Source organism: Humulus lupulus, chromosome 7 (assembly GCF_963169125.1).
Source record: "Humulus lupulus chromosome 7, drHumLupu1.1, whole genome shotgun sequence".
NCBI lineage: Eukaryota > Viridiplantae > Streptophyta > Magnoliopsida > Rosales > Cannabaceae > Humulus > Humulus lupulus.
In genome coordinates, this window is record NC_084799.1 from 9,919,760 (window position 1) to 9,991,848 (window position 72,089).

Here is a 72,089-nt window from a genome sequence, read left to right on the forward strand (position 1 = left end):
GATTGCGTATATTAATTTTCACAACAATCCTTCATCAGTTGCATTAACCACATACTTTCCTGAGCTGCCATTGCTGCTGCTCTATATTCTGCTTCAATGGTTGACAAGGACACCGTTGGTTGCCTTTTGCTACACCAAGATATAGCTCCAGATCCAAGCTTGAATATGTTGGGTTTTATGCCCTTAATAAAACCATTTTTCTTATGTAACACGTTATTATTATCAATAAAAGAAGTAGAAATCATTTTGTTTATTCAATTGCATTGTTCGCTTGTTTTATTACATGTTTATTCAATTAATACAAACATTCATAAAATCCTGAACATATGGATAGTTACAATTATGGTGACTAGGTCACAGTGGATTATAGTTGTAATTATATGTTCAAAAGAACAAGTCCTAGATTAGATCAGTGCATTGGATTTTCACTGATTAGGAAATCTACGATATGATCTACTTACACATTAGGAGTGTGATGTCTTGTCCAAGGCATTGACCAAGTAGATATGATCGGATGTATTTGGTTACATCGGACTAGGACCGATATTGATTATTGATTGATAAATAAGTATCGTTGTTATCGAATCTAATCAATATCACAACGTTGACCATAGGTTAAGTCGATCTTAATTCTGAGTGATAATATTCTGCTAATTATATTATTTAAATCTTTTGACTTGTTCGTTACCAGCTTACCCTACGGCCTAGCCCATACTTACATCTTGGAGATTTAGTAATGAAATTGAGTGGGAGTATTATTCATAGATATGAAATCTATAACTTCTGTATGAGAAGTGAAAAGATGATTTCCTTAATTGCTTTGTTGAAAAGGTTAAATGATTGAGATCTCATTTCTGTGATTAAGTTCACGGAAATATCATTTATAAGGAACTTAGTGGGAGTTAAGGATAAAATACTGATGAGGGGTAAAACGGTAATTTTCACCCAGCTTGTTAGTAAGTCATTGATAGAGGATTGACTAACTGTAATGGTTATAACAATGGATAACGTATTTATGCTTTGGAAAATACGTTCTATGAATTCAAGAGTTCAATTCCAAGTCTATAGTGGAGTCACGAGGAATTAATAAGGTAGTGAAATTATTCGTAAATAAATTCACGGTAACTTATTGGAGCTTGATTTCATGGATCCATGGTCCCCGCATCACCTTTGAGTAAATCATCTAGAATGTCTCAATTAATTGATTTAATTATCAATTAGGATTTTTTTAAAGTTGACTAGGTCAATTTTGGAAAATTTATAGAGATATGAGATTTAGAGAATAAAAGAGAATCTTTGGGTAAATTTATTAATATTGATAAATTGGTGTCAATATAAATAAATAAAAATTAAATCAAGTTTCAAATTATAATTAGTTAATTTGAATAAGGATTTAGTTAATTAATTAAAATAAATAAATAAATAAAAGGTTTTGAATTTAGGCCCAATTGAGATTTAAATTCAAAATAAAAGTATTGGGCCCAAGTCCATTTGTGGGAGCCCAAGGCTTTTATCTTTTTGTTTATTAGTTTAATTAATTCAAAATTTAAATTTAAATAAAGCCCATTAAGTTGTCTATATAAGGAATATGATATCTAGGGTTTTCATAAGTCAGTATCAGTTGATTCATTGGGTAAGTGAAAACCTAGACACTCTAATCCTTTCTTAGCCACTTTCTCTTCTTCTTTTCTAGATCTCTTTCTCATGTGTTGAGAACCAGCCCACACTAGTTCTAGATTGATCAAAGGCTTGGTGAGGAAGACTGTGTTGCTAATCTAGTTCAATCTCTTGATAATACTCTGCTACAGAAAGGAATCAAGAGTTAGAGAGATTGAAGGAAGGAGTTGTTCCAGTTCTGCTGCGTATTCGTAAGTTTCTACATCATTGTGTTTATGTTAATTTACGAATATAATGTTCATATGTATGTCATGTTATTCTATGTTTCTATTATGTGTTTGGAAAAATAATAGGAAGCATGCATCTAGATTTAAATTTTAAGATCCTACAGAATACATACCCAGTAGTTAATCGACGGGTATCATGATCTCCAGCATAATCAGCATCATAGTATCCAACTATCTTAACCTCGTCATCTTTCTTATATAAGAGACCATAGTTAATGGTATCTTTGACATACCTCAGCATTAGTCGCACTGCTTCCAAATAAGGTTTCTTTGGGTGTTGCATATACTGACTTGCTACACCAACTGCATACGAGATATCTGGTCGAGTCAATGTTAGATAAATTAGACTACCAACCAGCTGTCGGTGCATTGCTCCGTCTTGCAAGTCCTACCCTTCATGCGCGCATAACTTGGCATTAGTCTCCATAGGTGTTGAGATGGGCTTGCACTCGAGCATTCCAAACCTTTGCAACAAATCTCTAGCGTACTTTTATTGACAGAGAAATAAACCTTCCTCAGTTCGGTCGACTTCTAATCCAAGAAAGTGTTTCAATTCTCCAAGCTCCTTCATTTGAAAGCGAACTGACAAGTTCTCTTTTGTTTGACGAATCTCTGCTTCATCATCACCAGTAATGATGAGATCATCGACATATACTAGGACAATTGCGATCTTTGCATCCCTTACTTTGACGAACAAGCTTGAATCTGCATGCACCATGGTATATCCGCTCTTTACTAAGAACTCAGGAATCTTGCCATACCATGTTCGTGGAGCTTGCTTCAATCCATAGAGTGCCTTTTTCAGTTTGCAGACATAGTTCGGATGAGCTCTATCTTCGATTCCTTTTGGTTGGACCATGTATATTTCTCGATCTAATTCTCCATGTAGAAAGGCGTTCTTTACATTCATTTTCCATAGCCTCCAGTCTTTACTAGCTGCAAGTGCTAGTAGAACCCGTACTGTTGTAATCTTAGCGACTGGGCTAAATTTCTCGTCATAATCTAGTCCATATTTTTTAGAGAATCCTCGAGCTACTAACCGAGCCTTGTATCTTTCAATTGAACCGTCAGGACGAGTTTTTACCTTATAGACCCATTTACACGAAATGGGTTTTGCTTCCTTCGGCTTTGGCACCAGCTCCCAAGTCTGATTATTCTCTAAAGCAGTTATCTCTTCTTTCATTGCTTCAAGCCACTTGGAGTTCCGGTATGCTTCTTCATATGACTCCGACTCTCTGAACTTCTCTTCTTCAGCTATAGCAGCATTGGCGTATTTGGGATTTGGCGTCCGCGCTCTTGTTGATCTCTGAAGTTCTGGTTGGCCATTATTTTCATCATCTTCTGATCTTTGATGCACTCCTGTTTGCCATGGACTCTGTGTTGTGTCTTCGTTGTCTTCTTCAAAGTGAGTGTCCCAAAAGTTCCCTTATGCTTCTCCCTGTTCTTAATAACTCCAACACGACCTCTATTCCTTCCACCAGTAACCATCACTACATTCCCAACATCAAATTTGATGAATCAACAATTTTGTTGCTCTCCAGGTCCAACTTGATAGTGTCGTTGGCCTTGATGAGAGGATCAGATATGGGATACCCTTTTGGCCAAACGGCACAGACCGGACTTTGCAAAGCTTGAACTTTGCCTCTTCATCCCTGATCGAGTGGAGACGGAACCGGCCCTTAGTATCGTAAAGGAGACGGAAATTCTCATTTGTTTTGGGGATTGATACAACATCCATGAAACCTGAAGGATATTTTTTATCAGTCCTGACTTTCCCATCAACCATGATATGTCGTTGCATCAAAATAGAAACAACCTCACGGTAATTAAGAGCATACTTCAATCTGTTTCGCAAGATGAGGATCAATGGCAAACATTCCCTGGACTTGTGAGGTCCCGATGAAGGCTTGGGTGCAAATGCTCCCCCAAGTTTGTCGAGCATCCAATGCTTTGGGGCATTAAGCCTCTTCAAGTGCTTCTTCAACCCTCTTACCATTTTGGGATTCTGAGCTACAAGATCTCAGAGGGGCGATAGCTGAGCCTCCGAGGTTATGGCGCTCTGTATCGACTGTGTGCGAGAGAACTCAACAAAGGACTCTTTCTATACGACCCCGAACCTTGCTCTGATACCAATTGTTGAACACCACAACACCTGAAAATGTAATTACATTATTATTACAAAAGTAATTACACCAAGACTTGAATACAATATTTTATCACAACACACTCTAAACACTTACACACTTTGTCTTGGAGCACTCACTTAATAATTTCTCTCACACTCTTTTTAGACACACTTATATAATACTTACTTAGACTCACTTTTAAGACACTCACTTTTAAACAAACTTTGCTTCTACCATGGACACACATTACATTTGTATTTATAGGCTACAAAGGAAACATCTACATCTTTCTAGAATTTTCTAACTTTATAATTTATTTAACTACTTTCTTCATTTTTCTAAATCTTTCTAGAACTTTTTATATTGTCTAATTAGTTCTAAGCTATTCAAGAACTTTCTAGAATGTTCTATGTTCTTCTTAGTATATTCTAGAACATTCTAGAATTCTAGAGCATACGGTAATGACTTTTAACATTATGTTGTTGCTTTCAGATTTTATGGTCTTTCTAAATTATTTTTACTTTATCGGTAGGCTTTTGTTGTTTTGTTGTCTTTTTATTAATTTATTCATATTATTGTTATTGCTTTATCCAAGTTTGATGTCGTTTTAATTTTAATAAAAAAAATTGATGTAGTTTTAAATTGACTGTGGTTCATCAATAATAACTTTTCTCATGGATCACTACAAAAAACTTGACTTTTAGTCACAAAAAAAGTTGTGACTAAAAGTTTAAAATGTTGTGACTAAAAGTTTTAGTCACCAAAAAATATTATCACCACGTTATCACTAGAAAGTCCGTGGCTAAAAGTTTCAGTCATACTAAAAATATCGTTGTGACTAAAAGTCACTTTTAGTGACAACAATTATTTGTAACTAATAGTCATCACAATTAGTGACAACTTTCTTTAAGCCACAACACATTTATTTTTAGTGATAATTTTAATTATCACTAATATTTCTTTAGTAACAACAAAAAGGTATCACTAATACTTCTTTAGTGATAATTTGTTGTTGTCACTAATAGTCTTTTAATCACAAAAAAAAATTCATGAATATATTTAATTAAAATGGATAAAAAGATAAAAGGATGACCAATCAATGTAATTTTTTACACAACAAGCTGAGAAAAGCTAGCCATATGAAACTTCTAAAGTGAAACAAGATGCTTATCAACCGAATAATCTATATGAAAATATTGAAGGCTCGACCAACTTATCATAATAATGTGAAGTGTATAATACTTGCACTCTTCACGCTTGTAATATAAAGGAGCCGTAATCTTAATAATTTGCACCCAAATCTCTTGAACCAAGAACAAACACACTACTAGAATTTTGCCCTCAATAATTTTGATATGAATATTAATTAAAGACTGCAAAAGTTGGACTCTGAAATGGTTTGTACAAGGCAATATAACAACATAATATTTGTCCTTTGATAGGTTAATGGTGTCCATTGGCCCCAAAGCCAAAAGTCAGCAAATCAAAATAGAACATAATTGCACAGAATACAGAACAAAATGAAATATTGAAAAACATAATTGAAGCACCACTAATAAGCAATTCATATTAAGAAGCATAAATCTATCAAACCATTATAAATTTAAAACCCAAATCAGGAACCCTAATTTGAACATGAAAGCAAATTTTATTGAATGTGAAATTGTAAATTAAATTGAGAGAGAAAATAAACCTGGCTGGAATAGAAAAAATGGATATATATCTCAGATCATTGTACGTAGTCCTTGTGAAAACTAGAGTTTATAGAAGAGACAAAACAAAAATGAAGAAACTCTGCTGCAACTGAGAAAGAAGAGAAGCTTCAGTCCTTGAACTTGATCGGCGACAATGCTTAGCCGGCAACGATGTTCAGCAAGCGAGGTGTAGATCGCCGGTGGAGATCCGATTAAAAAATGTAAGAGAGAGAGAGAAAGGGGAAAGAGATGAGTATTGCGTAGAGGAAAGCGACGAGTATTGTTCTATTTTATTTACTGTTTTATTTATAAATATATCTTTTATTTTATTTATAAAAAATTAGTCATAAATGTAGAAACAGTTGTGACTAAAAGAAAATTGTTAGTCATAACAAATTAGAGTAGTAACTAAATATCAATTAGTCATAAAAATTTATGGATTGTAACTAAATGTACTTTAGTCACAACAAAATATTGTAACCTTTTAAAAATTATAGATTTAAAATTTTTAATTATTGCCACAAATAATTTGTTGTGACTAAAGTATAATTTGTCACAAATTATGACTATAAATATATTTAGTGACAAGTATTTTTTAGTTGTGACTAAATATCAAGTTTTTTGTACTGGATTACTGGACTGTTTGGTATTGTTTTCAGTTTTTTGTTTTCAAATTTGTGTTCTCAAAAATGATAATAGAAAATGGTTTTTGTAGTTTTCAAAAAACAAGAGATGTTTGGTTAATGTTTTCTAAAAATAATTTTTTAGTTTTATTTTTTTAAAATCTTAAATAAAAAATTAACAAAGAGAAAAATATTTTAAAAGTTTGTAATAAATAACGAGATAAAATAATTTGAAAAAAAAATGTTGAAAAATAAGAAGTGAGAAAATAAAGAGAGAAAATTTGAAGAAATAGAAATTAAGAAGAGAGAAATTGATCCAAGAAAAAATGAGAGAATGTGATGAGAAAGAAAGTGAAGAGAGAGAAGTGAATAGAGAGAAAGTGAAGAGGAAATGGCGAGTTATTATTGTTGTCGTTTCCAGTTATTGTCTCTTTTTCAAGTATATAATTTTACAATACTTGTTATTTTTGACTTTATATACATTGTTATAAGATCACTCCCAATGGATGAACTAAAATGTGTTATTCTTTATAATATAGAGAAAAAAAATAGTTAAGTAGTCTTCCAATGGGTGATGTAAAGTTATATTTTTTTACCTAAATGAATAGTATTTCTCTATATGTAGTGAAACACTATTCATCAAGCTATAAATATTTTTTTATTTTTTTATAAACTTTTGTATATATATATGAGTGTAATACTATTATATTTAATTATTTTATTTCTTAAAATGAATAAAATATTTTTAAAAATATAATATATAAATGATGTAGAGAAAAAATAAAAAAGCAGATGTATGGTATAATGTAAAAGTTTGAGGTAAATTATAAAAATGTATGTTTTGGTGATATATTTTGTAATACACTTTCTCTATAATATTTAGCTAAAACTCATAAAAACATCTTCCATCAGATCATTTATACATATATTTATAATAATTATGCACAAACTCCAATTAATCCATATCTACATTTATATAACATTTACATATCCTTTATATAATATTTTAATATTATTATTATTTTTATAAGCATTCTCTCTCTATTTACTATATATTTATTATTATTTTTTTCAATTATTTTATTTTACTTTAAGTAATAAAATATATTTAAAGATATAATATTTAAATGATATAGAGAAATATATAGAGAAGCTGATGTATGGTATAATGTAAAACTTAAAGGTAAAATAGAAAAATGTGTGTTTTGATGAGGTATTTTAAAAGATGGAGTAGAATAGTCGAAATATAATTAGTAAGTTATAGTTAGGGTAATCATATAGAAAATAGAAAATGTTAATCAACTATGATTTTATTAAAAGCGAGTAAACATACATCTCCAATCAATTGGAGCGATACACACATGGCTAGCATACTATTTATTATTACATGGGAAGAAAAAAAAGCAAACATAAGATGGTGGAAAACAAAACATATTATGACTATTATGATTTATTCATTCATGAATTCCAATCTTTTCCGCAATCTATTTCGTTTAGTTGTCGTTGCCATACCAAAATTGCTTCTGGAGTTTATCAATCACATTATTGTCAACTTGGAAAGCCTTGGCAAGGACATCAGGGTTAATGGCAGGATTTGATCCAAACACCGAGTTTGCAATGGTAATGGTTCCCGCGTTTTGGCTGCTCAGACCAGCAAAGGCAACTGCTGGAGCATGTTCTGGATTGAACTGGAAGTGAATCATACCTATTGGGAACACAAACACATCTCCCTCTTTCAAAACCTTGGTAAATAGACGGTTTCCATCTTGGTTCGACGACACAAAGCCCACGTAGAGAGTTCCCTGGACAACAACTAGGATTTCAGAGCCACGAGGATGAGTGTGAGGTGGGTTCTGGCCATATGGTGCATAGTCAATGCGAACCAAAGTTATTCCAAGAGTGTTGAGTCCTGGGATCTTGTCCACATTCAATTGTGTCACAGTAGATCCAACAGGGTTGTTAGTGTCTCTTGGAACGTTAAGTCCATAGAAGAAGAAATCCTCAGCCTTGGCAAGCTTGGGATCCTTGCAAAATTTCCCATTCACAAACACTGCTCAAAAAGAAAAATATTTGTTAGAATCAAGTCACTTACTTATGATATAGAAAAATGCAATAGAAAGTTTATAATGAAATAAGAAATGTGTACGCACAAGCTTTGTGGGGGTCATCTACTTTAACACAAAAATCTTGGAGAGGGCTTGGGTCAGAGGCAGAGGCTATGGAGCTTGCCAAAGCCAAGACAGCAAGTGTAAGAAGGAAATGAACACCTTTCATGATTAATATTATCGGTATGAGCTTAGAATATTATGAATCACTTTGAATTTTGCTATGTTTTCTTTTGAGTGAGGGATGATTTTTCTTGCACCAGTAACACATCTATTTATAGATAGAAGTATCTGATGAACTAGTATATCATACAACTACAAGTGGATAGAAGGTTCATCATTTAAAAAAGTATGTATATAGAAGACTTGGTAAATTTTGATACAATATATGACTACTATGTAGTTGTTAATATAATATACAAAGGATAATGTCCATAATTCAACTACTCTAACAGAAGTAATTATTTCAACCCCACAAGTTTTTTCCTAAAAAAAATGAAGTTTTTAAATTCGATATGGTCAACTCTAATATATTATATTAATTACTACGTTCCTTACTATACATAAGATTATAGTCCTTATATTTTGCTTTCCAGATTAGAAATAACTTGTCAGCAAAATTGTGGTGCATTAATTTCTTTAAGCAATTTCTGTCACAAATATCAGAACATTTTTTATGATTAGATGTGTTAAGCTATAGTATTGTTTTGCTTAGATGTTAAATCTTTCGAACGCAAATATAATAGTAAAAAGCTAATGAGAGGGAAAATATTTATTTTTATGTTAATTTATTTTTTAAATTGAGGGACATTTTTCTTTTTTTGACAAAAAGACCAATATCCTATATATAGGAAACTTGAATGAATTGAGGCACATTTTGAGTCATGAGGGGCTTGTTTAATCAGAAAAATGAATTTAGAACTAGCTAGCTATAGTCAAGTAGTACTTCATCTCCATAATTCAACTAAGTATTAAATATTAATAAATTCGTTAATTTTATTTAATTTTTTATTTTTAAAATATTGCCGACATAACTACTTTAGGTTATTTTTCTTAAAATTCATTTCATGCTAAAGAAAAAAAGGGGGAGCTTATAATAAGATTGCTAAACAAAGGAACTACTTGAAATATTATTTATTTTCTGTCTCACGTTGTCTAGGTGAGACTTAATTATTTTATCTGGTGCAACAGTTTTATATACCATTGCTGGCACCATCAAATATGTAAGCAGAAAAAGCTCTCTATCTTATATTTCCTCTTCAAGTAAACTTATGTAATCCAAGTTTGTCATCATGTACAAGACTCAAATCAACTCATATTTCAATCAATTTTCAAAGAACATGTCAAAATATGAAGGTTTCTTTACTCTATTTTCCGCGGTTGAATCTCTCTTGTCTTCTCTTTTAATCTACTTCATATGATCCTATGTATTTACTAGTTACATCAACTAAACCAGCTACAAGTTTTTATCAACTATCTGGCATAGGCCAGTGGCAATATAACACATATAAAACTTCGAACATGTATTTTTGTCCCTCGAATTATTGATGTTAGAATATTATTTATTTGGTATATAAAATCAACTAATTGATTTAATATATTAAAGTCAATATTTAATTTATTGACAAAATATTCTAATTAATGGTCAACATTGTTTGTTACCTGATTTTGTTGTTACCCGATTTTTCATATCCCAACTGATTGAGGAAATATCTCAATCTGTGGCAGAGACTCTGATGGTAAGTCTCACTCTATAAATATAGAGTACCGTTTCCCAAGCTCGCTACTCATTCTGACTTTCAGTAACTCCATCTAAAAGAGTTAGTGAGAGCTTGGAAGCCCGTGTACTCGTTCTAACTTCTGTTCTTTTTCTTTTGTAGATCTAAAGCTAGATCGAGGTTATCAATAGCAATGGCTGGAGGTATACAATATTCGATCCTTTTGTATATGTTCATTCTATATATTAATTCCGCCTACATGTATATAGAATTGTTCATATGCCCACTTTCATATTAATTCTAACATTTGGTATCAGTCGCCAGGTTAATTTCTGCCTTGTTATTTTTGTATGCATATATACACATATATTTTTTTTTTTATGATTTATAGATGTGCCTATGTCTTCATCTATTCACATATATTATATATTTGTGTATATAGTTTCCTATATTGTTGAAAATTGGAATTGTTAATTCAAATTTGTTTCTCAATTTTAGTTGCATTAGAAATCTTTGGTAAGTGTTTCTAATAATTTGTTATTTGAGAAACTAGTTTAAAAACAAAACAATGACCATATACATACACGTTCATGGCCTTAAGTTGAATTTTTTTATTTATTTATTTCCTTTTAATTCAAATATGTATTTTCGATCTATTTGAGTATTAGGACTTCTTAAGATTATATTTTCTAATGTTTTGATGTATAAAAACAAGTTTTGAAACTCAAAACACCTTTTGAAACCTTAAGAACCCGGTTATGGCCAAAAACAATTTTGATATTAAAGTTCGATTTTTTGTTGTTGTTTAATCAATCTAACGTCATGAATCTCTTTAGACATGAATTTCGAACCAATTTGGACAATAAATTTTATCTTGCCAATTTAATTAAAACATATAATTTTGGTTAATTATATATTTGGAAATTAATTAAAATGTGCACTTACTTGATTTTGGTGTATGGTATATTTCTTTTATTCATGCAATATTAAATAATTGTGCTATTTTAAGAATGTAATAAATTTTTACAATTAAGTTTGTGCAATTATTTTATTAATTCACGAAATCAGTAAATGATGTTATTGTCTTATTAAGCATGATTTTTTCTGCCATTAAGTATATATATGGAATTATTGTATTTTCGTACATATAATTAATTATACTAATTTGTATGATTATTTTGTTCTTATTCATGCAAAATTTATTTTGAGTATAATTATCTTTAATTTTATATGTATGCCTTTATAATTTTAAATACATTATATATATTTCATTATTGTGCTAGATATATTTAGATTATATTCAAAACATTAAGATAGGTTGAATAATATTTAGCACATTAATCTTCATAATTTATTCATAAAATATTCATAAAACATTTAGGGTGAATAAAATTATGAATAATTCATAAACAATTTTGTGGTTGACATAAGAACGCATGAAACTGAGACAAATGCTCAAATCTAGAACGGTTTTTAATGATCTTCGGACGACCACACTAGGAGCACTACTCTCTGTGATTTCCTATTATGTTATAACGAAATTGTTCTTAGGTCTTCCTAGAGCCTAAAACATAATGTCTAGTGAACCATATAATTTTACATAATTAGGGAGTAGCCACAACATCTTTAATTATATAAAATTATATATTAATTTGAAAGGATCACATAATGGACAAAATTGTGATTGATTATATAAATATAACAATTTTACCCCACAGGGATTTTATTATATTTATATAATCAATTAGGATAATATATTAAATTAATTTTCTTAATTTACCCACAGGAGTTATGATAATTAATTTAATAGTTTTATCATAAAGTTTAATAAAGATAGAAGTATCAAACCTTAATTTATCCCAAATAATGCGTTTGAATAATCTATCATCCTTTACATCTAATTTTATTAAATTAAAAATTTAGCCCACAGGCAATTTTTGTTTAATAAAATTTCATTCTTCAGCATGTTATACATTGGTAAAACATGACTTCATTAAGCCTCAATCTTCTAAATCTAAGTTTGTAATCCTATTCATGCAGCTTCTTCATCATCCTCTAGTTTCGATGAAATCCTTACCGAAATACCTGAGCTTAGGGGTGATAATTTCAAAATCTGGAAGGAACGAGTTCTTCTTCATTTAGGCTGTGCCGACATGGACTACGCAATGAGGAAGGACGAACCTGCTGCAATCACTGCGACTAGCACTGCTGCTCAAATCGCACTATATGAGAAATGGGAGCGGTCCAATCGACTCAGCATCATCATGTCCAAGATCCCTCTGGGAATGCGTGGATCGGTGGAGCAACCTGAGAAAGTCAAAGACTTGATCAAACTGATCGATGAGCAGTTCGACACTTTGGACAAACCACTTTACAACAACCTCATCCACCAGTTCTCATCCACAAAACTCACTGGTGTCAAAGGAGTTAGAGAACATATTTCAAAGATGAGGACATTTCTGCTCAACTGAAGAAACTCGATGTAGTCATTCCTGAAACCTTCTTGGTCCACTACATCCTTAACCATCTTCCACCTCAATATGGGCCTTTCAAAATTTCCTACAACACACATAAGGACAAATGGAGTATCAATGAACTGATAACCATGTGTGCTCAAGAAGAAGCAAGGCTCCTGCAGGAACAAGGTGAAAGTGCTCACATGGCCACCCAAGGAAAGAAACGCAAACCATCCAAGAAGGACAAGGGGAAAAATAAAGTGCCTCTCCAAGGCGATATAAAGAAGGATTCCATCAAATGTTTCTTCTGCAAAAAGAAGGGACATGCGAAAAAGGAATGCGCCAAGTTCAAGAAATGGATGGACGACAAAGGTAATCCAATTTCATTCGTATGTTATGAATCTAATATGGCTAATGTTAATATTAACACATGGTGGATTGATTCTGGATCGACAATTCACATTTCAAATTCCTTGCAGGGTTTACAAAACCTAAGGAAGCCAGTGGGAAGTGAGCAAAGCATCTTATCCGGAAACAAGATGGGCTCACATGTGGAGGCTATAGGAACGTGCGATTTAGTTTTAAGTAGCGGTTTTGTTTTAAAGTTAGAAAAGACATTTTATGTACCAAGTTTCTCTAGAAACTTGATTTCCGTTTCAAGACTTGTACCTTTTGGTTTTTCCTTTACATTTTCAGACAAATCTTTTAATTTATATAATAAATCTGAATGTGTTGGAAATTGTATTTTGTCTGATGGTCTTTACTGCCTTAATTTACAAAACAATATCGCTTATAATACTGTGCACGTTCACGCTGGCAATAAAAGATGTGTTATGAATGAGAATTCCTCTACATTATGGCACCGGAGATTGGGACATATCTCTATTGATAGAATTAGAAGGTTAGTAAATGATGGGGTACTCAATACCTTAGATTTTACTGATTTTGATACTTGTGTGGATTGCATTAAGGGAAAGCATACCTCCAAGTCTAAGAAAAGTGGTGTCCATAGGAGTTCCGACCTATTAGAAATCATACATACTGATATATGTAGTCCAAATATGGACTCATATGGTCAGAAATACTTCATCTCTTTCATAGATGATTTCTCACGCTACATGTATATCTACTTACTTCATAACAAAAGCGAAGCGTTAGATGTCTTTAAGATATTTAAAGCTGAAGTAGAGAAACAATGCAACAAGCAAATTAAGATAGTGAGATCAGATAGAGGTGGAGAATATTATGGTAGATACACTGAATATGGACAAGCACCTGGTCCTTTTGCAAAGTTTCTTCAAGAAAATGGGATTGTTGCCCAATATACCATGCCCGGTACACCCGAGCAAAATGGTGTTGCAGAAAGGAGAAACCGAACATTGATGGACATGGTGCGAAGTATGCTTAGCAGCAACCCTAAACTTCCTAAATCCTTGTGGACTGAAGCTCTAAAGACATCCGTGTACATATTAAATCGAGTTCCAACCAAGGCAGTCTCCAAAACTCCTTTTGAATTATGGAAAGGTTGGAAACCGAGTTTGCAACATGTACGCATTTGGGGATGCCCATCTGAAGTTAGGGTATACAATCCACAAGAAAAGAAACTGGACCCAAGGACCATAAGTGGATACTTTATTGGTTACACTGAAAGGTCTAAAGGTTACAAGTTTTATTGTCCATCTCATAGCACTAGGATTGTGGAATCAAGGAATGCAAAATTTCTTGAAAATGCCTTGATTAGTGGGAGTGATCAATCCAAGGACTTAGGTTCTGAGAAAGATCCTTCAGGATCCTCCACCTCAAGAGCAAGATTGATTGTGGTCGATAACACCCCTGCAGTCCAAATGGATGTTGAACCACCACAGCCAATTGTTGAAGATCCACAAGTCAATGATGAAGTTCAAATGGATCAAGTTGTTCAAGAGTTGCCTATAATTGTTGAACAACAAGCTGAACCACCCGCTCCTCAAGAGCCTGCTGGTGTAGCCTTAAGAAGATCCACTAGGACAATAAAATCGGCGATACCTAGTGACTACATTGTGTATTTGCAAGAATCTGACTACAATATTGGAGCCGAAAATGATCCAGAAACGTTTTCACAAGCTATGAATAGCAAAGAATCGGAACTGTGGTACAATGCCATGAATGAAGAAATGAATTCTATGAAAAGCAATGGAGTCTGGGATCTTGTTGAGTTGCCTAATGGGGCGAGGGCTATTGGGTGTAAATGGGTCTTCAAAACAAAGAAAGACTCATTAGGCAACATTGAGAGACACAAAGCGAGACTCGTTGCTAAGGGATTCACTCAAAAAGAAGGAATTGACTACACGGAGACCTTTTCTCCGGTATCTAAGAAAGATTCCCTCAGAGTTATCCTGGCATTAGTTGCTCATTTCGATTTAGAGCTACAGCAGATGGATGTGAAAACTGCCTTCCTAAATGGTGACCTAGAGGAGGAGGTATACATGAAACAACCAGAAGGATTCTCCTATAGTGATGGTGAGCATTTGGTGTGCAAGCTTAAGAAGTCCATCTATGGTTTAAAACAAGCGTCCCGCCAATGGTATTTAAAATTCCATGATGTCATCTCTTCTTTTGGATTTGAAGAGAATGTCATGGATCAATGTATATACCAGAAGGTCAGTGGGAGTAAGATTTGTTTTCTTGTTTTATATGTGGACGATATTCTTCTTGCAACCAATGATAAGGGCATGCTACATGAGGTGAAGCAATTTCTCTCAAAGAACTTTGAGATGAAGGATATGGGTGATGCGTCTTATGTCATTGGCATTAAGATCCATCGAGATAGATTCAAAGGTATCTTAGGTCTATCTCAAGAAACCTACATTAACAAAGTTTTAGAGAGATTTCGGATGAAAGATTGTTCACCAAGTGTTGCTCCTATCGTTAAGGGTGATAAATTAAATTTGAGCCAGTGTCCAAAGAATGATTTTGAAAAGGAAGAAATGAAGAACATCCCATATGCTTCTACTGTTGGAAGCTTGATGTATGCTCAGGTGTGCACACGACCCGACATTGCCTTTGCTGTCGGAATGCTAGGAAGATTTCAGAGTAACCCGGGATTAGACCACTGGAAAGCTGCAAAGAAAGTTATGAGGTATCTTCAGGGTACTAAGGATTACAAACTCATGTTCAGACGAACCGACAACTTGGAAGTAGTTGGCTACTCAGATTCAGACTTTGCTGGTTGTACTGATTCACGTAAATCAACTTCTGGTTACGTGTTTATGTTTGCCGGTGGAGCTATATCATGGAGGAGTAACAAACAGACCTTGACTGCTACTTCTACTATGGAAGCCGAGTTCGTTTCGTGTTTTGAGGCTACATCGCATGGTGTATGGCTAAAGAGTTTCATTTCAGGCCTTAGAGTTGTAGATTCTATATCTAGGCCATTGAGAATGTTTTGTGAAAATTCAGCTGCTGTATTCATGGCTAAGAACAACAAGAGTGGTAGTCGAAGCAAGCACATCGACATCAAGTACTTAGCCGTGAGAGAACGTGTTAAAGAAAATAAAGTGGTGATTCAACACATTAGCACTGAATTGATGATTGCTGATCCTATGACGAAAGGCTTGCCACCTCATAAATTCAAGGATCATGTAGTGAACATGGGACTTGGTTCCCTTATGTAAATTTATTGTACAAACTGAAGTTATTATCAATGAAACTCTTATTTTGATGTTTTCTCATATTTATGCGCATCTTAATTTTATTTGAGAAAATTTTATCTTCATAGGACCTGAATAAACATAAGGTTTATTCGTTTAAGTACATAGCCACATAAATTACATTGTTATGTAATAAATATATTGTAATACATGGAAGATAATACTCGTCATAAAAAGAGGACCTATCGCCATGATTCATGTGTTTATTATCTAACAGGGATGATCGTCGGGTTTAAGTAATACATTAATTTAAATGCTGACCAAGTGGGAGAATGTTAGAATATTATTTATTTGGTATATAAAATCAACTAATTGATTTAATATATTAAAGTCAATATTTAATTTATTGACAAAATATTCTAATTAATGGTCAACATTGTTTGTTACCTGATTTTGTTGTTACCCGATTTTTCATATCCCAACTGATTGAGGAAATATCTCAATCTGTGGCAGAGACTCTGATGGTAAGTCTCACTCTATAAATATAGAGTACCGGTCCCCAAGCTCGCTACTCATTCTGACTTTCAGTAACTCCATCTAAAAGAGTTAGTGAGAGCTTGGAAGCCCGTGTACTCGTTCTAACTTCTGTTCTTTTTCTTTTGTAGATCTAAAGCTAGATCGAGGTTATCAATAGCAATGGCTGGAGGTATACAATATTCGATCTTTTTTGTATATGTTCATTCTATATATTAATTCCGCCTACATGTATATAGAATTGTTCATATGCCCACTTTCATATTAATTCTAACAATTGACTCTTCTCGCTTTTGTCTCCTCAAATTTTTCGCGTTGCAAATGTCTTCCCTAAAAAATTTCAGGTGTTGAGATCACATTTTATGTGTGTTATGTTATGTTCTGTCGATAAAAAAAAACTATAACTCGGTACAAATATTAACATAAATTCGGGAAAAAAAAATAATTCATCAAAGTATTTTTTAGATGAAAGTAACAAAATGGGGTTTTTCTAATAACTAGAATCTTCAAACTGCATATTTGCAACGCGAAAATATTTAAGAAGTAAAAATCAAATAATTAATCCAAGATTTAGAAAAAGATAAAAAAAAGTTATGCACTAACTATGCAATACTCTAAGAACAGTGACAAATGAAACCAAGTGGAATAACAACTAATCAATTAATTAAGGACTTGGTTTGTGCCCTGGCCTTTCAGTGTTTTGAAATCGTAAGCACGTCCAAATCATTTTACAGAAGAAAATAAAATAAAATAAGACATGGTATGGTTTGGTATGGTATCACTGTTCTGCTGTCCTTTTTTTTCTATGGAGTTGCAATAAGAGCGGTTTTCTATTTCAGATGTTTGCATGTTCACATCAGAGACCAAGCCTTAATTATAGAAAATGAAATGGATTTAGTAGAAAATTTCCCTTGGTTCATATAAGCATAGAAATCTGGAGTGAAATTGAAGTAAATAAAACCTAACAAAATAACATATTTGCTTGAAGAGGTAAACAAAATAAAAAATTAAGTTACAGGAGTGGGTGAAGAAACCTCAAAGTGGACTGATTCAAAGATTAAAATGACCAGTTCAATGTTGTAAGTTTCCTTCTGGAAGAAAAACTTTGTTTAACTTAAATAATTAATGTGTATAAGCAATTTATGGTCAAGTCTATCAACGATGTTAATGACAACATAGTCACTAACCAAATTTATACCAAGTCTTCTATGGAGAAAAAGAAAACCATAGTCTCTTATCTCTTACCTGAAGTAATAAAGACTAGTTCAGGAACTTCCATCTATAAATAGGAGTGTTCGATTCCATATTTATCAAACCTCACTCAAGTAACAGAAAATAGAACTTGAAGAGATTTTTATAGCATAATTGTCAAGCATGAAAGGTGTTCATTTTTTTCTTGCACTTGCTGCCTTGGCTTTAGCAGCCTCCATAGCCTCTGCCTCTGACCCAAGCCCTCTCCAAGACTTCTGTGTGGCAGTAGATGAGCCCCACAAAGCTTGTACGTTTACATTTCTTTCATTGCAAACAATTTATAGCGTTTTTCTTACTCATGAGTGACCCAATGCTAACAATTTTTTCTTGTCAAGCAGTGTTTGTGAATGGGAAATTCTGCAAGGATCCCAAGCTTGCCAAGGCTGAGGATTTCTTCTTTTCTGGGCTCAACGTTCCAAGAGACACACACAACCCAGTTGGATCTAATGTGACACAACTGAATGTGGACAAGATCCCAGGACTCAACACTCTTGGAATAACATTGGTTCGCATTGACTATGCACCATATGGCCAGAACCCACCTCACACTCATCCTCGTGGCTCTGAGATCCTAGTTGTTGCCAAGGGAACTCTCTACGTGGGCTTTGTGTCATCGAACCAAGACGGAAACCGGCTATTTACCAAGGTTTTGAAAGAGGGAGATGTATTTGTGTTCCCAATAGGTATGATTCACTTTCAGTTCAATCCAGAACATGCTCCAGCAGTTGCCTTTGCTGGTCTGAGCAGCCAAAACGCAGGAACCATTACCATTGCAAACTCGGTGTTTGGATCAAATCCTGCCATTAACCCTGATGTCCTTGCCAAGGCTTTCCAAGTTGACAAGAATGTGATTGACAAACTTCAAAAGCAGTTTTGGTATGATAACGACAACTAAACATGCCAATGAGAAGAGAAGCTATGAGCTAAATAATATTTTCTATACTTTATTTGTTTTGTGTTATGCAATAAAATAGTATGGTCATGATTGTACCTCACTGATCTTACTAAAAATCCATGTAATCTCTCATTCTTGTCTGGTTCTAATAAAATATTCTCCTTATATATACACACAGATTTAACGAATAAGTAGATCAATCATTTTGCCCCATTTAAGTTACATTGATATGTTATATCAATGTAGCCTATGGCTCATATTGAAACACTAGTACTCCTCTTGGAAAAAGGTGCAGGCTACATGCCACAGCCATAATTTTCATCTAAATAGATTAGTCAAAGTTGACATTTATTATATATAAAAAAAAAAAGTACACCATATATAAGGCTTTGGAAAATATTTGCCGGGAGAGTTTTTTAAATTAGTTAGAATTTTCTGTTCACAATCTAATTTTCTTGCTTTTTGAGGTCTACTGCTATTAATTAAATCTATACATTCAAATTTGTTTGTTTGGGATATTCTGTATAGATGGGTCATTTAATCTTTTCCTACCGAATCCTCATTTTATATTAATATTTCTAATGATAACACTACAAAAAGAACAATATCATGTAGACAACAAATAAATATAATATAATATTTCAAACATAACAAAAAGATATAAGATAAAAACAGTTAAACGTAATATTCTTTTACTTTGTGTCTGATAGTCAACGATCATAAATTCTTTCAAGAAAATTGAAAGTTACTTATATAATTTTCTCTCATAACTAACCACGCCTAAAAGAGACGAACAATGTAAGTATTTTCATGCATGGACTTTATATTTGGAAAATTTAACATTCAACCATAATATATTTCATATTTGAGTAACTAAATTCTCTACCATGGAAGGGATAATTTAAGTATTATGAAAAATTTAAAAACAACAATATATTATTGGCAATGATGCAATAAAAGAATTGGACCTAAAATAGTTTTTTTAGTTGCAGTTACCATTTTTTATATTTTGTAACACTTAGGTACCAAAAGTTGATTTTGTAGTTCCCAACTTTTTTAAATTGTATCATTTAGAGATCCGTAAATGCTATTTTTATTTATTTTGAAATACAAAAAAAATTGGTGAAAAAAAATTATTTTCATTGAATTTTTTAAAATGTTTTAATATTTTTATAAATTAAATTAAAGAAAATTTTCAATTAATATTAAAAGTCTTTTAAATTATGTACCAAAAGTCTTTTAAATTATGTTTTGATGTATTTTTGCATTTGGTATTTAAACAATTAAAGTTTATGTTTGTGTGTTTATAAAAATGGGATCCCATACAATATTTTATATTTCATACAATATTTTGTATTTCGTACAATATTTTGGGTTTTAAATAAATTTATGTTATTTCATATGAATGTATTTCAAAATAGTAGTTATGTCTTAGCAGTTTTTAATGGTCCGAAGTCTTAGAAATAGTCGGGTCATTACATCCAAAAAGGGTGATATGCCAACCCGTTTTGGAGTATTCCTTTCCAAGGAGCAGTGTCCTAAAACACCTCAGTAAGAGGAAGATATGAGACAGTGTCCCTATGCCTCAGTGGTAGACAGTCTAATGTACACCATGTTGTGTACAAGACCTGACATTTGTTATGCAGTAGGGATAGTCAGTCGTTATCAATCCAATCCTGGATTGAGTCATTGGATTGCAGTGAAGAATATTCTCAAGTATCTTAGAAATACTAGAGATTATATGCTTGTATATTCAGGTGGAGACCTGAACCCCACTGGTTACACTGATTCTGGTTTTCAATCAGACAGAGATAGTCAGAAATCGATTTCTGGATCAGTGTTTACTCTTGGAGGAGGAGCAGTATTCTGGCAAAGTATTAAACAAATCAGCATTGCAGACTTCACCTTGGAAGTCGAGTATATAGCAGCTTGTGAAGCAACTAAGAAGGTTGTCTGGCTCAAAAAGTTCTATTCCGATCTGGAAGTAGTGCCAGATGTGGATAAGCCACTAGTCCTATATTGTGATTACAGTGGGGTAGTAGCTAACTCAAAGGAACCACGGAGTCACAAGAGGGGAAAGCCCATCGAGAAGAAGTATCACTTGCTTAGAGAGATAGTTCATCGAGGAGATGTTGCAGTTATGAAGATAGCTTCGGAGCATAATCTTACAGATCCTTTCACAAAGACTTTATCCATAATTTTTTTTAAGGAACATGTAAGAAACATGGGAATGAGAGATATTGTGACAGTCAGAATCCCGTGATCTGTAAGGGGAAAGACCAGGTAAAGTTGTGCAATCCCACACCGCCTGGGGAAGGTCAATTGTGATGATTCTAAGACTGTGTAGGTATGGGACTACACAGTTGAAGAGGGCTTAAATGGATTGATAGGTACTACCTATATCAACAAGATGCATCTTCTTTTCGGTAGCCCATCGCTTGAGAACTCCAAAGTTAAGCGTGGAGCAATCTCAAGATGGGTGACCTCCTGGGAAGTTTTCCCAGGAAGCGTGCGAGTGAGGACAAAGCACGATGGAAAGACTCGTGCTGGTTTGTAAGACCAATCGTCATTCCAAAAAGCAGCCATAGTGACGTGGGGCGTTACAAAGATGCCTCATTTGCTTTAGGGCAAGTGGGAGATTGTTGGGAATTGTGCCCTGAAAGCATATGATGTAGACATTGTTTTAAGAAATAAATAATAATAAATTGAATTTGTTATCCATATATTTTATGGACTATATTATTCTGTGATAATATTATGTAAATATCAGAAAAATTCATAAGTTCATATATGTGATCTCAAACACGTATTGGTACGAGAGGATTGTGTTTGAGATAAATGAACTTGAATAGTTCGCAGTAAAATAAAGTTATGGAATCTTTAGAATAATTACTGCAAGTACGGTCCACTAGTATTATGAATACATGTGATCTAGATCTGGATCACTAGTGTAGTAGGGTACTTTAGTGGAGGTACTTTATATATTAGAGAATATATAGAACTGGACCAGATATGTTTATTAGTACTTAGTTAAATACCGTTTTGAAGTATTAATTAAATATATCAACTGATGATCATATACAAATAGATCTTAATCCTAAAGTTACTATGAACTCCTGTTTATGTTATATGAGTTCTTTGATTCACTTGTTAGGGTCTGCCAAAATGATCAGGCTAGAAACTTTTGTTTTGGGAACTCATTAATGTAGATGGCTGGGGACATAGTAGATGGATATGGAATTGTTGACGCCGTTTTTCGTCAACTTGAAATGTAGAGCACGTAAACAGTAAATATTTATGGCTAGAAAATTGTAGAGTCCAAGAACTTTACTTAGCTAATTGTTTAGTAGTATTATAGTATGTATAGTATTATCTTTGTTACTGTGGATTTGCGGTTCAGACCGGGAATTATTTGGACACTCATAGTAGTACTTATAGATTTTCTAAGTTTAATCTATAGTTTAAGAATATTAAATATAACCTAAGGTTTGATTAATGTGACTGATATTAAGGATTATATTTATTATATTATAAGGTTTAGACATCAACCAATAGGATTTTAAGCACATGTTATGAATGGTAATTAAGGATTAAGTATTTTTGAGGATTAAATTAAACAAGGGTAAAGTTTGAATGATATAGGGTCAGTCAGCAGCTTTGAATACGTTGAAGGCTTAGTCAAGGCTGTTTACTCCATTCAAACTTAGCTAAAAATGTATAATTTCGTGTTTAAATATTCAGCGTGTGCCGATATATCGCAGCTATGGGGGGCGATATATCGCAGCACGTAGATACGGAAAACACGAGACGATGCACGGTCGCCTCGGGCATACTGGCCCAGGCGATATATCACCTACAGGGGGCGATATATCGCCTCCTCCAGCATGAATTCAAATACTTTTGAATTCTTTTCCTTTCAGCCATTCAAACTCCTCCATAAGTCCAGCATCTTTTGAACGAGTCTTCAGCCTCTGCTGAACGATTATTCAAATGATTTTCACTTAAAAAGCTATTATTTTTATTCAAGTAAAATCAAGATCCTTTCATCTCCAAACTCTATATATAGGACCTAGTACCCAGCCATTACTCACCTTTTGCTCTAAGTTCTGAAGCTGCTAGTGTTAAGTGAGTGTGAGAGTGTAAACACCTGGTTTGGGGAAAATCATAAGCTTAAACATCATAAGCTTATCAAACACTTTGGGAAGTGAGGTTCTATAGTATTTCGGTTGAGGTGTAGATTGGTTTTTCAAGTCTTTGAGGTAACCAAAACTCTAGTTCGTTTCTGTATTATGTTATTTTCTTTCTCATAGTCTTCTACTCAATCTCTAACCTTAATCTTCATTTTGGCTAGGGAATCTAAGTTCTTGAGTACATAAGTTTCGGTAAGCATGTTTCTCAAATGGTTTAGTCTTTTCATCTCTTTCCTTCTTTCAACTCACTCTTGTTCATTATGGTTTTAGGAGTGTTCCAAAAAGTCCCAACTCAGTCCACATATCCCGATAACTTTGGTAAGGAAAATAGGCTAGAATCTATATGTTATATGCTTATGTTATCTTATGTTTTATGTTGTTAAATGTGTTATGATATGTATGCATGTATGTTTGTAGGCTTGGGCATATGACCCATATGACTAACAAGACCCCAAATGGGTTATGGGCATATGACCTACTTAGCTAGTAGGACCCCACTAATCCCATGGGCATATGCTTGTTTAGTCTATGGGACCCCAAGTAATAATGGCCATTATAATAAGTGTATGTTATATGTATTATGTTAAGTCTTTATGTTTCTTATGAAATTTATGTGTATGACTATGTGTTAGATTTTTTCTTGCTGGGCATTAAGCTCATTCCTTTCTGTTTTATGTGCAGGAAAATAAGCTTTAGAGGCGGTAAGATTCGTGACGCTTAGAGGATGTGTATCGATGGTGAATGGAGTCAAGAGGCCGAGCGTTATTCGATTCGAGGATGTAGTTTCTGTTTTATGTCTTTTTACATGTATTTTCCGCACCATTTATGTAATGTCTTTCATTTTAAATCATGTTTTGTTTTTAAAGACAATGGGATCCCATATCCTTCTTAGTATTTATTTGTAAGTAACTCTTATTTTACAAGTTACTCAATAAAATTATGGTATTTCCGCAAAAATGTAAGTTTTATGTATAGTTTCGTTAATGGTCCAAATAGTCTAGATTAGTGGGTCATTACAAAAATACAATAAAACAAGTAGGATTTTTTACGTGGTTCAGCAGTTAACTCTGCCTAGTCCACGAGTCTTTGTTATTAGAACTTAGGAAATTTTTGGAAATTCTTCAAGGATGAATTCTCCAGAGTTTCTCTCAAGATCACAAAATTTTTGTCCTCTATAAAGGTACATGACTTCTCTATTTATAGAGGAAGTCTCATGATACTTTCCCACACGTCTCTGGAAAGTTATCTTTTACATTAATAAATTTAATAGCTTTAAAAGCCTGTAACTCCTATATACAAGGAAACGTCCCCTGAAGACTAGGGGGCGTATAACTGAATAATAAATATCCCTTTATTATAGGAAAGTTACAACAATAAATGTAGACTGTGTCTCTCCAAGTGACTCACTAAGATGTCTGAAATCAGCAATCAAAATTGTCAGCGTCGCACCATCCCAGGTCTCTGAGTGACTTTCGAGTTGTATTATTTTCTCAAAATCAACTTAGAATGAAGCACCGAGCTCACACTCATGCGAGCTCGGGCCACTTGATCCGAGGTCACGCGACAATGGACGTATCCCGATATTCTGCTCTTTCGAGCTTGCAAGACTTCAAGACCGCCATTTCGATGTTACCATCTGCTTTGTAGGTTCGACGCCTAGGTTGCGGACACGTATTCTAGATTTTGCGAGCTCACAACTGACAAATCCAGCTTTCGAGATCACAATTCTCAAGGCTCGAAATCTGGGTGTAACATTTTGCCCCCTCAAAAGTATTTGTTCGAATCCTATTAGAAGGAAACTTTTGAACTACTTTTTTTTTTTTTTCGGGAACTGGACCTTCACACATGTTCGGATATGGACACATGCCAATTGGGTATTGCTCACCCAAGGTACTCGAGTACCTTGGAAACCTGCCCACGATCGTTCGCCATCTTGTCATTTGTCCCTGACCGTCAGATTTGATAAGAATCCTGATCAATGGCTTGGATTAATCCATTTTTTCCTCCTCTGATTGTCTATATATAAGGCCTTAGCCATCTTCCTCATTTTACTTTTACGCTCATCAGAGGGAAAAAGGAAAAGAGAAAGGAAAAACCAGAGGCTATCCCAGAAAACTCTCGCTTTTGCATGTTTTCCCAACCAAAGAGGCAAAAGACTGCCATCTTGCTCGAGACCGTAGGACTATACTTGCAGCCTCTTCTTCAATCAACGATTTCTCTGCAACCGCCGTCTTCATTGCGTAAGTATCTGATGTATATATATTTTCTTTATCAGTTTCTGGCTTTGCTGTTCTTTTAGTTTCTAGGAGTGCACTGGTTCACTTTGTAGTTTGATAAACTAGGACACTTTGACCAATAGGTATTCAGGTTTAGGTTTTCTCGTTACTGGTCCTAAATCCAGTTTGTATGTAGAAGAAACCCAAAAATGGCTTCTTTTTTCTGGGTTTTCAAAATTTAAAGGACGTATCTTGTACACCAAGATATTGGTTACCAAATCTTGGTTTTTAAAGAATGCACGATACCCAAGAATACCATTTTTGAACAACCGCCACCTATTTTCCCTGATATTTCAGGATTCTCAAAGATTTAGATCCATTTCCCTCCTTTTTTTCGTAGAATACACATTCTGACCCTTAATCGGGTTTCCAGGATCGAGCTCGTCTCGTACCCAAGCACTTTCCGAGCTTGTTTCACCAAGCTCGTTATTCTTGACTCCTTGCATGCATGGCCCTCACCATTTTTTCTTTCTCGCTAGATGTCACAGAATCTGGAAAGACGGTGGCGGTCGCAGCTTGCCATCCCGTATTCACCAAAAACTCCGAGCCCAGAATCGTTGTTTGCTCAGAACCAACGTCTGATTCGTGAATACGATCTCGCGTGCGAACAGGAAGAAACCCGAGCTCATTATCGCTGCCATATTTTCGAGGTCATAGAAAAGAATAGAAGAATCCTTCGAGAGGCTCTTTATCCGGAATCTGGTTTAGGGCCCAGACCGATCCCCCTTGATCCTAGGTTAAAAGTGACAATCGCATACAACCCGGGAGAGCTTCAATTCTCACTGATGGGGGAGCCCTCTACCTCGCAGCCGAGGAGGGAGTTTTTCGAGGCTGAGCACTATTGGAGCTCAGTTACCTCGCTAGGTCAGATAAACGATATCTTGGCCTTTCACGGTATCAGACTGTCAGGCTCCTTAAGGTTTCGAGCCCCTACTTCCAGCGAGCGAAGCTGCTACACCCCTGGAGATGGAAATCCTGACAACAAGCTGAGATATGCGGCTTGGAGCCAGGAGCATATGAAGGCAGGGGCGATACTGCCTTTGAAGTCTTTTTTCAAGGACTTCACGGACTTCGTTGGGTTGGCTCCATTCCAGCTCAACACTAATTCCTACAGGGTTCTGTCTGCCCTGAAGTCGATATACCACGAGCTGAAGTGGGAAGGACCGACGCCAGAAGAGATCCTGTATCTTTTCTGTTTGAAAAGCAATCCCTCCCGAGCTCGGGGAGGAGATGGCTTCTATTACCTTTTGAGCAACCCGAAGGAGAAAAAGATGTTTGAGGATCTTCCCAATCATCCTCCTGATTTTAAGAAGGCCTTCTTCTGGACGGATGGCCTGTCTCCGTCACGATGCTATTCGTTCAGACGGATCCGTAAGTACCCCACCTCCTTTATCTCTGTGCTCGAACTTTTGTCTATAGGCTTGTACTTAGTTGAAATGTATTTTATTTTCCAGCCAACTATCTTCGTCCCACTCCTTCTGACGAGATGAAGGAGCGTAGGGAGACCCTACTCCAACTCCCTTATGGCAGGAGATCGCTCTCATACCTTTTGGATGAAGGTAAACTTCGAGCCTGCGGGCTTTTGGGAGATGGCCAGTCCACCTCGAACTGGTCCAACAAAAAATACGACCTTTGGGAGCTCGTGCCCTTGCCAACAGGCATCCTCCCCCCGAGGAGAGAGGTGAGGCCCCTGCCGCCAGTTCGTCGAAGGAGCCCGCAATCAGGGAACGAGGCCAACGATGAAGCCTCGAGCTCGGGCTCGGATGATCAAGGTACAGTCATCCTAAGCTCGAAAATGTGGTCCCCCACCTTGTTAAAGCACAAACCCAATAGGCTAGTTCTGTGCGAAGACGATAGGAACCACTTTTATGTGTGGACTTGGGTAGATAAACGAGTTCATAGGTTCGATAGCTAGCTCAGGCAATACGATACTATGTATAGCCTGAACGAGGTATGGAACAGAATAGCCGTCCAATACGGGACCAATGACTATAGGGATCTTTCGAGGTTGACGTCCACATATAGGGAAGGTACTCCCCCCGCCTCTTCTGAAGATGGGGGAATTTCATGGTCTCCGAGCTCAAGCTCGAAGGAGAGTTCTAGTTAGGTTTTTCTCCACTTGTTTTTTTTTATATATCTTCTAAGTTTGTTAGCACCATGCTAAACCTTGATTGCAACTGTGCAGGTGCTATGGACTCCAACCTCGACGCCGTGCTCTTCAGTGGTGAGGGAGCTCAAAAAAGTAAGCGCCCAAGAGGCTCGCGGAGGTTAGACCGACCCTCTAAAATTCCAAAGCGCACTAAGAAGACCCCTCCGGCTCCAACTGCTGCGAGCACAGCCGAGGGCCCGAATGCCCAGGTCGATGGGTCTGTCTCGACTGCGCTTGCCACGCTTCCTTCAGCCACAACTCTTCCAACACTCGGCCAACCTCCGAAGAAACCCTCAATCTCCAAGTCACTCCTACCGTCGGCGCGACCTCATGTTGATGAGTTCGTGCTTGATAGTACCGCTGGGGCCCATGGAGCCGTAATTGGTTTAGATGTCCTTTCTCGGGTGGGTCAGAGTCTTTAAGGATTCGACGCTGATCACTGGGAGTTTGTGAATAAGGCCCGAGACTGCAATACTCTTTATGATAAGAGTATTGAACTTACTACCGTAGTAGTTTTCATAACTTACCTTTAATTGCTTAGGTCTTGGCTTATGTTGTAATTCAATCTCTTTGTGTTTCAGGCCCTCGTCATCTCAGCACAGCTTAATTATAAGCTGACCAATGAGGTGCATACGAGCATGTCTCTGGCCCAGGAGTCAAGGGATCTCCAGCTTAAAATGGTTGATGAACTCAAGGACTCGAAGACAGAGCTTGAAAAGGTGAAGGCTCGTCTTGTGGAGCTGGAGAAAGCTAACGCCAAGCTCGAGGAGGAGAAAGCTGCCACTTTCGAGATAATTGAAAATGAAAAGGTCTGCCTCCTTAACGATTTCAAAGAGAAGAAAGACAAAGCGGTCGATCAAGCCATGTACAAAATCTGGGCTAACAATGTTGACCTCGATACCAGCTTCCTAGGTCCTTTTGAGGCGAAGCTCGTAGATAAGTGGACTGCTCGACTTGAGGCGGACGAGGCTGCTCAGAAGGATAGTCATGCTATTCGTTCTGAGGGGTCTAATGCCGCTGGTGCTGAGAAGGCCAAGGAAACCGCTCCTTCCTGAAACTCACCTCGGGGCTGCGTCCCTTTATTTTTGTAACTGCTTTAATTTATGCCCGTAGGGCTGCTACAATTTCTTTTTCTTTTCTTTTAATACATATGCTTTACATTTCTTGGTTTGAAATATTTTGCAAATTTTATATTAAAGAATCGCGTGTGTTTGTTTATTCGCACAAACATAGTTTGGATTTAGGCTCGAGGTTCAATGCATTCATGCACAGTTTGCTCGAATTATCCGCTTCTGATCTCATTATTCGTCAAGGTCGGATATTACTTTAACCATGAACTCGAAAGTACTTGTATGGTGTGTAATGCGAACGGTTTAGTTATATCTCATTTTTTTAGTTACTTTTTCTCGTCCTCGGTTATCTCTCCGAGGTTATGAGTTCGAAACTATTTTTTATAAGACATTCCATCCTTGATCTCGACTTAACTCGAAGTAGGTTTATGTTCCAACTTATCGTCGATTAGTTTTAGCTGGTTTGTTCCAAACCTGTTAAGGTCGTGATTGGTTTGTAATCCATACACTTATATGTTTTTTTATAATTTGGTTACCTTAGCTCGCGCATTTGGTTACATCCAAACACTTGTATGTTTTTGACAGCTTGGTTATATCCAAACCATCCCAACTGGCGCATTTTGTTATCTCCAAACGCTTGCATGTATTTCGTGTATGTTATTTTATTTTTCAAGCTGATGGTATATATACCAATGATGCCCCCTTAATATCCTATGAGTGTGACCATAGGTTATTACATTAAGAGAGATTGCAAAAATAAAGAAAAACATAACATATTGAACGAAATAAATCTTTATTTGATCAAATCCAAAAGTAGACAAAACAGTACAGATAAACAAGCATGGTTACAGGCAACATCCTTCCTATACTATTGATAGTAAGGTCTTAGGTGTTCGCCATTCCACGCTCGCGGTACCAGGCTCCCATCCAATCTCGCTAACTTGTAGACACTGGGCCGGATGATTGATTCTATCTGGTATGGTCCTTCCCAATTTGGCCCGAGCACGCCAGCTACTGGATCTCGTGTTGCCAAAAATACACGCCGTAGCACCAAATATCCCACGCCGAACTTTCGATCCCGAACCCTCTTATTGAAGTACCTGGTAGCTCGCTGTTGGTAGGCAGCCTTCCTCAGCTAAGCTTCGTTTCTTCTTTCCTCGATAAGGTCTAATGTTTCTTCGAGCTGAGTGTGGTTTGAACTTTGATCATAAGCGTGGGTTCGAATTGTAGGAATCTCGACCTCAATAGGCAACATAGCTTCACAACCGTATGCCAGAGAGAACGGGGTATGTCCCGTTGATGTTCGAGCTGTAGTCCTATATCCCCATAGGACTTGGGGCAATTCTTCGGGCCATCGTCCTTTTACTTCCTCCAACTTTTTCTTTAGCGAACTCTTGAGAGTTTTGTTTACAGCTTCAACCTGGCCATTCGCCTGGTGTAATAACTCTACAAATTAGAGTTATTTTACCATATTTTATATGCAAATTGTTGCTTAGTTCTTGAGTTTTTAATTAACTTATTAAGTTTTTATGTAATTTTTAATTTATTAGTCTTATTGTAGTTTTCTAGATTTTTATATATTTTTATAGATATTTTATTATAATTTGTTATAGTTAATTATTTAAAATTTGTGTTGTTAGATTATAAGTTTAAAAAAAAATGTGATTTTATTGAACTTAATTGCCAAAGTAAATTAAATTTTAATTAATATTTTGATGGACTTAATATGAGTTGTTTTACAATTGAAAATATTTGATTCTAATTTAATGTTTACTTATTTTGTAGATAAATTGTTGCATTTTTAGTGCTCTTGAAAAGAGAAGAAAAAATGTTAGCTTTGAAAGAAAAGAGAGAATAGTTGATGTTTTTGAGCAAAGGCCCAAGCCAGCCTTCCCTCTCCAGCCCAGGCCCAATGCCCCAGCACCCAGTCGTGTGCCTTCCAAGCTACCTCTCCCAGCCTTGCGTCTGGCACAGCCCCACGGCTCAGCAGGTTTCTCCAACCGAGCACAGCCATTTCCCTTCCAGCAATTAATCCTCCAGTCGCCACCTGTCCTTTTTTTCCCTCTCAACATTCGGCCATCATATGCTCCCAGCCGAAGACCCAACTGTTAGAGAATATTATTTTTATTGCTCAATGGAAAAGTGGAAAAACCAAAATTACAACTCTATGCAAAAAATACAATGGACAAGATAATATTGATTAAATAACCATTACAACTCAATTGCTCAAAATACAAGTAAATAGAAATATGTAGAAGAAGAAGATTACAAACTCAATACTATAACAATACAAGTAAATAAGAAGAACACAAGAATGAAAAACACAAACAAACTCTCACACAACCAAAGTGTAGAGTAGTGGGGATCACCAACTTGAACAAGGTTCAAGACCTTTGTCCAAAAGCTTATTTCCCCCTATTCTCTAAGCACTAAGGGATCTCTCTAGGAAATAGCTCTCTGGAATTATCAAGCCTTTTGGTGTATTTTTCAGCCAAGTGCTTTGTGGATGAAAAAAAAAATGGTGTCTTACAAGTGAGCATTAGGCTCCTATTTATAGAGTTTAGAGACACCCTTTGAATTTCAAATTCCACCAACCCCCATGGCTGTTACCAATGATTAATTGGGTGTTTTATGGAATTAAAATAGAGATTTGGGAGTTACTTAGCTGTTGGAATCGTTCAAAGTTGGACAAAAAACCGAAATTATAGAAGCTGTCAACCATTAGGGCCGCGGCGCTTGTTCTAGGAGCCGCGGCGCTCAGTCAAGTTCAGCCACTAGGGCCGCGGCGCTTGTTCCAGGTGCCGCGGCGCTCAGTCAATTTCAGCAACAAATTTTTCAGTTTCTTCCAAAACGTTCCAATTTATTCCCACTTGATTTTGTAACTTCCATACACAATATGGGAGTTAAAATCATATCTCTATCAGCCATTTCTCATATGGCTTTATGAAATCCAATCTCAAATGTGTAACATATAATATACACATTATTGGGTAATATTTGGGAGTTACAAATTTGTAACTGATTTTGTAACTCCAAAATATGTCACATTTGGACACACACATGTGTCCAATTTCGTGACTCTCAATAATATGTTACAAGATGTGACAAATCACATTATGTCACATTATTTAATCTAACATTATATTATTAAAATAATATAACATTCCCCCACTTAGATTAAATAATCACTTTTTGTAACACTTATTTAATCAATCAAGACATTATATTAAAATATAATACCAACTTCTCCCATTTCCTTCAAGCATCTCCTTCATATGCCAATCACCCAGCCCAAACCGTGGGCTTTTCTCCTCTCAGCAGTCGGGCCCAATCAAGCCAGCCCATCAGCGCCACCTCCACCAGACCAGCCACCTGCATTTATCTTGAGCCCACAATGTCCCCTATGTCCAAAATGCCAATTTTTTACCCATCTTCTTACACACTTTTTACCCCAAAATCATCATCACTCCTACAATTTACCCCTATTTACCATATTATTATTATTAATTTAATCAATTTACTTAATTTAAATTGATTATTTTAATAATCTCATTTTGGCTATAAATAAGGGTTTTGAAGACCATTTTAGGGTGCTTAATTTTTGGTTACTATCTTCTTTTCTCCCATTTTCTCTCTACCATTCTCTCTTCCATTTTGGGTTTTTCAAGAGCATTTTGCAAGTATGTATGTCATTTATTTTGTAATTTCTATTCTAGCTATGTGCTTCTAATCTTTTTCATAAGATTATTAAGATCATGATGAAGCAACTTGTAACTAGGTAATATTTATGTGTATGTTGATTTCCCTTGTAATGCAACAAAGTTTATGGGTTTTTCTTCTTCATATATTTCTTTCGTCTTAAATATCTTGTATTTTAGATTGTTAGAACATATTTACACTTTGTTCTTCATTAGTGCATAAACATAATATTATTTGTGTAAGATGTGTCATTAAATTGTACACATCCATGCTTAGAACAAAAATATTATGTTTTGCCTTATAAATAATGTTCATTGATTTTTTGTTATTTCATTAGATTGATTTACACTAAATGCTTTGAAATTATAATTTTGAAAAGTGAAGAAAAATCCTATCTTTTTATAAGAAATTTGTGCTTAAAATTATAAATCTTTTTGGAAAATGATAGTTTGAATTATTTTAACTATCACTAAAACTTGGGAATCAATATACTAATAAATATTATTAAACTTACACTTTGTGGATTTTAGTATCTTAATAATCTTTTCTTTTAACACTTATTTTCAACTCATTATTGCTTTATTTTTATTCTCTTAAATAGCTTTATTTTTCAATCTTTTATTTTATGTTCATAATACTAAAACTCATCAATCTTTGGAGCTAGGTTAGAATTTATTACTTTTGATTTAAAATAGTTTTCTTTTTTCGATTTTAGACAACTCATTTGGGTTCGACATCCTTGCTTACACGATCACTATTCTTTATGAACGATTCGTGCGCTTGCGATTTATAAATATTTAAACATACCCGTTTTGGGTTCATCAAGTTTTTGGCGCCGTTGCCGGGGAGTTCCAAGAAAGGAAACGAAATTTATCTCAAGGTTAGTGAATTCTTCTACTAGTTATTTTAATTTTTGCACTTTAAAAAAAACTAAAAAAAAAATTTATATCTATAAAAACTAAAAGAAAAAAGATAAAAAGAAAATTTGGGACGGTTCTACCACCCATAAAAAAAAAAACTTATTTATTTATATTTATTGCATTTTTTTTAGTGACGGCACTTATGCCTCCTAATTTTTCTATCTTTTTAATTTTTATAGTCGATGGCACTTGTGCCTCCTAATTTTGTTATAATTTTATTTTAATTTTTATTTCTTGTATTTCTTTGTTAGTTGACGGCACTTGTGCCTCCTAACATTTGTTGTAATTTTCTTTATTTATCTTGTTGTAATTTTTATTTTATTTAATTTCCGCAAATTACTAGTTGATGGCAATTTTGCCTCCTAGCTAGTTGATGGCAATTTTGCCTCCTAGTCCTCTATCTTATGTTTGAGTTGATGGCACTTGTGCCTCCTATCTTTTTTCTTAATTTTGTTATGGTTGATGGCATGCTATGCCTCCCTACTATTGTCTAAATTTTAGTCTTATTTAATTTTGCCTTATTTTTCTTTACCTTTTATCATATTATTCTATAATTGTGAAAAATACTTGAAAAAAAAAAAAAAACCTAAATCTTGTCCTTTCACCATAAGAAATTTTTGCTTAAAGGAAATTTGAACAAAATTCTCAATCCGCCTCTACTAATTAACCTCGGGGAGTTTTTAGTAGTGCGCGAGTAAGTGGAATCAAATAGGCCTGGAGACAAGTAAACCATAAAAATTATATTGTTGTGAAATCTCTAAAAATTCTAAGTATGCTCTGTGGTTGCAGTTTTAACTGATCTTCCACATCAGAAAATTGCTTGTTTGAGATTATCCTTGTTGCCTTGTTTGTGAAAATTGTATGCATCATTGGGAACGTAACTCTAAAAAACAATTAGTAAAAAGACGTTTATCTTTGTTTGAAATTGAAAGTGTTAGTAAAAATTTGAGCATCATGGAACCTATTGCTAATATTGTTGATGAAAATGCTGTGCCTGAAAAAACTTTGCTTGAATATTTTGCACCTATTTCATCTAATGCTCCTTCATGCATTTTTTTACCTACAACTTCTGCTACTCATTTTGAGCTTAAACCAGCAATCATTCAATTGTTTCCATCTTTTTATGGGTTAGATAGAGAGGATCCTTACATGCATGTCAAAGATTTCTTAGAAATTTGCTCAACATTTAAATTTCAAAATTTTTCTGATGAGTCGGTCAAACTAAGATTGTTTCCTTTTTCATTAAAATACAAATCAAAAGCTTGGTTAAATTCCCTTCCCACGGAGTCTATAACCACATGGGATCAACTTTATAATAAATTCTTACTGAAATTTTTTCCTATACCTAAAACTGATAGTCTAAGGAGAGAAATCTCCGAGTTTTTTCAAAAAGATAATGAAGAGTTTTATGAATGTTGGGAAAAGTTTAAAGATTTATTATTAAAATGTCATCATCATGGTTTTGAAAAATGGAGACTTGTAAAATATTTTTATGATGGTTTGACTCCCTCTAATCGTCAAATGATTCAATCTATGCATACTGGAAAATTTTTAAAATTTCAAGGACAAGAGGCGTGGGATGCCCTTGAAGATTTATCTGTCAATTCACAACAATGGAATTATTTTGATCCTAGGTCTAGGTCAACTAATTCACCAAAAAGAGGAGGAAGGTATGAAGTAAAAGAAGAAGTAGACTTAAGAACATCCTTAGACAAATTAGCGAGAAAAGTAGAAGCTTTAGCCATAAGCCAAACTATAAACTCTCCAATACAACCAAGAAAAGATGTTTGTTCTATATGTTCTAGTCCGTGCCATAATGCCCAATCATGTCCTTCCTACCAAGAAGCCTTTTCTGAGGAGGCCAATGCACTTCATGCTTATGGGAAACCAAATGATAGCCCATTTTCATCCACCTACAATCCAAATTGGAGAAACCATCCGAACTTTTCATGGAGACAAAACCAACCCCAAATGAATCAAGGGCACCAATACAACACACAAAACCAAGCTCATGCCCCACAAAATCAACCATATCCGCAACAAAGAAAACCTTCCTTAGAAGATACTTTACAACAATTTATGCAATCCACTCAACAAATCCTACAAAATCAATCTCAATCAATTACCAAACTCGAGACACAAGTAGGGCAACTTGCCACTGCTTTAGTTGATAGAGAAAAAGGAACATTCCCTAGTCAACCTATCCCTAATCCAAAAGGTCAATATGAGATAGGAAAGTCTAGTCATAATGGAGAAGTCAAATCAATTTCAACTCTTAGGTCCGGAAAGAACATTGTCAAACCCGATTACATACCCGAGGTTGAAAACGAAAAAGAAAAAGAAAAGAGTCAGCCTTCTAGTTCTAATCTCAATGACTCATCAAACAAAGAAATTCCAATCCATCCTTTAATTCCAAAAGCCCCATTGCCACAAAGATTACTTCCAATTAAAAAAGGCGACCAATATAATGACATCTTAGAAGTTTTTAAACAAGTTAGTATCAATATCCCTTTTTTAGATGCCATTAAACAAATTCCTGCCTACTCCAAATTTTTAAAGGATCTTTGTACTGTTAAAAGAAACACTAATGTTCCTAAAAAGGCATTTTTAACTGAACAAGCTAGTTCCATTATTCAATATAAGAGTCTTGTTAAATATAAAGATCTTGGGTGTCCCACAATTTCATGCATTATTGGTGATCATTTTATTAAGAAAGCTTTACTTGATTTAGGTGCTAGGGTGAATTTATTGCCTTATTCTGTTTATAAGCAACATGGTCTTGGTGAGCTAAAACCTACCTCTGTAACTCTTCAATTAGCCGATCGTTCTGTGAAAATTCCTAGAGGCATTATAGAGGATGTTTTGATAAAAGTTGATAAATTTTACTTTCCTGTTGACTTCATTGTTCTTGATACTCAACCTGTGGAAAATATGCATGCTCACATTCCTATCATTTTAGGTAGACCATTCTTAGCTACATCTAATGCAATCATAAATTATCGTAATTGTGTTTTGAAATCATCTTTTGGAAATATGACTGTTGAATTGAATGTATTTAATGTGGTTAAATCTGTTGAGTGTGAGGAAGTGCATGGAGTTAACATGATAGATAGTGTATGTGAAGATGATGGAAATGACTTACTTGACTTTTGTGAAAAATACTTTGGTATGAACTTGCATGTTGATGACTCTAATGATGATGTGAATGCTTTGCTAGAGTCTATACCCTTAAATGAAACCAAAGTTGAACCTTTTTCACCCTTAGATCATGTTGAATCAATTTTTGAGTCTCCAAAGTTAGACCTTAAACCTTTGCCAGAAAATTTAAAATATGCTTTTCTAGGAGAGTCTGAAACCTTACCTGTTATCATAGCATCCGCTTTAGATAAAGAACAAGAAGGTAAATTGTTAGATGTCCTTAGAAAACATAAAGAAGCCATAGGTTGGACCATTGGAGACATTAAAGGAATTAGCCCATCCATATGTATGCATAGAATCCATCTAGAAGAGAATGCTAAAACCTCTCGGGAATGTCAAAGAAGGTTAAATCCAAATATGAAAGAAGTAGTTAGAGAAGAGGTCATAAAATTGTTAGACGTAGGTATCATTTACCCTATTTCTGATAGTCAATGGGTTAGTCCAGTTCAAGTTGTGCCTAAGAAGTCTGGGATCACAGTCGTTGAAAATGAGAAAAATGAATTAATCCCTACTAGAGTACAAACGGGGTGGAGAGTGTGCATAGATTATAGAAAGCTGAATAACGTTACTAGAAAAGACCATTTTCCATTACCTTTTATTGATCAAATGCTTGAACGATTAGCTGGCCATGCATATTATTGCTTTCTTGATGGGTATTCGGGATATAACCAAATCCCCATTGCCCCAGAAGATCAAGAAAAGACTACTTTTACATGCCCTTTTGGAACTTTTGCATATTGTCGCATGCCCTTTGGATTATGCAATGCACCTGCGACTTTTCAAAGGTGTATGATTTCAATTTTTTCTGACATGGTTGAAAGATTTCTTGAAGTATTTATGGATGATTTTTCTGTGTTTGGTTCTTCTTTTGATGAATGTTTGCACCATCTTTCACTTGTTTTAATTCGTTGCAAAGATAAAAACCTTGTGCTTAACTGGGAAAAATGTCATTTTATGGTTAAAAAATGAATTGTTTTAGGTCATGTAATCTCATCTGAGGGAATAAAAGTAGATAAAGCTAAAGTTGATCTTATTTCAAAACTTCCCCCACCTAAAACTGTGAAAGAAATTAGATCATTCTTAGGCCATGCCGATTTTTATAGGAGATTTATAAAAGACTTTAGAAAAATTTCTCGGCCTTTATGCCATTTACTTGGAAAAGAAAATGCTTTTGTCTTTGATAATAATTGCCATGTTGCCTTTGAAAAATTAAAAAATTTGTTGACTACTGCACCCATTATTCGACCTCCTGATTGGAAAATACCTTTTGAAATAATGTGTGATGCTTCTGATTTTGATATAGGTGCTGTCTTAGGACAAAGACTTGAAAAAATACCTCATGTAATTTACTATGCTAGCAAAACTTTAAATGATGCTCAATTAAATTACTCCACAACCGAAAAAGAATTGATTGCTGTTGTTTTTGCATTGGAGAAATTTAGACCTTATTTGTTAGGATCTAAAATTATTGTTTATTCTGATCATGCTGCATTAAAATATCTCTTGTCGAAAAAAGATGCTAAGTCTCGTTTGATCCGTTGGATCTTGCTTTTACAAGAATTCGACTTAGAAATACGTGATAAAAAAGGATCTGAAAATGTTGTTGCTGATCATTTATCTAGACTAGTTGTTGACACTATACATGATTTCACTCCTATCACTGAAACTTTTCCCGATGAACAATTAATGCATATTTCTTCATTGCCTTGGTATGCTGATATTGTTAATTATTTGGTCACTACAGAAATACCATCTCATTGGTCTAGGTATGATAAATCTAAATTTTATTCTGAGGTGAAAAACTTTATTTGGGATGATCCTTACTTGTTTAAATACTGCCCTGATCAAATAATTAGGAGATGCATTCCAAATTGTGATCAATCTAAACTCATATCTTTTTGTCACGATCATGCATGTGGAGGACATTTTAGTGGTAAGAAAACTGCTGCTAAAGTTTTACAATGTGGTTTTTATTGGCCTACTATCCTTCATGATACATATATTTATTATAAAGCTTGTGAACGTTGCCAAAATTTAGGAAGTTTAACTAAAAGAAATATGATGCCTTTAAATCCTATTCTTATTATTGACATATTTGATGTTTGGGGTATTGATTTTATGAGACCATTTCCTAACTCTTTTGGTAATCTTTATATTCTTGTTGGAGTCGATTATGTATCTAAATGGGTTGAAGCTATTGTATGCCACACTAATGACCACAAAGTTGTGCTTCGGTTTTTGAAAGAAAATATATTTTCCCGTTTTGGTTCACCACGTGCTATAATTAGTGATAACGGTACACACTTTTGTAATAAGCCATTTGAAGAAACAATATGGCATTACACATAAAGTCTCAACACCATATCACCCACAAACTAGTGGTCAAGTTGAAGTGTCTAATAGGGAAGTTAAGCACATTTTAGAAAAAACTGTGAATCTAACTAGGAAAGATTGGTCCTTGAGACTCACTGATGTATTATGGGCGTATCGTACCACGTACAAAACACCCATTGGCATGTCACCCTACAGACTTGTGTATGGGAAGGTGTGCCATTTACCTGTTGAGTTAGAACATAGAGCCTTTTGGGCAATTAAGCAGTTAAACTTTTCTTTAGACAAGGCAGGTGAGAAACGAAAACTTCAACTAAATGAACTAGACGAAATTAGGAATGATGCATATGACTATTCAAAAAAGTATAAGGATCGCATGAAATTTTACCATGATAAAAATATTTTGAGAAAAGATTTTTATCCAGGTCAGAAAGTCCTTTTATACAACTCTCGTTTGCATTTATTCCCGGGAAAGTTACGCTCTAGGTGGTCCGGTCCTTACATTGTTCGTATTGTTTTTCCACATGAAGCTATTGAAATTGAAAATCCTAAAAATGGTGATATATTTAAAGTTAATGGACAAAAATTAAAACCATTTTTAGAATTAAAAACTGATGAAGTGGATGAGATACTCCTTGAGGACCCTGTTTACCATGCTCTTTGATTCCTATTTGATCTTGACAACTTGTGTTTTATTTGTTTTGTTTGTTTTATGTGTGATTTAATTTTTGTTTGTTGTATCTTCTACTCTCTTAGCGGTGCACCATATCGAGGTACGACCATTCTAAACTCTAAACTCTTGTCAATTTTAATTTATATTTATATTTTGACACATTGAGGACAATGCTTAAATTAAGTTTGGGGGTATCAAGTTTATATGGTTATTATCATTAAGGAGTATGATTTATTGTGTTTATGTTTTGTGTTGTTTTTATTTCTATATTTTGTGTTAATTTTTGTTTTTATTTATGTTTGTGTTTGAAAAAAAAAAATTATTTGTTTTGTTGTCTTGTTAAAAAAAAAAAAACAAAATTTTATTTATATGTTGTTGTTTTGTTAATTTTTTTTTTAATTTGTTCATTTTCATAAATTTTTTTTTAAAAATAAATAAAATTTGGTGATATTTTTCATTTTCAATGATAAAAATCCTGATTGAGTTTGAATTTAATTCTCTTAAAAATATGAATAATTTTTAAGCTTTATTTTTAATTATAGGGTCAATTTTTCTTGTAACAAAAATTACATTTTTCATAACAAAAACATTCTTATTTCCTATAAGTTTAAGTGAAAAATAATTTTAATGAAAACCTATTTTCTAAAAGAAAAATTGACTATTTAATTAATTACATAAGCTTAACTTTTATTCATAATAATTTCTGAGATTTATTTTCATTGTGCAATTTTTGAGAAAATCATTTTTATATCACCAATAAAAAAAATATGTGTATTTTAATTTTTCTTTTGCTTGAGGACTAGCAAAACTTTAAGTTTGGGGGTGTGATAACTCTACAAATTAGAGTTATTTTACCATATTTTATATGCTAATTGTTGCTTAGTTCTTGAGTTTTTAATTAACTTATTAAGTTTTTATGTAATTTTTAATTTATTAGTCTTATTGTAGTTTTCTAGATTTTTATATATTTTTATAGATATTTTATTATAATTTGTTATAGTTAATTATTTAAAATTTGTGTTGTTAGATTATAAGTTAAAAAAAATGTGATTTTATTGAACTTAATTGCCAAAGTAAATTAAATTTTAATTAATATTTTGATGGACTTAATATGAGTTGTTTTACAATTGAAAATATTTGATTCTAATTTAATGTTTACTTATTTTGTAGATAAATTGTTGCATTTTTAGTGCTCTTGAAAAGAGAAGAAAAAATGTTAGCTTTGAAAGAAAAGAGAGAATAGTTGATGTTTTTGACCAAAGGCCCAAGCCAGCCTTCCCTCTCCGGCCCAGGCCCAATGCCCCAGCACCCAGCCGTGTGCCTTCCAAGCTACCTCTCCCAGCCTTGCGTCAGGCACAGCCCCACAGCTCAGCAGGTTTCTCCAACCGAGCACAACCATTTCCCTTCTAGCAATTAATCCTCCAGCCGCCACCTGTCCTTTTTTTTTCCTCTCAACATTCGGCCATCATATGCTCCCAGCCGAAGACCCAACTTCTCTCATTTACTTCAAGCATCTCCTTCATATGCCAATCACCCAGCCCAAACCGTGGGCTTTCCTCCTCTCAGCAGTCGGGCCCAATCAAGCCAGCCCATCAGCGCCACCTCCACCAGACCAGCCACCTGTCTAGCCACCTGCATTTATCTTAAGCCCACAATGTCCCCTATGTCCAAAATGCCAATTTTTTACCCATCTTCTTACACACTTTTTACCCCAAAATCATCATCACTCCTACAATTTACCCCTATTTACCATATTATTATTAATTTAATCAATTTACTTAATTTAAATTGATTATTTTAATAATCTCATTTTGGCTATAAATAAGGGTTTTGAAGACCATTTTAGGGTGCTTAATTTTTTGTTACTATCTTATTTTCTCTCATTTTCTCGCTACCATTCTCTCTTCCATTTTGGGTTTTTCAAAAGCATTTTGCAAGTATGTATGTCATTTATTTTGTAATTTCTATTCTAGTTATGTGCTTCTAATCTTTTTCATAAGATTATTAAGATCATGATGAAGCAACTTGTAACTAGGTAATATTTATGTGTATGTTGATTTCCCTTGTAATGGAACAAAGTTTATGGGTTTTTCTTCTTCATATATTTCTTTCATCTTAAATATCTTGTATTTTAGATTGTTAGAACATATTTACACTTTGTTCTTCATTAGTGCATAAACAAAATATTCTTTGTGTAAGATGTGTCATTAAATTGTACAAATCCATGCATAGAACAAAAATATTATGTTTTGCCTTATAAATAATGTTAATTGATTTATTTGTTATTTCATTAGATTGATTTACACTAAATGCTTTGAAATTATAATTTTGAAAAGTGAAGAAAAATCCTATCTTTTTATAAGAAATTTGTGCTTAAAATTATAAATCTTTTTGGAAAATGATAGTTTGAATTATTTTAACTATCACTAAAACTTGGGAATCAATATACTAATAAATATTATTAAACTTACACTTTGTGGATTCTAGTATCTTAATAATCTTTTCTTTTAACACTTATTTTCAACTCATTATTGCTTTATTTTTATTCTCTTAAATAGCTTTATTTTTCAATCTTTTATTTTATGTTCATAATACTAAAACTCATCAATCTTTGGAGCTAGGTTAGAATTTATTACTTTTGATTTAAAATAGTTTTCTTTTTTCGATTTTAGACAACTCATTTGGGTTCGACATCCTTGCTTACACGATCACTATTCTTTATGAACGATTTGTGCGCTTGCGATTTATAAATATTTAAACATACCCGTTTTGGGTCCATCAGATGCGCTACTGACGAAAAACTCTTTATTATTCCATTCTTCTCGCAAAAGTTGGTGAACAAGTCGTTATCGAACTGGGTCCCGTTGTCGGATACAATTTTCCTCGGCATCCCATATCGGCATACAATGTTCTTTACCACGAAGTCAAGGACTTTCTTGGAAGTTATTGTTGCTAACGGTTCAGCCTCTGTCCACTTCGTGAAGTAGTCTACGGTAACTATAGCATACTTCACACCGCCCTTGCCAGTTGGGAGAGAGCCTATGAGGTCGATTCCCCATACCGAGAATCGCCATGGGGAAGTCATCACGGTCAGCTCGGATGGTGGAGCTCGAGGAATCGTGGCGAACCGCTGGCACTTATCGCATTTCTTTACGTACTCGAAAGAGTCTGACTTGATGCTAGGCCAGAAATAACCTTGGCGTATGATTTTCTTGGACAGGCTGTGCCCCCCAGTATGGTCTTCATAGAACCCTTCATGAATTTCTTCAATGATCTTCTTGGCCTCGGGTGGAGTCACACACCAAAGTAATGGCATGGAATATCCTCTTCTATACAGCTTTCCATCCAAAATGGTGTAACGGGGAATTCGATACATTAATTTTCGAGCCTAGTTCCGATCTTTCGGAAGGACGCCGGTCTCGAGATATTCGACTATCGGGGTCAACCAGGTAGGCTCGGAATCAATCATACACACGTCTTCCTGTCCCGGCTCGTTACTACTAGGTGCCGAGCGATGTTCTATTGGCACAACATTTAGCTCATCATTCTCGGTGGAAGTGGCGAGCCGAGCTAAGGCATCTGCATTTGAGTTTTTCTCTCGGGGAACATGTTCGATCGCATAAAACTCAAAATGTTCCAATGCGGACTTTGCCTTTTCTAAGTAAGCTGCCATTCTCGTGCCACAAGCCTAGTATTCTCCCAAAATTTGGTTAACCACAAGCTGGGAGTCGTTGTAGCAATGTACTGCTTTAGCTTTGAGCTCTTTGGCTATACGGAGTCCCGCCAGTAAAGCCTCGTATTCGGCCTCGTTATTCGATGCGTTGAAGTCGAATCTTAAGGCAGAATGAAATCTGCTTCCTGCGAGAGTAATCAAAATGACCCCTGCTCTCGATCCATCTTCGTTAGATGACCCGTCGACGTAAAGTTTCCACAGCTCGTGGGCCGGGGTTTTAACTTCATCGTTGGTCATGCCAGTACACTCCACTATAAAGTCTGCCAGGGCCTGTGCCCTAATGGTCTTCCTCGGGTGGTAGGTGATCTCGAATTGCTCGAGTTCAACCGCCCATTTAAGAAGTCGACCTGAAGCTTCTGGCTTAGACAATACTTGCCTCAGCGGTTGATCGGTTAACACATGGATGGGGTGCGCCTGAAAGTAGGGTCGTAATTTGCGAGATGAATGAATTAAGCTGAGAGCTAGCTTTTCCATCAAGGGATACCGCGACTCTGCCCCCAATAATCTTTTACTGATGTAATACACGGGCTTCTGTACCTTTTCCTCTCCTCGCACGAACACTGCACTTATTGCATGTTCGGTAGAGGCAAGATATAAGTATAGTACTTCTCCCGTAACAGGTTTTGATAAGATGGGGGGTTCTGCGAGGTGCTTTTTAAGCGCCTGAAAGGCCAGCTCGCACTCCTCCGTCCATTCAAATTTCTTGCCCCCCCTCAATAGGTTGAAGAACGGAAGACAACGGTCTGTAGATTTCGAGATAAACCTACTCAGTGCCGCCATCCTGCTGGTCAAACTTTGGAAATCTTTGTGTCTTCGAGGTGAGGGCATGTCGATCAGGGCCTGGATCTTGTCTGGGTTGGCTTCTATTCCACGAGCGTTTACAATAAAACCCAGGAATTTTCCTGATGATACCCTAAAGGAGCACTTCTGAGGATTTAGTTTCATGTTATATTTCCGGAGCACGCCAAAGCACTCTTCGAGGTCTTCAACATGGTTATCGTTAAGTTGAGACTTTACTAACATGTCATCAACATAAACTTCCATGTTGTTCCCTATTTTCTCCGAAAACATCATATTCACGAGTCGTTGGTATGTGGCCCTAGCATTTTTGAGCCCGAATGGCATGACATTATAACAATATAGCCCCTTGTCCGTTATGAAGCTCGTATGTTCCTGGTCAGGGGCATGCATGGAAATCTGGTTATATCCAAAATAGGCATCCATGAATGACATCAGGCCATGCCCTGCCGTGGCATCCACGAGCTGGTCAATCCTTGGTAAGGGAAAGCAGTCCTTTGGACAAGCCTTGTTGAGGTTTGAATAGTCAATGCAGGTTCGCCATGTCCTATTTGGATTTGGGACCAACACCGGATTGGCTACCCAGTCAGGGTAAAAAGCATCCCTAATGAACCGGTTCACTTTTAACCTGTCGACCTCCTCCTTCAGTGCCTTTTTTCTGTCGTCATCCAGTTGTCTTCGCTTTTGTTGCTTCGGTGGGAAGCTTTTATCGATATTTAGTGCGTGGCTCACTATGTTCGGATTTATTCCTACCATATCAGAATGTGACCATGCAAAGACATCCTGGTTTCTCTTCAAAAAGAAAATTAGTTGCTATTTGGTTTCTTCATGGAGGTGTTTCCCAACCTTTACCTTTTTCGAGGGATCGAACTCTTCAAGCTGGATCTCTTCGAGCTCTTCTAACGATTCGAGATCAACTTTCTCCTCAACCCTTAGATCGATTTCTTCATCAATCTCCAAGACCGTCCCATCTTTATTTTGAACAATGACGAGTGCTTGTGCGCTCGTCTGTTTCTTTCCTCTTAAGGAAATGTTGTAGCATTCCCTTTCAGCTAACTGATCTCTCTTCAACGTCCCGATGCCACTAGGGGTCGGGAACTTAACGGCCAGATGCCTTACAGACGAGACTGCCCCCAGCCCAACCAGGGTGGGTCTTCCAAGCAGCACGTTGTAGGCCGAAGGTAGGTCTACTACGACAAACTCCATCATCTTGGTTGTTGAGACTGGGTAGTCTCCCAAGGTCACAGGGAGTTCAATGGACCCCATGCAAGCAGTCCCTTCTCCTGAAAAACCATACAGCGTTGTTGCACATGCTTTCAGGTCGCGAAGAGTAAGTCTTATTTTCTCCAAGGTGGCTTTATAAAGAATGTTAACCGAGATCCCATTGTCTATGAGAACCCGATGAACTCTCTTATTTGGGAGCTGGAGAGTGATGACTAGTGGGTCATGGTGAGGGAACTGGACATGGGACGCGTCATCTTTGGTAAAGATTATCAATTGAGACTCTATCTTTTGGCTTTTTGGAGCTCTAGGTTCGGGTTCATAAGGAGACCCGTCCCCAGTTTTTAGCTCGTTCACATATTGCTTTGGGGCATTCCTGCCCGTTCCTGCGAGATGAGGTCCGCCCGAGATGGTTATTACGTCTTCTCCATTAATCGGAGGGGGCCTATCTTTGTCCCTTGCTCGGGAATTGTTATTTTGTTCAGGTTGTGGCGCGGCTGCCCTCTGGCTCGTAGATGCCTGATTAGTATTCTGGTTTTTGACATATTGTTTGAAATAACCTCTCGAGATCAATCCTTCGATCTCTTCTTTCAACTGTCGACATTCATCAGTAGTATGCCTGGTGTCTCTGTGAAATCGACAATATTTGCTGGAGTCCCTCTTGGACTTCTGATTTCTCATTGGGTCTGGACGTCTGAAGGGGACTTGGTTTTCATTAGCCAGGTATATGTTCTCCCAAGACTCGTTGAGCTCGGTGTACACTCTGTACACGGAGAAATATCTTTCCCCCTTCTTCTTCTTTCCTCCCTCGGCCTCGGGGTTACTCCCTTCGTTCTTCTTTCTCTTGGAAGGGTTTTCCGCAGCAGGCTTTGAAGCTGGTGGGTCCGTCGAGATTGAGGCAGAGTTTACGTTTATCGTTGTAGTTACGGGCTGGGAGGTCACATTAAGTGTCGACCTTGCTTCCTCTACATTGACAAACCTCTGTGCTCGTTTTTGAAACTCGGTTAGGGACCTCACTGGTTTTCTCTGCATGTTGTCCCAGAGAGCACTCCCTGGCATTACTCCAGCTTGGATAGCCATTAGATGACCGCTGTCATCCACATTTCGAGCCCGGGCAACTTCCAAGTTAAACCTTGTAAGGTAACTTTTTAATGTCTCACCTGGCTGCTGCCGAACGTTAGTCAGAGTTGATGCTTCAGGTCTAACCCTCATCATAGCTCTGAACTGCTTCTTGAAGTCCTTAGACAGCTGATCCCAAGAAGTGATTGAGTGTCTTCTATATTTCTCGAACCAGCTTTTGGCTAGTCCCGTCAGCGATGCTGGAAATAACATGCATCTGAGCTCGTAACCCACATTACTTGCTCTGATTATGGTATTGAATGTACTCAAATGGATGTATGGGTCAGACTTTCCCTCAAAAATTGGGACCTGAGGGATCCAAAATCCTTGAGGAAACGGAGTATTGGAAATATGGGGAGTGAACGGTTCAAGCTCCTCGTCAGAATCTTCATATCGACCCTGATTTTGCTCATTTTTCAAAAGCCTGAAGGCCTTTTCCAATTGATCAATTCTTTCCTGGACCGGGTCCGCGAGGGGTCTTACCTGAAATTGGCTGTCGTTGATCACAATTCCAGGTTCGCGCCTCCGCAGGGGGGTCTTTACGCCTATTTAGGCGATCCCTTAGGTCCGGGTTTGTCGGGTTAACATTACCCCGATTCTGATTCAAGTGTTCCCGCAGGTCGGAGCGATTCTGGCAACTCCCAGTATTCTTTCGACCTCGATCGTGCATACTGACTGATCTGGTATCTCCAGAGTCGTCACTAGTAAGACTTGTCGCATGATTATTTCGAGATGGGTCTCTTTCATGCTGCCTCGTCTCTGCAGTACGAGATCGGGACGTTTGACTTCTTTCAGATTGGGCGCCTCTCCGCTCCCGGAAGGCTTCTCTATTCCCTTGTCTCCTTCCCGCATCTCTTTCCTCATCATCATGAATTGGTTGAGCATTCCTGCGAGGAGGTGAAGGATATCTTATAGGCGATGGAGGGAATCGTATGGATGATGGTGGATGTCACCCATTTCGTGGCCTGGACGGTCCGGAGTTTGCCCGAGATGGGTCGGTTGCATTCTGTGTGTTTCCAGGGATTTGAGTCCGAGCCTCTGTAGGGGCTCGGTTGTTCTCAGTTCCCGCTGGTACCCCCACAGTTGGATAAACCGGAACCTTGGCATGGGTACTCCTTCGGGGTCTCGTGGGAGCGAACTGGCCCCCTTATGGCAGCATTTTTTCGCGGACGTCCACAAGGCCTGCGAGGAGGGACATGCACGTCCCTCGGAGGAGGGGCTTGGTTTTCACGCCGAGGCGGGGGCTAAGCCGCCTGAGCCTCTGCGGCTATCCTAGCCAACTCTTCATTCCGCTTGTTGGCTTCAGCCAACTGCTGTTTCAGCTGCCGGTTTTCAAGTTCCACAATGGGAACGTACCGCTCAGGATTGTAGTACATATCCTCATCCCTTGGAGGTGATGGTGGTCCCCGAGAGTCGGAGGACTCGCTTCTCTCTTTAGTATCCGAGTTTACCATCGGCTACTTCCCAGGGCGTCTTGGATAGTTTTCTTCAGGAATGTTTTGATCGCTTGCGGCCATAAGTTATTCAGGGATCGCACTGCTTAAGGCTCTCAATGAAAGCACCAAACTGTTGACGCCATTTTTCGTCAACTTGAAATGTAGAGCACGTAAACAGTAAATATTTATGGCCAGAAAATACAATAAAACAAGTAGGATTTTTTACGTGGTTCAGTAGTTAACTCTGCCTAGTCCACGAGTCTTTGTTATTAGAACTTAGGAAATTTCTGGAAATTCTTCAAGGATGAATTCTCCAGAGTTTCTCTCAAGATCACAAAATTTTCGTCCTCTACAAAGGTACAGGACTTCTCTATTTATAGAGGAAGTCTCAAGATACTTTCCCACACGTCTCTGGGAAGTTATCTTTTACATTAATAAATTTAATAGCTTTAAAAGCCTGTAACTTCTATATACAAGGAAACGTCCCCTGAAGACCAGGGGGCGTATAACTGAATAATAAATATCCCTTTATTATAGGGAAGTTACAACAATAAATGTAGACTGTGTCTCTCCAAGTGACTCACTAAGATGTCCGAAATCAGCAATCAGCATTGTCAGTGTCGCACCATCCCAGGTCTCTGAGTGACTTTTGAGTTGTATTATTTTCTCAAAATCAACTTAGAATGAAGCGCCGAGCTCACACTCATGCAAGCTCGGGCCACTTGATCCGAGGTCACGCGACAATGGACGTATCTCGATGTTCTGCTCTTTCGAGCTTGCAAGACTTTGAGACCGCCATTTCAAGGTTGCCATTTGCTTTGTAGGTTCGGGGCCTAGGTTGCGGACACGTATTCTAGATTTTTCGAGCTCACACCTGACGAATCCAGCTTTCAAGATCACAATTCTCAAGGCTCGAAACCTGGGTGTAACAAGAATCTATGCCTTCTCATAAGAGATTGAATAATGGTTGTCTTAAGGGTTGACTTTTGGGACTGAAAGATTATTGAGCTCAAATTCTTAATTTAATTATGAATTAACCTTCACTAGTAAAGTCAATGGTACTTAAGGAAACATGAGATAATTAAAAGGGTAAAACGGTAATTTTATTCCCGATTAATTGTGAACCATTATTGGAGGGTCAATTTGTATGCAATGATTATATCAATGGACGTTTTATAATTATAAAGTACTCAGTAAATAAAATGTCTATAATTACAAGAGTGCAGTCTCATATTTATAGTAGAATAATCACGAGATTAATAAATTAAGATTATCTAATTAAAGAGTTTAATTAATAATCTCAAATTTATTGGAGCTTAGAATTATAGGTCCATAAGTCCCCATAGCGGCTCTATCAACATTATTCAAGGTAAGAGTTTATATGAATGGAAAATAGTTTAAAGACATATTTAAGAAGAAATTTGTTCTTTGGGCCAAATATATAATTATATGATAATAGTGATTAATTAATTAATTACAAATTAGTTGTAATTAATAAAATTAATTAATAATTTAATTATTATGTAATTTTTGAAATTATGTTAATAATTAAATTAATTTTTGAAAATTAATTAATTATAATTTTTGAAATTATAATTAATTAAATATTTAATTTTCAAAATTTATATTAATTTTAATTAATTGGTAGAATTAATTAAATATCTTTATTTGAGTGGGAGATAATAATCTGATAAGTTCAAATTAGATTTGAATTTAAAAGATATATATTTATTCAAATAATTAATTATATTTGATAATTAGTTAAAAAAAATATTTAATTTAAATTTGAATTAGTTATCAGGTTGTTAGATTTTTTCTGACAAAGTAGTTTGAATAAATAATTAAATAAAAATAGAAGAATCAAATATCCCTAAAATATAGGCTGGTACACGACCACACACGGTCCATGGACTGTGTGTGGCATATACTGCATAATTTTCAGGGATAGATTTTTCAATTTTATTTATTTAATTAATTAACTAATGGAAAATTCAAAAATTAGTTTTTGGATATTTTATTAATAAGATAATTATTTAATTAATTAAAAGATAAATTGTAAATTGGTTACAGATTTATTTTTTAAAAATTTAAATATTTTCTATTTAAGTCAGACTTATCAAAAATAGATAGAATAAGTGTTTGGATGCTACAAAATTGTATGAGAGAAGATTTAAGACGATTTGGCAACTTGTAAACAAAGTTGTTACTTGAGGTTACAAATCAATAACTCATAGTTTCAGTTTTAAAGCACTTTTTTTATGTTTTGAACGTTGTAACTCCCCAAGTAATCTCCAAATCATCATTTTAATTTCATAAACACCTAATTTATCATTTGTAATAGCCAAGGAGATTGGTGGAATTTGAAAATCAAATGACACTACTAGAAATAATGGTTTTAACTTCAGTTTTTAGCCTATATATACTTTAGTTCTCGCATAAATGAGAGTCGAAGTGTATCCAAGCCAAATTAAAAGTGTAATAACCGAAGTGAAAAACAGATTTTTTACTTTGGTTCTTATGTTAAAACTGAGATGGTAAGTCTACTTTCTACTTCGGTTCTTATATAATAACCGAAGTAAAAGTGTGGAACATACTCAAAAACGCACATATGATATAGCCTTTCTACTTCATTTGTTATATAACAACCGAAGATAAAAGCTATTTATAGCACAATAAAAAGACTTTAGATTATGAACCCTTAATCAAAGTCAACATACATATTTTCTCAGTTGAATTCAATAAATAGTATTTACAATTCTAAGAAAAATGTTTCCTAATACAGTAAACAAATATGAAAGAGCCAAATTGATAAACTTTACTGAACTGACATTTTTTGGGAACAAGAAAAGAAGAACATCAATGCTTGCATATTTTGTGCTCTCCATTTGTAGTTTCATCGTAACACAACTTAAAATATCAAACAAAAAAATTTTTTATTAACAAACTAAATACCCAACACTTACAATGATGCAAAAAAAAGAGTAACAACAACCCAATAATAGAGAGCACGGTTATCTTCAAAATTAAACAAACAAAAGCAAACTCACCATGACGAGCAAGAGGTCGGCACCGGCTATTGAGGACGACAATCCACAGTCGTCGTTTAGTAAGGAGTATGGGAGGAAGTACTAGACTAGTCATCAATCTCGCACCCACCACACCTATCGCCGCTTGCAGGAGAGAAAGAGAGGGAGTTATAGATTGTCGTTCGCTGACATCGCGTCTGCGTGCTCCATTGCCAGCTCCACAAGAGAATGAGAGATCGAGAGAGTGAATGAGAATGCGAGACGACAAAAAAGAAGAAGAAGAAGAGAATGAGAGACGGCATAGAAGGAGAGAGAGACAAATGATAGAAACCTTTAATAGGTTGAGCCTTATTTGGTTTTTCCCTAATACTCATGCACTTTTTAAATATTTATATATATATATATATAAAAGATACCACTTCGGTTATGTGTAATAACCGAAGTAGTTTAAAAACCGAACTAGAAGCTCATATTTCTAGTAGTGTGGTGATGATCAAAAACTTTATAAATAGAAATCATTTGGTTACTTGTGAATATGAGATTTTCATCCATTTTAGCATTTGGCTGAAAAACAAAAAGGCTTAACAATTCCAAAGAGTAATTTCCTAAACTTGATAGCCCCTTAGTGCTAAGAGAATTGGGGAAAATAAGTTTTTGGACAAAATGTTTCAAACCTTGTTTAAGTCTAATGATCCTCACTTAAAGTTGTGTAAGTGAGAGTTATTCCTTATTTATTCTTGTTGTCTTATTTGTAACTTTTGCTTTGAATTTGTATTCATTTTCTCCTTTTCTTTTATATTGTCTATATCTATTTGTGTTTTGAGCATAGTGTTGTAATTTTATTTTAACAATCACCTTGTCCAATTGTATTTCTTGTCTAGAGTTGTAATATTGGTTTCTATTATATTCCATTGAAATATAATATTCTCTAACAATCAAAAAATTATTCTCATTTTTAATAAAAACCATCAAGATCTTGAGAGAATCCAACTTTGAAAGGTGGTAAGACAAGGTAAGTGAACGTGATTGGTCTTGGCCTACATCCATAGAGGAGTCATGTCAACTAAGAGAAAATCCATATATGTATCTAAGCCATTCTCACAAAAGGCTAATTTTCTTTGTGGTGTTTATACATTTTTATAATGGACAAATTAAAATCAATAAGACATATAGATAAAAGTATAGATGTAGTCGTGCATATCTATCTTATATAATTAGGGTAACAATCACAATAAAAATGATAATTCAGACTATAATTTTATTATAAACGAGTACGATAATCTTATAATAAGACTATGATTTTCAATGATTTTGGAGCAATACACACATGAGCATACTATTGCTATTTATTGCATTATGAGAACAAACATAAAAATAAAATAGTAAACAAAAGATTGTGTTGGAAAAAATAATGTTGAACAATGATTTATCCATTCAAGGATTTTGAACTTCTTCCTCAAGAGTGTTTAGTTTAGTTGTTGTTGTCATACCAAAACTGCTTTTGGAGTTTGTTAATCACATTCTTGTCAACTTGGAAAGCCTTGGCAAGGACATCAGGGTTAATGGCAGGATCTGATCCAAACACAGAGTTTGCAATGGTGATGGTTCCAGCGTTTTGGCTGCTAAGACCAGCAAATGCAACTGCTGGAGCGTGTCCTGGATTGAACTGGAAGTGAATCATACCAACCGGGAATACAAACACATCTCCCTCTTTCAATACCTTGGTAAACAATCGGTTTCCATCTTGGTTCGATGACACAAAGCCCACGTAGAGAGTTCCCTTAACGACAACTAGGATCTCAGAGCCACGAGGATGAGTGTGAGGTGGGTTTTGGCCGTATGGTGCATAGTCAATGCGAACCAATGTTATTCCAAGAGTATTGAGTCCCGGAATCTTGTCCACATTCAGTTGTGTCACATTAGATCCAACCGGGTTGTTTGTGTCTCTTGGAACATTGAGTCCTGAAAAGAAGAAATCTTCAGCCTTGGCAAGCTTGGGATCCTTGCAGAATTTCCCATTCACAAACACTGCATATGAAAAAAACAAATATTTGTTAGTATCAATCGAGTCACTGTTTGTAGAAGTATAGAAATAGGTACAAAAGTTAATGATATAGAAAAATGTTATAGCAAGTTTAATGAAATAAGTAATATGTGTGTATACGCACAAGCTTTGTGGGGGTCTTCTACTGCCACACAGAAATCCTGCAGAGGGCTCGGATCAGAGGCAGAGGCAATGGAGCTTGCCAAAGCCAGGACAGCAAGTGTGAGAAGGAAATGAACTTCTTTCATGATCGATATGTGTATGAGCTTAGAATGTTATAAATCTCTTCGAATTTTGCGCTATGTTTTCTTTTGAGTGAGGGATGATTTTTCTTGCACCAGTAACGCAACTATTTATAGATGAAAGTCTCTGAATGTGTCTTTCTTACAACTAAAAGAAGAGGATATAAGACTTGGTTTTCTTTTCATTTTATTTTATTATTATGGAAGACTTGGTAAATTTTAATACAATGACTATGTACGTAGTTGTTAATTTAATATATTAATAAGGATATTGTCCATAATTCAACTACTCTGACAGATGTAATTATTTCATTCCCACGTACTAGTTCTTTCATAAAAAAAATGAAGTTTTCAAATTCGAAATGGTCTCGTCTAATGTATATTATATTACTATATGTCATTAATTTATTACTTTTCTGTCCTTACAATACATAAGAGTATAGTCCTTATATTTAGCTTTCCCCATTGGAAAGAACTTGTCAACAAAATTGTGGCGCATTGATTTCTTATACCAAAATTGTGCCATCTTATTTACTTGGTTGTTTTTATTAATTTTAACTCATAGTATTGTTTTGCTTGGATATTAAATCTTCCATGTCGCAAATATAACAGTAGATCAAAAGCCAAACGCAGAGGAATAATATGCATGGGCTTTTTTGATGATGTGTATACAATAAAAGTTAAATATAAAAAAAGAAAAAAAAAACTTAATTATAATACCATATACAATATATATACCAAAATAAAAGATATATAGTGTTGATTAATGCCATGGATAAAGGAACTTACCATATATATAATCATAAAACTCAAACTCAAAGATGATGGTGTTCATTAATGTCATGGATCTTAATCGAATTCAGTATTTTTTGACAAAAAAAAAAATATAGTTAGATTGCAAAACAACAAAGAAACTACTTGATATATTATTTATTTTCTGTATCGCAAATAAATTATTTAATTAACTAGACTTTATTATTTTATCTGGTGAAACTGTTTTATACACCATTACTGACACTATCAAATATGAATGCAGAAACGCTTTCTTGGTCTTATCCCTTCTTCAATAAGTAAACTTATGTGTAATCCAAATTTTTCATCATGCACAAGATTTAATCACCTCATTTTTCAAACACTTTCCAAAGAACATGTCAAAATGAATGTTCCTTTACTCAACTTTCCTCCGCTATTGAATTAATTTATTGTGTTCTCTTATAAATAAATCTACTTCATATGATCCTATGTATTTACTAGTTACATTTTCCATAGAAGTACAAAACCAACTACATGTTTTATCAACTATGACATGGGCCAGTGGCACTATAGCACCAAAGTGGAGACGTAATAACGCTTATTAATTTTGACCTCCCACAGAAAGACATAATTATGCTTGTTATTGTTGTATGGATCCAGTCATAAGCCAATACCAAAAATCAGTTATAAGTTACAACAAACTCTTAACAGTTTAGCAAAACAGTTTTTTATCTAAACCCTACCAAATACAGAGATATATATATAAATACAACTAGTTGTGAAGATTTGAATCTCACCAAGCTTCAAAACCAGCGAAATCCAAGAACCCAGCCCTGTCTCCGTCCTTGTATTCTCATTCCAAGAGAGAGAGTGAGGTTTTGTTTTCATGCAAAAGAAAGAAACAGAGAGAAAGTGAGATTGATAAAAAAGAAAGAAAGGAACAGAGAGTTTAGAGGAGAAAGTTAAAGGAGATTACCAGTTGTTCTTCTGTAACTTGGAATCTCAGAAATTGTTGTAATCACCATTGATATAGTGCAAGAGCTAGCCACATCTCTGAGGCGAGCTCATGAAGCCCAATTTATTTGGGTGAACCTCCATAAAATCTGTGTGCCCTTCTTCCCTTCTTTCCTCTCTTCTTCTTTGATTGTGTTTTGGGTACTTGCTTTGTAGTTGTATTTGTGCCCTAGCTTTCGTTTCTCTTTGTAATGAAAGTATAATCTGATAAGAATAAAAGCAATATTATGTTAGATATTATTTATAATGTCAAACAGTAAAGGAAATCGCATTTAAATTTTAGCCATATCTTTGTATTGGGTGAAAGGTCAGGTTTGGTGGTGTCTAAGGGGCTTATTGGTTGAGAATTTGAATCCTATTTTATGATTTCAAAAACTATAAAATTGTGGGCCCCATGATAATAGGTGATTGGTAACTAGTTTTTGAAAACAAAATCCAAATCTATATTCAGATTTTATGTTGTAAGATTGAAAACAATAAAATGACGTTTTCTTTATTTTGTAAAAGTTATTGTCAAAAATTCTAAAAGCAAATTATTTCTACTCTTCCATTTTGCTCCTTTCCCTCCACTATTTGAGAAAAACAATTTCTCTTATGTCAACAGTAGCTCGCCATGTTCATATATATATATATACATATATATATATGTATATATATTTGCCATTGTTTTAGCTGGCAAAGAAACTATTATGGGGTTTAGTTAGTTGGGAAAAAAATTATAGGAAAGTGGCAGAAACTCATATATATTTGTATGTATGTAACTTTAATTTAGAAAAAAAAAATTAATAGCAATGCAGTATTGTTATAAATTTAATCAATGTACTATTATTAAATTTTAATTTATTAATATAATTAAATTTTACTTAATTAAATCTATTGATAAATCAAAATTTAATATTATACAACCTGTGTATATAAAATTAAAATAATATTCAGATTCAGCTGAACCAATCACGTATTCAGTTTCTGTTATATTTTTAAATTTAATACCAATCACAGATTCAATTTTTTAAAACTAAAAAACAGTTAATTGACATTGAACCAATTACATGTTTAGAAACATATTTTTAGTCACTAAATTCAGATTTTCATTTCAGAATCTCACTTTTCAAAAATATAGTTTTCTAATCACGAACCAATCAGACCCTAATATTCTTGCTGAGTTGGTGTAGGGTTATAAGGGTAATTATAACCTGATAGTTATGATTAACCGCACAAGTCATAATAATAATAAGTCCTGACTTAAGCAGAGACTTATTGCATGTAGCATAGTTAGATGTAATAAGTTGAGTAAAAAAAAATATCATCTTCATCTCTTTATTTTTAATTATTATCTATTTGTAATGGGAAATTTGAGTTTTAATGCAATAAGTGACACTATATTTAAAAAATACCCTATCACTATATAACTCTCGTTTTGGTGCTACTAATGACGTTACTACCCAAAATACCCTTGGCATAATTTTCCCTCTCTTTTTTCTCATAGTATTCACTCTCTATCTCTTATGTTTTCCCTCTCTATCTCTCAAACTCTTGTACACACAAAAAAAGCCAGCCACCATTAATTTGCATTTCGGATCTAGGGGCAAGTTGTGAGTCCTTTCAAGTTAAGAAACTTCATTTTGGATTTCGGATCTAGGGAAAAAAATCGTATGGGTAAGTATATATTTGTTATATGTAGTGAGGAAACTTGTCTGGTTACATTACTTGTCTTATTTCGAACAGATCTGTGTATGCCTTCATGTTTTATTGCTATTTTTCACTGTCGGAATGAATTTTGGATACTTCGTGCGTTTTTTTCTGGATTTTTTTCCTGCCTCGATGAATTTCGATGAAACTCGATAGGTCTCGATGTGTTGCATGCATGCTGGCTCGATGTTCCTCGATGGACCTCGACGTGCCTCGATAGTGTTAGGATGTTAATACCTCGATGGTCCTCGATTGTACTCGATAAAACTCGATAAGTGTATAAGAGTTTAATTGGATTTAATAACTCGATTGTACTCGATAAAACTCGATAGGTGTATAAGAGTTTAATTGGATTGTTTGCCTCGATAGTCCTCGATTGTACTCGATAAAACTCGATAGGTGTATAAAATTTTTATTGGATTGTTTGTCTCGATAGTCCTCGACTGTACTCGATAAAACTCGATATGTGTGACCTCGATAGGACTCGACATATATCGATAGAAATCGATATTTTCTGTTTTATGTTGTAGTTTAACTTTTTGACCTTTTTTTTTTTTGTTTTTTGTTGTTGTTGCAGATTCGACTGTTTCCATATTTGTTGCATTCAATGGTGTTTGGGAACTCGAAAATAGGGATTGGATTTTCAAAGATGGTGAAAATCAAGTTCTGCCCGTGGAGAAGGGTGTGACATATGAGCAACTGCTTGACATTCTGTACGATGAGCTTGAAGTGGATAAATGTGTGCATGACTTGAAAATTGAGGTCCTATACACATGCCTATCACAATCCGTCAAACCTACCGTTATAAAAAATGATAGCCATGTGCGTGCATTCATTGGGTTAGCATCGAAATCTGTAGGGAAGCTCATTCCTCTATGCGTGACATTGATTAAGAAGGGAGGTGCAAGAAATGCATCGGCTTCTGCCAGCATTAATAAAGAAGTTCAATTTGAAGAGAACATTTCTCCTCCATGTCATGGTTTCAAAGGAACTCAAGGTGACGTTGGACCATGTGTTCTCGAGACAAATCCAGATGTCATAGTCCATGATGATATCCCGGTTAGAGATCCGTCATATGTGCATGACACAGCGGAGTACGATCACTATGGCTACGAACCTTATGTCAACGACGATCCTGTTGCTGATGCAACAGATCTTGGTGGGCGAGATGTTAGGGAAGATTTTCCAACACAGAGTTCAGATGTTATGGTGGATGAGGAGCGCAGAATAGAAGACCGGCAAACACCTGGGACCAGCAGTAGTCATCCAGGTCCAAGTAGAACCGATGATAGTTTTAAATGGAGTTATCCATTGGACTTAGGTGAAGATCGTAGAACATGGAGTGCTCCCATGTTCACCAAAGAGGATACAGATGCCTCACATCAACATCACTCCTCAACCAGCAAAGCTTCAAGAGAATTACACCTTGGGAAGTTCTTTCAGAACAAGCTTGAATTGAAAACCAAAGCATCCATATTTGCGATGAAGAATAATTTTGAGTTTAGGGTGAAGAAATCTGGGACTGATGTGTGGTACACTACCTGCAAGGATCCTAATTGTGGTTGGAGATTGAGGGGTAAGAAAAAAATGAGATCTGAAATGTTCGAGATTACTGTATACAACGAAGTACACACTTGCTCACAAGAAATTCGAGATAAGGACCACCATCAAGCATCATCGTGGGTTTTTGGGCACCTAATCAAGAGGAAATTTGCTACCAATGGTACTCGGTACATGGCAAACAACATAAGGGAGGACATGACGCACCATTTTGGGGTCGAAATGAGCTATGAGAAGGCGTGGAGATGCAGAGAAAAGACTTTTATGTATGTCAGAGGGACACCTGAGGAATCATACTCCAAGTTACCTGGATACCTGTGTCAGTTGGAGCATAAGAACCCATGTACAATTACTGATTTTGTAGCAGAAGATGGTCGTTTCTTGTATTGCTTATTTTCCCTCGGTGTTTCTAGGCGTGGTTTCCAGTACTGTCGTCCTATAATTTGTGTGGATGGCACATTCTTGAAGAATAAGTATGGTGGCCACATGCTCTGTGCTGTTGCGTTGGATGAAAACAACCAGTTGTTTCCAATTGCGTTTGCATTGGTGGACAGTGAGAACCATAACTCTTGGACTTATTTCATAAGAAAATTGAAGGAAGCCATAGGGGACATTGAGAACCTTGCTTTTGTATCGGACAGACATAAAAGAATTAATCATGCTTTGGAGCTTGTGTTCCCAGATGCGTATCACGGTGCATGTTACCATCATATCTGTATGAATGTTGTGGCAAAATTCAAAACTGACCACGTGCAAGACATCATGGGGTGTGCAGCGTACGCATTTTGAAGAACGGAAATTCACAAGTTCTTTGACAAGATTAAGGTAATTGATCCGCCCATTGCTCAATATCTAGAGGGAATTGGCTTTGAAAGGTGGAGCAGCGCTTATTTTCCTGGTAACCGATACAATATCATGATGAGTAACTACGCAGAAAGCTTTAACAATAAGACCAAGGAGGCAAGGAGTTTTCCAGTCGCTACTTTTCTTGAATTCATAAGATTCACTCTTCAGTCTTGGTTTGCAGATAGACGTGAAAGAGCTTAAAAAGCAACAACTGTGTTATCACTTGAGATGGAAAAGGGTTTGAAGCAAATTGGTGATAAAGCAATTTTTTTAGATGTCCAAGTCCTTGGTCATCACGAATTTCTTGTGGTCGATGGTAATGGTGATGGTGAGGTGAACTTGGCCACAAAATCATGCTCTTGTGGCATGTTCCAAACCATTGGGATACCCTGTGTACATGCTTTTGCTGCAGCCAGAAAAAGAAGCATAAACATTTACTCATTGTGTTCCCCTTACTATAGAATCGAGGCATTGAAGGACACTTATAAAGATACTATTTACCCTGTTGGGAACGAGGATGAATGGGTAATCCCTTATCACATCAGAGATACGCTTGTCGGCGTCCCCGTTGAGAAAACCCCTGTAGGAAGGCCCAGGAAACAGAAAGTGGGTAGGCGAAAGACAAATCGCTATGCTTCATGAGGGGAAAAGATTGTCAAGCCACATAAGTGTAGCAGATGTGGTGGTAGTGGGCACAATAGGAAGTCATGTAAGGCTAGGATTTAAAATATTGTGTCATGTAATTATTTAATTGATTTTGCTGCATTTATTATATGGAATACTTCTTCTAATACTTTGTTGGTTTGGATGTCGAGGCATACACATTATGTGAATTTAGTACTTTTTTATTTAATAACTTTTTCAAAAAATATTGTTTGATAAAAAATAATATACAAAACTAACTATATGCTATACTATACAAGATGTGTAAGACAAAAATGTAAAGAGCATCACGGGGCCAAATTATGATAGAACAGGTCCACACACCACTTGGTCCTGAAATGCTGGATGTTCTCATCAATAACAGTATCGAGTGGTAGCCTGGCAACTAGATGCTCGATATGTTTGATGGCAAACATACCACAATCCCCACTGCATATAATCGATTTTGTGTCAATAGAAGATAAAAATAACTTTAATTTTCAGATTTCAAAATACACTAATTAAATAGGGGAATACCTTGTCTTAGTCTGAGGACACTCCTCTGGAGGAATACGAAAATATGAAAAAGGCTTTGCATTCTGCTTAGGATACACCTGGAGGTCCTCATGGTCGTCAAACATGCCAGAACACCATAACAACGAAGGCAACAATAAGCACCAAGGCTTGATCGCTTCCTCCATCAGAGTGGGACTGAGCACGCTATGGTTGGAATCATAAATGTTGATGCACCACATTGGAATGGAGACTTCAATGGCAATCCAATGTGCGGCTTTCTCGACGTGCAAGGCAAAATATACTTCACCCACATTTTTCCATGATACAAGGAATTGATTATCATCGCCCTTCAACATTCTCAGCACATCATTGTCTCATGTATTCTTAGTGTCGGTCTCTCTGAAATGATTCCAACGACCTAGGCACACCTGGGGGAAGGTGGTGTTCATGATCGTAGCATCCTGCCGAAATGCAGCATGGTAAAAGTGGCGTCGGCGACGTAGCATGTGCAAAGCGGCATCAATATGCTAAAAAAACATAAAAATTTGTTAGTTCCATCAATATATTTTAAGATTGAATTGAAAACATGAATGTAATTTACATACCGAATCCCAAAGCCAAGTGTGGACTGTGTGCAACTGTAAGAACCATGCCACACCGTGCGTCCCAGTATACACGTTCCGGTCTCTCTTATTTTCGATCTTCCCAATGATCTACTTATGGAAGCTCTTCTCCTGCTGTGGGTCACACTTCCTCAGTGGTTCAGCAACTAGCCCCTGTTTATCTAGTCTGATCTTCTTTGTTGGGTCGGTGAAGTCATCAAAACGCTTGGCCCTGCGTTTCTTCCTGACAACTTCAAGGCCAGCTGCCTCCTTGGGCTGTAGTACTTGTACACTGGGACTGTCAGCATCACTGGCAACTACAGATGTCTGGGCCTGTGGAGTGGAGGGTTGATCACCGCGCTCGTAGTCTGCAGGCAAGATATCAGACTCTGTATCTGATTTTACGTCGGTGGATCGACCTGAGACCAGTGAAAGCAGCTACGCTAACTGAGCCATGATCGTGGTCTGATTCTGTAGTAAGGTTGCCTGGCCCTCTTCAACCCTCTTGAGCCTCTACATCAATTGCTCATAATTAGGCTGGGCAACCTGACTAGATGAAGCTGCACAGGCTTGTGAAGTGCCCTCTTCAACCCTCGGGACATCCTCATAAAAAATGGAGGCTTCCTTTGCAACTTTTGCTAGCTTCTCTGCCTCCTTCTCAGGTACCACTACTTCATCCACTGCAGTCCCAGCCTCCCCCACAGTTGATTCCAACTCAGGGAATAACCTGGAATCAACTTCTGGGAGGCTATTGTAGTAGACTACCTCACGGGACGTGGCTTCAGCATGGAAAATACCACTAACTGCATGGTTGAATAACATGTGTCAGAAAAACTTTAATAAAATAAATCGTTAATCAATTAATTTGTGACATTTAACAAGATAAAATGGAACTTGATGATTGGCAAATATAGGAACCAATAGAGCTGTCGAAATAGTGATATTATCAGTCTTCGTAGCCCAGCTAAGCATCCTCGGAATTTGATTCCCACTGTTCTCACCGAACTTACTCCCGAGAGAAGGCATGGCCTCAAAAGCCCAGTAAAAAGAAGCGCGGGTGCATAACAATTGAAACTATACTTCGTCTCCTTCTGTTTTTTGCTTGACCCCTCTTTCTTCTTCTCCTCGTAGTGTTTCAATTGCTTCTTCATGTCCTTTTGAACTCCTTTGCTAACTTTCTTAAATGACAACTTCCCCCAAGGATACCTGAAAAAGTAATCAATATCCTCAACCATCCTCAGGGAATCTCCCCATATCGTTGTTGTCTTCTCTGGGGCATTCAGTACCCCCTCTATCAAATAGCATAAACCTAGCTTAAATGCATCTTCTGGGTTTGTGGAGGCCTTCAATGCATCTTCCAACTGACCAAAACTAACCTTCGAATCACCATTAAAATATTCCTGGATGATCCGATCACTTGAAAGATGCTCTTTCAATTCATCTGGGGATGGTGATTTCCCAAAATTTAGCCCGGTAACTAGGGCAAACTCTGCAATACCAAATCTACATAGAGTGTTGCCCAGGTAGAACTGACCCTCTTCAGGCAACATTATATGATGTAGTAGAACCCCAGAAAAACTAAACGGCTTCGCCTTAAAGAACTGTCCCAACGGGCATGCCTGTGCCCTTTCAATAAGACCATGCCTCTTAAACTGCTCTATAACGGTATCCAAGTAGGCACTACCCCTATAAGTGACACGGCCAGGAAAGTGTTTCTCCAACGGCACAATAAGGTCAGGCATCTGGAAAAAAACAAAAAAATGTTAAAAATGTAAAACAATCTGGTAAGGCAGTTACTATCGAGGCCTATCGAGTCCCATCGAGGCAGAAACTATCGAGTCTTATTGATGCCTATTGAGGTGGGTTCCAAAATCACAAAGAATAATATCATCGGGTTACTATCGAGTCTTATCGAGGTAAGGCAAAAAAAAAAACCAAAGTCTAGTAATATCGAGGCCTATCAATTCCTATCGAGGTGGGTCCTAAAAATCCCAAAGCCATGTATCATCGAGTCCTATCGAGGTAGGTTCTAAAAATTCCCAAAGTCGTGTATCATCGAGTCCTATCGATTCCTATCGAGGTAGGTTCTAAAAATTCCCAAAGCCTTGTATCATCGAGTCCTATCGATTCCTGTCGAGGCCTATCGAGGCACAGTCTAATCCAGTCCCTATCCTATATTATCGAGTCCTATCGATTTCTATCGAGTTTCATGAAAAATATCGAAAAACCCAAATTTCTTCATTCCCAGCCCCGATCTATCCTATGAACAAAAATCAACAAAAAAAACAAGGCACATACACATATTGCAGATTAAAAACGAAATCCCTCACCTTCGCTTTCTTTGAGGTTGTTTCCTAAAAGTTTGGTCGGCTTGCTCGACGTTTTCTCCTTCCCCTTCTCCGATCGTCAAGTCCGACCCTTTGGGAGCCCTTGTTCGTGGTCGTGGAAGACAATGAAGGTTGGGTTCTACGGATTCAATCGAGGCCTATCAATTTCAAAGTTTTCTTGGTTCAGGTATTTTGGGAGAGAATACAGAGAGTTTGAGAAAATTATGTCAGGGGTATTTTGGGTAGTAATGTCATTAGTAGCACAAAAACGAGAGTCTTATAGGGATAGGGTATTTTTCAAATGTAGTGTCACTTATTGCATTAAAACTCAAATTTCCCTTTGTAATCTCTGTTTTGATGAAAAAATTATTTTGATTTGGACCAATAATAATAATAATATTTTTTATACATATAAATTCATGAGACAATTCATTCTATTGCCATAAAAAGAGGTGACTTTATTTTTTAAATTCATCTTGTACTAAACTTCATCATAAAAATATATTTCAAATCCATCTTGTATAGTGGAATGGTTAATAAAGTTGTTCTTTGACAAGAATTATGGGGATTCATCTAAAAATCATTTGGTGATTAGTGTAGTTACTCGTATTTATGAATGACTCAATATTTTTAGACAAATGCTAAGGGGCACCACTTGTACCCAATACCACAAGGAGGTGGCACGCTGCTATTGTGCAATCCAATATCGAGTTCCTACACATTTGAATTTAATAAGTATTATGAGGTATCGCGCGCTAACCAACCATATGGTATCACCTCATATGGTGTTGGGCACCTTAAGGTGCCAAATAGCAAAACGCATATTATTATACTTGTTTTATGTGGGATACCATACTCGAATATCCGACCCCCTCAAGATGGTAGCTACTTTTGCTCACAAATTTTGAACACTGGATCACAAGTGGCCAATTCTCATTTGTTTTTTTTTTAATTTCAAGTGTTTTCTTGCACTATGCGGGTCTCATACAATTTTTGTTTTTAATTTGGCTCATTATTTGGATTAGTATGGATCGAATGCCCCCACAAATATGACTCAAAATATCATGACAAGAATCATGGGGTTCATCTAAAAACCAATTGATGATTAGTAGAGTTACTCATATTCTTATAAATGACTTAGGGACCATTTGGTATGAGGAGTTCACAATTTTCATATTACTAGGAATGTTGAAGAGAGTAATCTGATAGTCTGGAAACTTACATCAATGTGTTTGGTTGTGCACTGGAATCTTATCTATGATTCCTGTGAATAACACTTTGTGGGTGTTTGTTTTGAGTAGTTAAGTTATCTTGGAAAGTGTAGAGGGACTTAGAATGGATGTAATATTAAACTCTTGTATACAAAAGTGTTCACTTAACGTTTAAAATACATGTGGGGCCCATACAAATTATTAACTTTACCTCCTTAAAATTTGAACAAAACATAGGAAGTGTTTTATATTTTCATTGCCACATTTACTTTACCCCATACCAAACATAATAATCTGTCACGTTTTCCTAAAATTAATATAATAATATATTTCATCAAAATAATAAATAATATAATTAAAAAAAGAAACATGACATTTTAAAAAATTACCAAATTTTTCATTAGATTATAATTTATAAACAATTTTACTCATGAAATATTTTTTTAACAAATTAAAAAATACAGTTATTGTATACTAGAATCAAGTATAATTTTTAAAAATACAAAAATACCCTTATTTGATTTTTAATAATGTTTCATTTGTTATGTTAAACTAAAGTAAAGATATAAAAGTTTAACATATCAATTTCTTTAAATAAACAAATATTATTTATCATATTATAGTTTAATATATGTACATTTGTTTTTATATTATAAGTTTCAAAAATAAAATAAGTCATTAATTAAAAAATTATTGGTTTAAGATGATTTCTTAAAAAAAAAAAAAAAATTTGAAGTATTTTACATACTTGAGTATCTGAAAACCACTTGTCAGACATGTTTCACTTGAACCTAGAATCAGGAAAAGTTAAAATCCCTGAAGTATAATTTCTCACGTTAGAAAAACTCAAACCCAGTACCAAATATGAGAAAGTGTTCAAATTCTCATTTCCATATCCAGATTCTTGCATACCAAACGACCTTTTAATATTCTTACACTTGTTACACGTGGGACATCATACTCCAATTTTCTTCAACTTATTTTGTAATTAGAATTATTTATAACTAATTTTGTCAAGTTCTGTTATTGGTTTTAAAATTTTAATTAATGCATATGATGCATTAAAAAAACTGGAGATGAATCAAAATGGAAATATAATCTTCAACAAGATAAGAGATATATTTGACCAGACAATAATTTATTGCAAAACTGAAAACAAGCATACAAAATGTAAAATAAATGTGGAAAAAAATAGATAATTTATTAAATTCCTCTAGCTCCTCTTCTCCTCAGCCAATTTAGTTGTTGTTGTCATACCAAAACTGTTTCTGGAGTTTGTCAATCACATTCTTGTCAACTTGGAAAGCCTTGGCAAGCACATCAGGATTGATAGAAGGATCTGAACCAAACACAGAGTTTGCAATGGTAATAGTTCCAGCATTTTGGCTGCTCAGACCAGCGAAAGCAATGGCTGGGATGTGTCTTGGATTGAATTGAAAGTGAATCATACCCATTGGGAACACAAACACATCTCCCTCATTCAAAACCTTAGTAAACAGTCGGTTTTCATCTTGGTTCGATGACACAAAGCCCACATAGAGAGTTCCCTTAGCGACTACTACGATTTCAGAGCCACGAGGATGAGTGTGAGGTGGATTTTGGCCGAATGGTGCATAGTCAATTCGAGCCAATGTTATTCCAAGAGTGTTGAGTCCTGGAATCTTGTCCACATTCAGTTGTGTCACATTGGATCCAACTGGGTTGTTTGTATCTCTTGGAACGTTGAGCCCAGAAAAGAAGAAATCCTCAGCCTTGGCAAGCATAGGATCCTTGCAGACTTTCCCATTCACAAACACTGCATTAGGAAAAGAACAACATTTGTTAGTGTGAAAATACTATATTTACAAAAAACAAAACTAGTATTAATGATATAGGTAGCAGGCATATATAAATATATATTACGTACAAGCTTTGTGGGGATCATCTACAGCAACACAGAAGTCTTGGAGAGGACTTGGGTCAGAGGCAGAGGCTATGGAGGTTGCCAAAGCCAAGACAGCTAGTGAAAGAAGGAATTGGACACCTTTCATGCTTGAGTTTATCAATATACTATAGTATATAGATATCTCTCTTTAAATTCTCTAGTATGTTATTTGAGCCAGAGGTGGGTTGAGAAATCTTGGACTAGAATCTATCCATTTATAGATGTGCGTCTCTGAACTTATCTTACCTGATATAAAAGACTTGGTTGTTGTTTTTTTTTTCAGACTTTTTCCCTTAAAATATAATAATGATATCTAATCTACACAGAAGAGTAGATAAATTTTGATTCAATGACTTGTTATTATATTTAGAATATTGACCATAATCCAACTGCTGATCATCATACAGATGTAGTTCTTTTAGTCTCAAGTTTTATTTCTAATTTCTTCCAGAATGAAACTTTTTCAACTTCGAAATGGTAATCATTTCAATTATCTACAATATATATGTATATATATATATAACAAATATCATAATTATATATTCATGTGTGACTATGTCATCATTAGTTATTTCTTTTTAAAGAATTTGTTAATGGTACCGGTTCTACTGTAACTTATAATATCTCTATTCTTACAGTCATGCATGACATATCATAGTCCTAAGGTAAGATCTAATCTTTTCCAAGATTAGTCCTATTACGAATAATTGATATAATATATATATATATAATATATATTTTGCATGCATGTTATTTATAATTGAAAATCGTTCGTAATCCTCAATTTATATTTGATTTCAACATTGGGAATGAAACTTGTGAATTAGTATGCATTCACAGTGTGGTTAAATTGGAGCAGTTAAATTACCATATATCAATTGTGAAGATTTATTATTTTTGTCGGGTAAGTGTTGGCCTGTCTCGACTTTCCTACTTGTAAAAAAATAGTGATAATAAATATTATAGAATTTCAATCGAATTATTAATCCTTTTAGTTAGACATAAAATTGAGAAAATTTTCTCTTTTGCTGCAATTTTTTAGTTGAATTTGGGGATATTAATTTTGGATGCCTCAAAGTCTTTCAATTAGAAAATTGAAAATTTTCTTCTGAACTATGGCGTTTGTAGTGTTTTGCCTTCAAAATTTGTTTCGTTGCAAAAATTTCTCTTAAACTTTAACAATTATATTGCAAATGTGTCTCTTTGGTTGCATTTTATTCATTTTTTCAAAACATTTTCCTCATGTATAGAATTGATGTTGCGCTAATGTGGCAGGATTCAACAGTCTACATATACAAAATACATACATATGTATATGCATTCTTAGAACTAATTTTTTTTTTGGTAACTCAGCAGTGTATTTCATTACTTTCAAAACCAATTTACAAACAAATGGCACCCATTAAGGCCCAAACATACTTCTGTTAACCTTAGAACTAATTTTTGCATGCATGTTTAGCGTCAATAAATTTGATTTTGATTATAACTTCAACTAGTTAAATAGACTCTATCGTATTGTATCTATGCGTGTGACATGTGGTCACATAGCAAACTGTTTTAAAAAATGAACAGAATGCATGTAACAAAAGATGTATGTTTGCAATGATTATCATAATTTGAGAGGCGTTTTTGCCACAAAAAATAGTTTAGAAGACAAATTTGTTATTTTGTCTATTATTTTAGACAAAATAATATAGTTCTAGGAGAAAATTTGTTATTTTGTCTATTATTTTATAAACAGAAACCAAAGACTTGGTCTCTAAGGAATATAGAGATCGAACCAGTCAAGTCTAGGCGATGAAATTATTAAGCAATAATGAAGAAGAAAAAAAGAAAATTAAATTATTGACGATGTATGTATGTGTCTCTTTACTGATTGAAATGGTTAAGGTTAACTCTATTGTTTCAATTTTCAGATACATACACTACAAAAAAAACGTCCTATACCGAGAACATAGTACCGAGTACAAGTTCTCGGTATAGATCTTTTACACACCTGCCTCCTTCACGCGGTTTTTTTCATTCTAGTATGTGTACCGATGACCCTATACCGAGAACATATTCTCGGTATAGGGTCTTTACCGAGGTCTTTACCGAGGACGTGTACTCGGTATAGTTAATTCAGACTCCCGCCTTTTTTACGCGGTTATTTCATTTTAGTTTGTGTACCGAGGACCCTATACCGAGAACATGTTCTCGGTATAGGGTCTTTATAATCTTCATCTTCCCCAAACAGAGAGCTCATTTCTCTGAAACGGAAAAACTCCAAACCCCGTTTTCTCCGCCCCCCATTTCTGTTTTGCTGGATTTCGGCCCCCACAAACTTTGTTTTTGGTCAAAGTTTCCCTTCCAAAGGTGATTTACGTGGCTATAAGGCTTATTGAGGTAATGATTTACAAATATTTCAGTTTTTTTTTTTTTGTATAAATTGTTAAAATTTTTTTCAGTTTTGATTTTTTATAATGAGTTTTTCGTGGTATTTTTTTTCAGGTTTTGCATTGTATACCAGCGGTTTTAGAGGTATTTCACATTTTCTTTGTAATTTTTTGGTTTTATTTATATTTTTTGCATAAATATATTTAGGGTTTTATTTATAATTTGTTTAATATTGTTAATATATTGTTATTTGTTATATTATATATATAATTTCTGATTATGTAATTAAAATAGGTAAAAATAATAATTTGTGATGAAAATTAGTTAAAAATTTAGTGATATCCAATTTAGAGGAAATAATATATTGTGTAGTATTTTTGTAAAATACATATATAGTTTTAAGATTTAGTTAGTTTAATCCTATGATAAATAATTAATTTATTAGTATGAAAATTTATTAATTTAATAATTTATTTTTTAGGTATATAATTTGACTTTTAGTTATAAATATATGTTTATATGAAAATTTAATATTTGATTGTTTGTTTTTTAGATTGAGTTAAATAATTTTAGTTTTAGATTATTAGATTTGGTTAATAAATTTTGATTATTAGAGTGAGTTTTGTTTATTTAATTTGAATTTTGTTGTTGTTGTTAATTTTTTTATTCTTAGTGTTGATGAATATTGATGCTTTGTTTTTGTTGTTAATTTTTAGTAGAATTATGATATTTTAAATAGAAAATTGAATAATTAATAAAATTTAGAGTAATAATTATAAATTATATAGTCATTTACAATGTATTTGTATTGCTTTGTGTATGTTCTGCGACTGGATATTTTTTTATGTATTATTTGCAGGTTTTTAAATTTTGAGATATATAAAAATATAGCTGTTATGCTGCCCAAGTTTTTTTTAGTATTAAAAATACTCAATAAAATTTATAATTTAAGAAATAGTGAATTGATAAGTTGTATAATATATTTTTAATCATGATTAAATCAAATTAGCAATAACATTATGCAACCAAATTTTAATAAAAATAAACATTAATCCTGAAATTTTATTTAAATAAGTAATAAATCTTAAAGTAATTCTAACGATTTATTCATTTTATATATATATATATTTATGAAATTGTATAATGATATTTTGTAATTTTTGTTTGAAGGTTGGGTATTCGGTTTTTGTTGGACTAAAGAGATTGCTAGCAAGATATTGAAGGCATTGGTAAGTTTTTTTTAATTTTTCTGTATTTTTTTAATTTTTTTTTCAATTTTTGAATAATTTATGTTTTTTTATATAAATAATATAATATTAATTTTAATAAAAATATGAAATTATTATATTAGATAGAATGTATTTATTTTTAGGTTTTCAAAATATGTATTGGTAAAAATGAATTTAGGAATTGGAAAATTGTTATATGATTGATTAGTATTTTTTTTTAAATAAATTCTATGTTGTTTTGGTGAATTTTATGTGTATTAAACATATTAGTAAACATATTTAATATTTTTTTAGAATTGTAAAATTTAGAGATATTGTGAATATTAGTAGAAGTACTCAATAAAATTTCTAATTTAATAAATAGTGAATTGATAAGTAAAATAATATATTTTAAAATTAAGATTAAAAAAATTAACATTAACATTATGCAACTAAATTTTAATAAAAATAAACATTAATTAAATAATTTAAGTAATAATTAAATCCTAAAGTAGTTAAATAAATGTTAAACAAATCTTAGAAATTTTGTTTAAATTAATCAAACTATTCAATAAAGCATAAGTAAAATATGTAATTTAATAAATACTAAATTAATATGTAAAAAAATAATATGTGTTAGTTCTGATTAAATAAAATTAACAAATATATTATTAGAAAACCATTATTAAAATTAAAATTAAAAAAATTAAATTTAATATTTGTTAGTTTTAATCATTATTAAAATTAAAATTAAAAAAATATGTTTTTAATATTATTTGTTAGTTGTTTTTAATTTTTCTGTATTTTTTTTAATATTTTTTTTCAATTTTTGAATAATTTATTTATTTTATATAAATAATATATTTTAAAATTAAGATTAAAAAAAATTAACATTAACATTATGCAACTAAATTTTAATAAAAATAAAAATTAATCCTAAAGTAGTTAAATAAATTTTAAACAAATTTTAGAAATTTTGTTTAAATTAATCAAACTATTCAATAAAGCATAAGTAAAATATGTAATTTAATAAATACTAAATTAATATGTCAAATTTAAATAAGTTTAATAATATTTACACTGAAATATATTATAGTTAGATATCATAAAACAACATAATTAACTTCAAAAAGCATAAGACATTAAAAAAACATATTTAATTATATTTGCTTTTTTCTTTGGTAATAAGAAATTATTACCAAAGATATAATAGTGTTATTATCACAAAGTGATAATATTATATTTTTTTAGTGTTCATCACAAGAAGCCTTAGACCCGTTTAGAGAGGGTGAGTCATTGAAGACTCTTACGTTTGCCTCTCTCTGAATTAGGACACACACAAATTGATTGTAAGTTTGATGATTAGTGTTCCGTGCAGTGCTACATTCATACAATGTCGATCGACAAGAGTTGGATTAATTTGACAGATCGATTATCCGATGAGTATGAGGCTGGTGTGATGGATTTTCTCCAGAGAGCCCGGCAGTGCGTTGACTCAAGGGGATTGGTGAAATGTCCGTGTAGGAGGTGTGTCAACGTTGAATTTCAGACGATTGATGTATTAGAAAATCATCTTTTTGTAAATGGTTTTCTACGGAAATATACCAATTGGCATTGGCATGGAGAGGATGAAATAATACCAATGAGAGCTCGGATAGATCAAAATGTAAATGTTATGCACGACACTAGTTCCTCTAATTTCCAATTATTCGTTGATCTTGGACCGTTGCCACAAATCAGCTTTGAACGTACGGGGGCTCCATTACAATTTGTTGAGATAGATAATGTTGCAATTGAGGAGGAGATGGAGGAGGAAATGGAAGAAGAAGAGGAGGAGGAGGAAGAGGAAGTGGAGGAGGAGGAGGAGGAGGTTGAATATGAAGATGATGAAGAGGAAGATGAACACATAGAAACCGATGATGATAGTGAAGATTATTATAGTGATAATTAAGTGGTAATTTTATAATATGTTGAAGTAATTATTTTTAACAATAAATAATTTTATATTGTCATTTTTAACTGATAAATGTAATTTTAATATCGATTAATTTGACAGATATGGCTGATGTTATTGCTCAATCTCACGGGGGTGATGGTGGAGGATGCGATCCTCCACGTGGACCGGCAGATATCCCAGCTGATTGTGAACGAGGTAATATTTTACACATTGATATACTCCTTAAAATTTAACAATTAATCCATATTAATTTTAAAATATTGAATTTGCATACAATAGCGCCTCCAAGTAAACGTGGACGCCATAAGGGATTGAACACGCGGGAAAAGAGGGAACAGTTGGGGCGTCCTCTCCCTCTCGAGTGGGATGTGCGGGGGAAAACATATAAAGAGATCGGAGAGTAC

General features: G+C 34.9%; 4 protein-coding genes, 1 non-coding gene and 1 pseudogene across 9 annotated transcripts; 1 reads left to right on the forward strand and 5 right to left on the reverse strand.

The window, feature by feature from the left end:
• Window positions 1-3,158: 3,158 nt before the first annotated feature.
• On the reverse strand, window positions 3,159-3,989 carry LOC133791346 (small ribosomal subunit protein eS4x-like; annotated as a pseudogene).
• Window positions 3,990-7,830: 3,841 nt separating this feature from the next.
• On the reverse strand, window positions 7,831-8,633 carry LOC133789444 (germin-like protein subfamily 1 member 17). Of its 3 annotated transcripts, XM_062227291.1 has the most exons (3): window positions 8,498-8,621; window positions 8,169-8,397; window positions 7,831-8,054 (listed from the first exon to the last, which is right to left on the reverse strand). In XM_062227291.1, exons 1-3 carry the CDS (start codon window positions 8,619-8,621, stop codon window positions 7,841-7,843), a joined length of 567 nt encoding a protein of 188 aa, XP_062083275.1. In that variant the 3' UTR covers window positions 7,831-7,840. The 3 variants fall into 3 exon arrangements, with proteins under 3 accessions (XP_062083275.1, XP_062083276.1, XP_062083274.1); XM_062227292.1 differs by having other exon boundaries at window positions 7,831-8,397; window positions 8,498-8,633; XM_062227290.1 differs by having other exon boundaries at window positions 7,831-8,400.
• A 9,493-nt stretch (window positions 8,634-18,126) lies between these two features.
• Window positions 18,127-19,083, forward strand: LOC133789445 (germin-like protein subfamily 1 member 17). Its single transcript, XM_062227294.1, has 2 exons — window positions 18,127-18,287; window positions 18,379-19,083. Exons 1-2 carry the CDS (start codon window positions 18,164-18,166, stop codon window positions 18,933-18,935), a joined length of 681 nt encoding a protein of 226 aa, XP_062083278.1. The 5' UTR covers window positions 18,127-18,163; the 3' UTR covers window positions 18,936-19,083.
• Window positions 19,084-34,595: 15,512 nt separating this feature from the next.
• Window positions 34,596-34,702, reverse strand: LOC133793163 (small nucleolar RNA R71). Its single transcript, XR_009874621.1, has one exon. It is a non-coding gene; the product is annotated as a small nucleolar RNA R71 (small nucleolar RNA).
• Window positions 34,703-52,012: 17,310 nt separating this feature from the next.
• LOC133789446 (germin-like protein subfamily 1 member 17) lies at window positions 52,013-53,139 on the reverse strand. Its single transcript, XM_062227295.1, has 2 exons — window positions 52,943-53,139; window positions 52,013-52,802 (listed from the first exon to the last, which is right to left on the reverse strand). The coding sequence occupies exons 1-2, from the start codon at window positions 53,064-53,066 to the stop codon at window positions 52,246-52,248; spliced, it is 681 nt and encodes a 226-aa protein (XP_062083279.1). The 5' UTR covers window positions 53,067-53,139; the 3' UTR covers window positions 52,013-52,245.
• Window positions 53,140-65,441: 12,302 nt separating this feature from the next.
• Window positions 65,442-67,593, reverse strand: LOC133789447 (germin-like protein subfamily 1 member 16). 3 transcript variants are annotated; one of them, XM_062227296.1, is made up of 3 exons: window positions 67,560-67,593; window positions 66,149-66,219; window positions 65,442-66,055 (listed from the first exon to the last, which is right to left on the reverse strand). In XM_062227296.1, the coding sequence occupies exons 1-3, from the start codon at window positions 67,591-67,593 to the stop codon at window positions 65,459-65,461; spliced, it is 702 nt and encodes a 233-aa protein (XP_062083280.1). In that variant the 3' UTR covers window positions 65,442-65,458. The 3 variants fall into 3 exon arrangements, with proteins under 3 accessions (XP_062083280.1, XP_062083283.1, XP_062083281.1); XM_062227299.1 differs by lacking the exon at window positions 67,560-67,593 and having other exon boundaries at window positions 65,442-65,958; window positions 66,139-66,250; XM_062227297.1 differs by lacking the exon at window positions 67,560-67,593 and having other exon boundaries at window positions 65,442-66,015; window positions 66,127-66,250.
• Window positions 67,594-72,089: the final 4,496 nt, after the last annotated feature.

Bases quoted from the DNA above. Each gene is read 5' to 3' on its own strand.
- LOC133789444 (XM_062227290.1), bottom strand. From the start codon at position 8,621: ATGAAAGGTGTTCATTTCCTTCTTACACTTGCTGTCTTGGCTTTGGCA. The intron at 8,401-8,497 runs GTGCGTACACAT...TTTCTTTTTGAG, and splicing joins AGATGACCCCCACAAAGCTT to CAGTGTTTGTGAATGGGAAA.
- LOC133789446 (XM_062227295.1), bottom strand. From the start codon at position 53,066: ATGAAAGAAGTTCATTTCCTTCTCACACTTGCTGTCCTGGCTTTGGCA. The intron at 52,803-52,942 runs GTGCGTATACAC...TTTCATATGCAG, and splicing joins AGAAGACCCCCACAAAGCTT to TGTTTGTGAATGGGAAATTC.
- LOC133789447 (XM_062227296.1), bottom strand. From the start codon at position 67,593: ATGCAAAAATTAGTTCTAAGGTTAACAGAAGTAT. The intron at 66,220-67,559 runs GTTTGGGCCTTA...TTCTTTCACTAG, and splicing joins TCTAAGGTTAACAGAAGTAT to CTGTCTTGGCTTTGGCAACC. The intron at 66,056-66,148 runs GTAGATGATCCC...TTGTAAATATAG, and splicing joins TCCAAGACTTCTGTGTTGCT to TATTTTCACACTAACAAATG.
- LOC133789445 (XM_062227294.1), top strand. From the start codon at position 18,164: ATGAAAGGTGTTCATTTTTTTCTTGCACTTGCTGCCTTGGCTTTAGCA. The intron at 18,288-18,378 runs GTACGTTTACAT...CTTGTCAAGCAG, and splicing joins AGATGAGCCCCACAAAGCTT to TGTTTGTGAATGGGAAATTC.